This window comes from Heterodontus francisci, chromosome 14, assembly GCF_036365525.1.
Source record: "Heterodontus francisci isolate sHetFra1 chromosome 14, sHetFra1.hap1, whole genome shotgun sequence".
In the NCBI taxonomy this organism is placed as follows: Eukaryota; Metazoa; Chordata; class Chondrichthyes; order Heterodontiformes; family Heterodontidae; genus Heterodontus; species Heterodontus francisci.
The window spans coordinates 103,347,024-103,419,112 of NC_090384.1; the positions used below are offsets into that span (position 1 = coordinate 103,347,024).

The 72,089-nt window shown below is 44.0% G+C and overlaps 1 protein-coding gene and 1 pseudogene across 1 annotated transcript; both read left to right on the top strand.

Moving 5' to 3' along the window:
- Nucleotides 1-4,235: 4,235 nt before the first annotated feature.
- Nucleotides 4,236-4,332, top strand: LOC137377372 (U6 spliceosomal RNA; annotated as a pseudogene).
- Nucleotides 4,333-19,813: 15,481 nt separating this feature from the next.
- Nucleotides 19,814-60,517, top strand: olfml1 (olfactomedin-like 1). The gene is made up of 3 exons (XM_068046638.1): nucleotides 19,814-20,171; nucleotides 25,186-25,471; nucleotides 54,700-60,517. The coding sequence occupies exons 1-3, from the start codon at nucleotides 20,040-20,042 to the stop codon at nucleotides 55,500-55,502; spliced, it is 1,221 nt and encodes a 406-aa protein (XP_067902739.1). The 5' UTR covers nucleotides 19,814-20,039; the 3' UTR covers nucleotides 55,503-60,517.
- Nucleotides 60,518-72,089: the final 11,572 nt, after the last annotated feature.

A 72,089-nucleotide genomic window follows, 5' to 3' on the forward strand; every position in this document is an offset into this window, starting at 1 on the left:
GCGGAGCTGCCGGACCTGTGATTGGCCGGCAGCTCTTGGAGGCAGGATCCAAGTCTCGATAAAGTGTTTAAAGGGACGGGGGATCCCGCCTCCTTAAACCTTGACCCCAAAAGACCGGAGGATCGCTCCAGGGGTCTGAAAAAAAAGGCACAGCGGGGTTCCCTCCGACTTTTAGGCCTGGTGCCGGGAGCCCCACTTCCTGCACAAAATCCAGCCCACTATGGGTGGAAAAAGTTAAGAATAAAACAAGATTCTTGCGGCCAAAAGTAATGTTTCCAATGATGTCGCTGTGACATATTTCCACTCTTATGTAAAAATAGGCCAGCTATTATTAACAAGTTGCATTTAGGTAACTGTCATTGTTGAGCAGGTCGCACTCTGTCCTCTATGTCAGGAGGTTTTGGTTTCAAACCCCTCTGCAAAGACTTAAGCATATAACCCAGTGCAGTGCTGAGGGAGTACTACACTGTTGGATGTGCTGTCTTTCTCGAGCTCTGCAGGGCTCCTCCAATTCTGCTTTTCATGGCTCTATCATTGGTGGGTGTACTTCCAGCTGCTGAGGCCCTCAGCTCTGGAACTTTTTTCATTCGTTTTTGGGGATGTGGGCGTCACTGGCCAAGTCAGCATTTATTACCCATCCCTAATTACCCGTGAGAAGGTGGTGGTGAGTTGCCTTCTTGAACCGCTGCAGTCCATGTGAAGTAGGTACACCCACAGTGCTGTTCGAGAGGGATTTCCAGGAATTTGACCCAGCGGCAGTGAAGGAACGGCAATATAGTTCCAAGTCAGGGGAACTTGCAAGTGATGGTGTTCCCATACATCTGCTGCCCTTGTCCTTCAAAGTGGTAGAGGTCGCAGGCTTGGAAGCTGCTGTCTAAGGAGCCTTGGTGTAGTGCATCTTGTAGATTCCCTCTCTGTCTTCCTTTAAGAAATTCTACCTCTTTGACCAAGCTTTTGGTCACCTGTCATAATATCACGTTATGTGCCTCAGTGTCAAATTTTATCTGATAATGCTCCTGTGAAGCACCTCAGGACATTTTACTACATTAAAGACGCTATATAAATGCAAGTTTTGTTGTCTTTTGGATGATAAGTTAAACCAAGACCCCATCTGATCTCTCAGGTGGATGTAAAAGACCCCATGGTGTTATTTGAAGAAAAGCAGGGGAGTTCTCCCCGGTCTCCTGGCCAATATTTATAACCTCAACAAAGATAGCTAAAAAGCAGCTTATGTGGGAGCTTGTGGGAGCTTGCTGTGCACAAGTTGGCCACTCCGTTTCTACATTACAACAGTGACTACACTTCAAAAGTCCTTCATCGGCTGTAAAGTGTTTTGGTACGTCCTGAGCTTGTGAAAGGCACTATAGAAATATAAGTTCTTTCTTTCTATATGGTACCTCACCTAAACAGCCATTCTTCACCTGTAACCTGAGCACAGTGGGTTACACAGTCAACCCCATTCATATTCTCATTCAAAATTCTTCTGTAGATGTGTTGAAGTAGAAATTACTGGTAAAGCAATCAGGAGCAGCAAGCCTGCATGATTACCGACTCTTACTTTTTCCATTCTGCCCCCTTCCCATCCTGGCCTCCTTCTGTGCTATTATTCTCTGACACCACACAGCTGAGCTTTCAGTGAAAATATTTCATTGAACCGCCAGAGAGCTGTCAAAGCTTTCGAAGCTTTCCAAAAAAAAAAGTTAATGTCCAATTACTTGGTACAGAAGAAGAAAAACAACATTTCTGAGCGGAGCTGATACTTTAAAAAGAGCATGGTTGTTTTGTCAAAGAGTAGGAGAAAGGAACATTTACCCGACATTGCCAGATAGCATCTAATAACGAACAAATCACAGCTGGCTAAATGGCACCACAATGTCCCAGACACTAACTGCAACATGCGGACATGATAAGTATTAATGAACCAAACAGCCATCTGCTTACGTGGCACATTTGATGTGTTATGTATTAACGGTCTTTAGAGATAGGGATTATTTGACAAGAATACCTTACTAAAGTAAACAGCTATAAATAGATGCTTGGCCACAGCTACAGAGACTTAATGAGGGTGTGTGAAAGGCATAATAGAGTAACAACTTCCATTTTTCTGGTTTTAGAAAGATCAGCTTGCTTTATTAGTGGTGATCTCTTTCTGTACATTTTCAAGATCCACATCTATTACATGCTATTGTTACCAAATAAAATTGTTCTGTGTTGGGCAGCTTTCTTTTCCGAATTCATCTTGTCACTTTAAAAATCAGAGTACTCACACATCAAATTGCAACAATGGAGAATCCGGTCTTTAATGAGACATCATACTACACTGTCTAGTGTGTGTGCTCAGGTCTCACACTTCACAATTCCAGTATGAGAACAATAAATGAAAGCACAATTCATAAGTTCTTTTTAATGTTAATGTTATCAGTTCTGCTAGGCACAACACATTTCACCTTTTCTTCTACTGTCACCATTTTCAATACAACATTAGCATTAAAAAAGCGTTATGTGTTATGCTATTTATGGCCTGCTTCTATCTTGTAGACATCCAAAGTTATTAAAGTTTAAAGTTACTAACCCACGATTTCTGCCAACTAGAAGGACAAAGGCAGCAGATGCATGAGAACACTACAACCAGTTCCCCTTCAAGCCACACACCATCCTGACTTGGAATTATATCGCCGTTCCTTCACTGTCGCGGGGTCAAAATCCTGGAACTCCCTTCCTAACAGCACTGTGGGTGTACCTACCCCACATGGACTGCAGCAGTTCAAGAAAGTGGCTCATCACCACCTTCTCATGGGCAATTAGAGATGGGCAATAAATGCTGTCCTAGCCAGCGATGCCCACATCCTATGAACGAATATTAAAAAAAAATGTACAGTTGTAGCAAGACTTCCCTACCTTTTTACTCCATCCCACTTGCAATAAATGCCAACATTCCATTTGCCTTCCTGTCTTGAAAACCCCACCTGCCAAGAATGAGGCATATTAATTTCATCATATGAAATATTAATTCTAAACTGTTGCTGGACTGAAAAGATGACTTGTTTAAAGAGATCACAGCAGTGGCTGGAAACATTTGCATTCTAAGAGACTGGAGGAGACAATGGAACTGCTTCCAGATCCAATTAACCCAAATGGATTTTGATCACCAGACATTGAATGTGTAACAAGCCAGCATTCCATCCCCACAACCTCCAACGCCGCCCCTCCCCACCCACCACCACCCCGAGGGTGTCTGCTAAGATGGAGAATCCACAAAAAATACAGGAGAGTTTGTTGGAAAAGCCTAGTCACATGACCAACCTGCTGGCCCAGGGTTTTTGAATTGTGTTCACAGATCAGTTTGAAGACAAGATTGCAATTTGAAGACTAAAGAAAAGGAAGGTCTCTCTCCCTGACTCTCTCTCTCTCTCTCTCATGAATTTCCAGATCCACTGAAGCCACTTAAACCTCAAGAGAGAAGACTCCTACATTGAAACAAGTTTGAAAGCGTGCAGTGGGCCCCAACAAAACAGCAATATTGAACTGTAATCAAAGACTCTACATTGAACTCAAAAGACAATAAATGAACTCCAGCTATTGCTTCAAACTTTTCCCCTTTATTCTTTCTCCTCTTCCATCTCTAATTGAGTGTGTGTTTATCACGTATGCATGCTACTGAGGTCGCATCGGGCATTCGTAGTAGTTTTAACCAAATTAGAGTTTTAAGGTTAATAAACTTACACCTTTCTTTTTTAAATCTAAGAAAACCTGTCTGGTTGATTTCTTTGTCACTACAGTTGGAGAGCAGTGAACAAGGATTCACTGAGGGGACACTAAAACACGGTGTTTTAAAAATTAAACCCTGCTACGGTCAAACCATGAAAAAGCTGAGAGGGAACCCCTAGACCCCATTCTCACCTGGTCGTAACACTTCCTAATTACTTGTTGTGCCTACATGCTAACTTTTTGTGATTCATGTACTCTGTACTTCAGCATTCTGCAGTCTCTCTCCATTGTCCACTTAAGCTCCATGTTCTACTGCCCTCATAAACTCTTCGGATCATTTTATTCCTAGAAACACAAGTGAGCTGATTGACATCTTCCAGACCATCAAAGACATTGATGAGTAAATTTCACACATTCCGTCAGTACCTTTATCTGAGAGGATAGCCTTGCCTTAGACTTACTTCCACAATGCATTCCAGGCTCAGCAGAAAGCTGTTTTAACTCAGCATATGCTGATCCCACAAACAGCCCAACGCAAGTCCCAAAATTGGACTGATATAGAGAAGATTAGCATGGCCCCTGCCCAAGAATGAGACACAAATGTGTGAAGCATTCCATATTTTTATATTCAAGACAGAGGTTGATACATTTTTGGATACAAAGGGAATTAATGGATATAGGCATGGTGCGAATGAAAATGGAATTGAGGTAGAAGATCAGCCATGATCTTATTGAATGGTGCAGCAGGCTCGAAAGGCCAAATGGCCTACTCCAACTCCTATTTCTATGACATCGAGGTACGCAGGTAGCGTGAACTCTCGTTCACCACAAGATCATTTATTGATAAGCTCTGGAACTCCTTCTCTAAACCTCTCAGCTTCTCTCTCCTCCTTTAAGACATTCCTTGAAACCTACCTTTGAACAAGCTAATATCGCTTTGTGTTGCTCGGTGTCAGCTTTTGTCTGATAATCACTTCTGTGAAGCACCTTGGAGCATTTTGCTGCATAAGAGGTGCTATATAAATGCAAATTGTTGTTGTAAATCACTTATTTTAAAAGTGGATGATTAGCAAAGCATTGCAACCACTTCCGATTTCCGGGTCCACAACCGATGTCACTTCTGGGTCACCCTCTGATGATGTTACTTGCTCCCAAAAATTTCAAACGTGTATGAGCTCATTGCTAAGCTGCTGTTAAGAATTTGAATGTTGTCTTCACAGCGTATGTCTTGGCCAACATCTATCCCTCGTCCAACATCACTAAAACTGATTAGCAGGTCATTATTACATTGCTGTTTGTGGGATCTTGCTTTATATTTTACATTCATGGGATGTGAGAATCTCTCATAAGGACAGAATTTATTGAACATCCCTTGCCCTTGGACAGGTAGTGGTGAGCCATCTTCTTAATTGAGTGTCTTGCGAAGGCAATTAAGAATCAACCACATTACTATGGGGCTGGAGTCATATATAGACCGTGAGAGAACATTAATGAACCAGATGGGTGTTTACAACAATCCACTAGTTTCATGCTTACTGATACTAGCCTTTTATTCCAGATTCATTTGTTTGAATTTAAACTCTCCAGCTGCTGCAGTGCGAAATGAACTCATAGCTCCAGATTACCGACATAAAAACATGACAATTATCCTACCATATCCATGCTGTGCATAAATTGGCTGAACCTATCTACATTACAACAATGACTACACTTCAAAAAGTAATTCATTTGCTGTAAACTGCTTTGAGACATCCTGAGGTCGTGAAAGTTCCTATGTAGATGCAAGTTTTTCTTTTTTTCAAATAAAATCAGCTCTGCACCCCATGTTGATAAATGTATTAATAAGTTACCTATTTAAAGAAAAGCAATCAAACATCACACTTAGCCCAAAATCGCTAGACATCCCCTGGCCAAGAGAGTGGGCAGTAAATCTGCAACTTTGTAAGTAACCCACTAAGAGGCGGCTAGCATGGATTAGGATGGTGCACACACACTAAATTGGTTCTTGTCCTTTGAGTGAGTGTCTAACCTCTGCTGGTCACTTAGCTTTGACATTCTAACAACTCAAGAATGAAATATATGGTGAACTGTACATAGAACCTTTTTCCTACACTCCATGTTGTAGGGGGCAAGAGTGGTTATGATACGGGATTAGTACTCCAGAGGCCTGGATTAATATTACTCAACCAACATCACTAAAACAGATTATTTGTACACACTTTATACTACCATATTTTCTGGGCCATAAGACACACTTTTACTCTGGAAAAAAAATTGCTTAAAATTGCCATGTGTCTTATGGCCCAAATTTTACCCCAGTCGCAGTATTTCAGAGTTGCCCACAGTGATTAGTTTGTTGTGTTTTTTTTGTAAGATCTGGTGCGAACCCTAATGGGCACAAAACAAAAATGGTTTTCTTATACTGCAAGATTCAAAGTGGAAGTGGTAAGGTTTTTCCAAAGAGTATGGAAATAAAGCAGCTGAAAGATAGCTGGTCTTCCACCAATTGAGAAAATGGAAGGAACAAGACTTCATGCTGCATTCTTGTTTTTGTTCTGTAATGGTAAATGTAAATATTCAAAGCCTATATACACTGAAATATTTTTTCCTAAATATTTTCCTTTAAAATCCTGTGCCTCTTATGGTATGGCAAATATGGTAATTTGGGTCATTTAAACTATTCAAAGTATATAGAGTATAAAAACAAGAAATGCTGGAACCACTCAGCAGGTCTGGCAGCATCTGTGAAAAGAGAAGCAGAGTTAACGTTTCGGGTCAGTAGCCCTTCTTCAGAACTGACAAATATTAGAAAAGTCACAGGTCATAAGCAAGTGAGGTGGGGGTGGGGCAAGAGATAACAAAGGAGGTGTAGATTGGACCAGGCCACATAGCTGACCAAAAGGTCATGGAGCAAAGGCAAACAATATGTTAATGGTGTGTTGAAAGACAAAGCATTAGTACAGATTAGGTATTAATGCACTGAATATTGAACAGCAGCAAGTGCAAACCTGAAAATAAAAAACTGTGGGTAAGCAAACTGTACAAACTAAGATGAAATGAAATAAATGCAAAAAAAAGATTGTAAAAAATGTAAAAAAAGAATGTAAAAAAAAAAGAAAAAATAACTAAAAATTAAAGTAAAATGGGGGGCTGTCATGCTCTGAAATTATTGAACTCAATGTTCAGTCCGGCAGGCTGTAGTGTGCCTAATCGGTAGATGAGATGCTGTTCCTCGAGCTTGCGTTGATGTTCACTGGAACACTGCAGCAATCCCAGGAGTATACAGAGGCCTGGATTAATAATACCAAAAACTTGCATTTATATAGCACCTTTAATGTAATAAAATTAGTCCCAAAGTGCTTCACAGGAGCAATTATCAACAACAACATGAAGCTGTTGAACTGTTATAAAAGCCCAACTGATTCACTAATGGTGTTTAGGGAAGGAAACTGCCATCCTTACCCAGTCTGGCTTGTAAGTGACTCTAGTCCTACATCAAAGTACTTGACTCTTGCTAACAGCCTAGCAAGCATCTCAATCGTATCAAACTGTTACCGAGGAGGTTCACCAGGATGTTGCCTGGTATGGAGGGCGCTAGCTATGAAGAGAGGTTGAGTAGATTAGGATTATTTTCATTAGAAAGACGGAGGTTGAGGGGGGACCTGATAGAAGTGTACAAAATCATGAGAGGTATAGACAGGGTGGATAGCAAGAAGCTTTTTCCCAGAGTGGGGGATTCAATTACTAGGGGACACGAGTTCAAATTGATAGGGGAAAAGTTTAGGGGGGATATGCGTGGAAAGTTCTTTACGCAGACGGTGGTGGGCGCCTGGAATGCATTGCCAGCGGAGGTGGTAGACGCGGGCACGATAGCATCTTTTAAGATGTATCTAGACAGATACGTGAATGGGCAGGAAGTAAAGAGATACAGACCCTAAGAAAATAGGCGACAGGTTTAGATAGAGGATTTGGATCGGCGTAGGCTTGGAGGGCCGAAGGGCCTGTTCCTGTGCTGTAATTTTCTTTGTTCTTTGTTCAAGGAGTTGGCCCACCATCACATTCTTGGGGCAACTTGGGATGGGTAACAAATGCCAGCCTGTCCCACGTCACGAGAATGTATTTTTAAAAATAGCATTGTTGGAGAGCTTTGAGTTAATTAAGGAGATTGCGCTTGACTAATCAAATTTTTTGATGAAGTAACAGAGACAGTTGATCGGGGAATGCAATGGATGTTGTCTATATGGATCGAAGAAAGCCTTTGACAAAGCACCACATAAAAGGCTGATTAACAGAATTGAGGCTCCTGGAATCGGAGGCCCAGTATTAACTTGGATTTTAAAAAGCCTTAAGAACAGAAAACAGCAAGTCATGGTAAATGGTTGTTTTTCAGATTGGAGGATGGTGGACAGTGGTGCTGCCCAAGGGTCAATGCTAAGATCACTGCTTTTTTTTTGATATATTGGATATTGGATATTGGAATACAGAGTAAAGTTTCAAAATTTGCTGATGATTCCAAACTTGGAGGTATGCCAGACAGTGACGATGACATTAATCAACTGCTCAGGACATAGATAGGCTAGCAACATGGGCAGACAAGTGGCAGATGGAATTTAATACAGAGAAGTGTGCGGTGAAGTATTTTGGCAGAAGGGATAAGGAGAGGCAATGTAGACTTAATGGCACAGTTCTAGTGTGCAGGGACAGAGGGACCTTCAGGTTCTTGTACATAGACCTTTGAAGATGGCAGGACATATTGAGAGAGTAATTGGCAAAGCACATAGGATCTTGAGCTTCATAATTAGAGGTATTGAGTACAAAAATAGGAAGTTATACTGAACCTTTGTAAAGCTCTGGTTAGGCCATTACTAGAATGTTGCATCCAGTTCTAGTCGCCAGGCTTTAGGAAGGATGTGAACGTCCTTGAGAGGGTGCAGAGGAGATTTACTAGAATGATTCCTGGATTGAGGGAATTTAGCTACAAGGTTAGATTGGAAAAGCCGGGGTTGTTCTCCTTGCAGCAAAGGAGATTGAGGGGAGATTTAATAGAGGTGTACAAGATTATGACAGGTTTGGATAAGGTAGACAAAAAAAGCTGTTCCCATTAGCTGATCATACAAGGACTAGGTGACACAGATTTAAGGACCCAATGGGCCAAATACCTCCTTCTATGCCGTCATGACTCTATGACTCTATGACCTGTTGAACAGCTCTGTCCACTGACTGCATAATTATTCGCAGAGCCACTTTAATAGGCCACTTTACAAGACCCCCACTGTTTATCTGGCAAGAGCCCAGCACAACAGCTCAGAATATGCTTTAGGTCTTTGTGTTGCTGACACAATATGAGGAATCTTGTGGACCCTGTTAGAGGCAGCACCTCCAGCTACCTCTGAAATCTGTGATGGAGGGGGCAGGACAATGGGCAGATCCTCCTTGCACTGGGAGTGGCCACCTCCCCAGCACCCAAAGATGGCCTGTCCAGTCCAAGAAGTATGTGTTACAATCAGGTGAGGAAGGGTTGTAGGGCTCCCCTCTTTTCCCTCTCCTTGTTTGACCACACCAGGTTTATTTCTTTTTAAGTGGATATACTTGCCCATTCAGTGAGTGTTTAACTGTTTACGTGCCATGATCATAAAAAGAGCCAATCGGATAGGTTTTCTCAAAGTTAACAAAGAAAGAGGTTAATTTTATTGTACTTAAACCGATCTAAGTAAAACTAATAAAATACACTCCAACTTTCACATAAACACACACACATGCACATACAAATAGGGTACACAGTGGGGAAGGATAAATTGGTTGAATTAAAGTCCAGAGAAATAAAAGGGGTTATACTGTCTGTGGAGGTTGGAGACTCGGCTGGCTTCAGGCTGAATTCAGTGGTCCTGAGGCTTCCAGTTTGATGAGGTAGGCACGGATTCAGTGGTTCTTCAGGAGGTAGCAGTGTGACTGAATTCCTTCGAGAGAGAGATCTCTGTCTGTTCTTTCCAGCAAGTTCTCGACTGTGTAGCTGACAGAGGTTTCTGTCTGTTCTTTCTGAAAAGTTCTCTATCCACAATAGCTTAAGTCTTTAAGCACAGTGAACATCGATCAGTGAACAGACTAATACAATCAAACATAGATCAATTAAACCACTGGTCACCAGAGTCTGCAGCAGGGAATATGCCTCAATGTTCACAGTCAGCAGACAGAGTTTGAATCTTGCAAGGTTTGAGTGGGTCACCTCCACCAGTTTAATATTCAGGTTTCCAGCCGGTGGATTAAAAAATAATCCTTCAACTTAGCATGTTTTCATGACAGAGGGTGGAAGCTGGCCCAACTGAGGAGGGGAGATGGTGGGTGCGTCTAGGTGGGGTCAGCGCAGGAGGTCACAGATTAACCCAACTGCCATTCTCACAGGCTGTGGGTTTTCAGGCCCGAGTATGCTTTGGCGGAACGTTGCTGGAGGTTGAGGCATTTGCAGCCAATATGGGGGCTAAAATTCCTCGTGGCTTCTTGCAATCCTCTGCCGTAACTTTTCGGTAAATGTTACCCATGTGGATCTGCTCCTATGGCAGCTCACCGGCTCGTGAGCTGAGACTTTCTTTTTAAAAGGCTTCTACACCCACTGTCTCACACAATCTGTACACGTCATCATAACTTGGGTAACTTAAACCATTTGGAGTACACTTGATCCTATGTTGCTAAGGCAATTAATGGCTGTATGATTCAACTTGGCAAAGGGACCAGGGGTCCATTGGACTGTGCAATATTTACAGAAAGTACCCCGCACAGCAGGCTTTGAAAACCACTGGCCACAGAAATCATCTGTTTCAGATGCAGATCCTGATTACTACAACCCATGAGCAGTGGTTATGTTATTTGAGATGTAATGCAGGCCAGAAAAAGGTTCCCCTTCCATTTAATAAATAAAACTTTTAACCTCAAAATCTTTACAGTTGAGGCGATTGATTGAACGGTCTAATCTGTATATACAACAACAGCTAAGACTTGCATTTATATAGCGCCTTTCAATTAGTAAAAGCATCAAGGCACTTAACAGGATTGGTTGTGAAACAAAATTTGACAACAGGCCGTGCGAGGAGATATTAGGACAAGTGACCAAAAGCTTGGCCAAAGAGGTTTAAAGAGCATCTTGAAGGAGGTGAGAGAGGTTTAGGGAGGGAATTCCAGAGCTTAGGGCCCAGGTAGATGAAGGCACGGCCGCCAGTGGTGGAGCAATTAAAATCGGGATAGGGCAAGAGGCCAGAACTGGAGGAGCACAGAGCTCTGGTAGGGTTGTCAGTCTGAAGGCAGTTACAGTGATAGAGATTGACAAGATCAATTACAAACCTGCGCAGTCAGCAGCGATGGGTAATCTTAATTACGATTTGAATTCAATGTGCTGGGTGCAATTATAGTAAATGACGCTTAATACATGTAGCTGTTTGATCTGATAGATCAGTTTTCATGAGAGACAAGAGAACAAAAGAATATGATGAGATGAGGTAGATGGAAAGGGAGGAGACTCACGTGGAGTATAAATACCAGAACAGATTAGCGGGGCCAAGTGGCTTGTTTTGTGCTGTGTATTCTATGTAACTCTATCCTATCTAATTCATGTGGTCCAATTTCAGGAGGGAGTGCTGTGAGACTGCAGGTCCAATTTCTGAAACCATCTTTCCTATCCTGCTGAGCTCATTTTCTTGAATTTGGCAGACTTGCTGTTCGGAAACTGTAAAGATTTTTTACAGATTGCCACGTTCCCCTGCAGAGAGAGTGAACCACCAGAGCCCAGCAGACTTCTTTTTAACTCATTCTCAGGCTGTAGGCATCGTTAGCTGTTTATTGTCTGTCCCTGGTTGCCCTGAGAAGGCAGTGGAGGACCTTCTTCTTAAACCACTCTAGTTGTGGTGGTTTCATCCAACTGAGACGTTTGCTGGACCACTTTTGAGGGCAGTCACTGTGATTGGAGTCACATAGAGACCAGACTAAGGACAGCAGGTTTCCTTTACTAATAGAAATGAGTTTTTATGACAATTTGACAGCTCCGTTTTTTTTTAATTCATTCATGGGATGTGGGCGTCACTGGCTATGCCAGCATTTATTGCCCATCACTAATTGCCCTTGAGAAGGTGGTGGTGAGCTGCCTTCTTGAGCCGCTGCAGTCCATGTGAGGTCGGTACACCCACAGTGCTGTTAGGAAGGGAGTTCCAGGATTTTGACCCAGCGACAGTGAAGGAACGGCGATATAGTTCCAAGTCAGGATGGTGTGTGACTTGGAGGGGAACTTGCAGGTGGTGGTGTTCCCATGCATCTGCTGCTCTTGTCCTTCGAGGCAGTAGAGGTCGTGGATTTGGAAGGTGCTGTCTAAGGAGCCTTGGTGCGTTGCTGCAGTGCATCTTGTAGATGGTGCACACTGCTGCCACCGTGCGTCGGTGGGGGAGGGAGTGAATGTTTGTAGATGGTGTGCCAATCAAGTGGGCTGCTTTGTCCTGGATGGTGTCGAGCTTCTTGAGTGCTGTTGGAGCTGCACCTATCCAGGCAAGTGGAGAGTATTCCATCACACTCCTGACTTGTGCCTTTTAGATGGTGGACAGGCTTTGGGGAGACAGGAGATGAGTTACTCACCGCAGGATTCCTAGTCTCTGACCTGCTCTTGTAGCCACGGTATTTAAATGGCTACTCCAGTTCAGTTTCTGTTCAATGGTAGCCCGTAGGATGTTGATAGTGGGAGATTCAGCGATGGTAATGCCATTGAATGTCAAGGTTGTCACTTACGGTGTCAGATTTCTTTTTTAAAAATTCAGATTCATAAACTGCCATGGTGAGATTTGTGTTCATATTCTCTGGATTACTAGTTCAGTAATAGCCAACAAACTATCAAAACCAACATGAGCTTGTGGTTGCAACTTAAGCTAAGTATAATCTACTGAAATTTGAGGGCTAACCTTCTGCAATTAGTCTGCCTGAATTATAGGATCATTTATGTCCACCTGCAATGATCTGCAGTGCCTCGGTTTCATGCCCCAACCAAAAGAAAGCACAACTCACAGTGCAGCACACCCTCAGTATTGCACTCAGAGTTTCAGACTGGATTTTGTGCTCAAAAGTTTAGGACTGGGACCCACAAGCTTCTCGTTGAGAGACTAGAGAGCACCCCACTAACCACAGGGCAGTCGCTTCGATGAGATACTAAAGATACCTGGAGTGGGGTTTGAACTTACAACCTTCTAACCCCATAGATAAGCATGCTACTCACAGAGCTAAAGCTAACACTAAAGAAGCCAACACTCCATTGCCTCACTGCTCTGCTAATATAGGGAGTATGTTGGTTTCACATTGAGTACATACAGATGTCAGCAGGCAGTCCTGCAACGAGCCAACTCTGTGTCTGGCTTGGTTTCCTGATTTTAAAAGAATGTTGGGGGCCAATGGCCATTGATGTGTTTGGTTCTCAGATACAAGAACTGTAGCTCACTCCATTATAACCCCCTGCTAGTATATTCTTCCGTTCGCCCACTTTGCATCTACACACAGATGCTATTTTGATATCCATAAAAACCTTTGGGAGAAGTTAAGCACAGGAGACCGGACGGCTGAGATTTTGCCCTCAAGTTCCTAGTTGTAATGAATAATTGTACATCGTGTGCACTGGCAGATTCAAAACTTGATGGCTCATTAGCTTGATGTGAACTCTTACACAATTCAAATTAAACAACATCGACTTCTGTTTCGCATTACAGTCACTTAGAATTTTTAAAGCACGGTGAAATAAAAACGCACGTGTTATTAATTGAGCACTTATCAACAGCAGCTTGTTTTGTCTCAGCTCTTACCCTAATTAATGTTTTGGGGTCACGTTGAAATGGCAGTAGCTGTAAAGAGGGCACGATTCAACAGAGCATGATGGCACAGAGAGAGTGCCTGCAGCTGATTGGCCAACACCCACATTGTGATACTGCCCAAAACAAATGCCATGTCCAATAAGTTAATGATCTGTATTTCCATTAGGTGTAACGATTCATTCATCTTAGTTGAAAATGGAACTTGCTACCACAAGGAGTAGTTGAGGTGAATAGACTAAACGCATTTATGGGGAAACTAAATAAACACATGAGGGAGAAAGGAATTAAAGGATATGCTAATAGGTTGAGATGAAGAAGGGTGGGAGGAGGCTCGAGTGGAGCACAAACACCAGAATGGACCAGTTGGGCCGAATGGCCAGTTTCTGTGCTGTAGATCTATCTAATCCTACATAACTAAAAATTATTTAAGTTCGTTCACAGTTCATCAGGAGAAAACTAAGGGCTAGATTTTGTTCTCCCCCAGGCATCAGGTTCTGAGGTGGGGAGGGGGGCCTGAAGATGGCTCCGGATGAGGCCTGATCCTCCCGGTAGTGGCAGGGCTCCATGGCGGCACCCCACCCCACCCCCCCACACCTGCCGCTGGGCGACGGGAACACAATTTAAATATTCAAATGAATAAAATTAATACATTTAAATAGACTTACCTGTGATCTTGAGGGCCCGCGTGATCTTTGGTGCAGCGGCCGGCATTCCCGCACCTTCAGATCCCCATCCGGGGAAACACGGCACCACACCGTTGGGGAGGGGGAAGGAGGTAAGTTTATCAGTGCGGTGGGTGGGGGACAGGGTCAAATATATGTAATGGCTGTAGGGGACGGTGGGAAGGGTTGAACCTTAAACTGCGTGCAGTTTGCGGGGGGAGGGGGGGAGATCAGATGTAAAAGGTGTTTTGGGGGAAGGGAAAATAGTTATTCTAATTGTCATCGGGAGGCTGGAAAAGGGGCATTAGAAATTCATTTATTTAATTTTGGGGGTAGGACTTTAAAAATTTAAATTGGGCGGCAGGCATGGCTGCCCTTTAAAAATGGCGCCAGCGCCTGCTCACAGGCAGCTGACGCCATTGGTGGGGACGGACAGCCCGCCCGCTCCATGAGATTGGGATGGGCGGGCCACCCTGACTATTTAAATGAGCCGCCACGCTTAAGATCGCAACAGCTCTTTAGCGTGTGGGCCGCCATTTTTTGAGCTCGCCACCGAGATCGGCGGCAGGGTCTTTAAATCCAGCCCTATGTCTCTACATTAAGTTTCTCCTGGGCTGGGTGCCAGACTGGAAAAGTGTACATCTGTGGGGGAGGTTATAGAGTCGTAGCATAACAACAACACAGAAGAAGGTCATTCAGCCCATCGAGTCCATGCTGGCTCTTTGTAGAGCAATCCAATCAGTTCCATTTTCCCGTTCTATTCTCATAGCCCTGTATGTTTATTTCCCTCAAGCGCCCATCCAATTTCCTGCTGAAATCATTGATTGTCTCCGCTTCCACCACCCTCGTAGGCAGCGAGTTCCAGGGCATTACCACTCGCTGTGTCAGAAATGTTCTTCCTCACATCCCCCCTGCATCTCATGCCCAAAGTATTAAATCTGTGTGCCCAAGTCTTTGTACCATAAGCTAATGGGAACAGCTTTTCTTTGGCTACACTATCCAGACCTGGCATAATCTTGTACACATTTATTAAATCACCCCTCAATCTCCTTTGTTCAAAGGAGAACAACCCCAGCTTTTCCAACCTAACCTTGTCGCTAAAATACCTCATCCCTGGAACCATTCTGGTAAATCTCCAATGCACCGTCCCAAGGACCCTTACATCCTTCCTAAAGTGTGGTGACCAGAACTGGACGCATTACTCTAGTGGGACCTAACCAGAGCTTTATATAGGTTCAACATAACTTTCCTGCTTTTGTACTCTGCCTCTATTTATGAAGCCCAAGATCCCATATGATTTGCTAACTACTGTCTTAATATGTCCCGCCATCTTCAAAGAGTTATGCACAAGGTCCCTCTGTCCCTGTACACTCTTTAGAACTGTACCATTTAGTCTATATTTTCTCTCCCTATCCCATTTGCCAAATTGCATCAGCTCACACTTCTCTGTATTAAATTCCATCTGGCACTTGTCTGCCCATTCTGCTCGCTTTTCTATGTCCTATTGCAGTTGATTGGTATCATCCTCACAGTCTGCCACTTCTCCAAGTTTGGTACCACCAGCAAATTTTGAAATTTTACTCTGTATAGAGTCACAGTGACAAATGGGGAGAAGCGGAACCCACAAGGGAGCGCAGGGCAGCATGGGAAAGACCGGGGAGACCAGGGGAGCACGGGGAAAGCAGGAGAGACCTGGGGATAAATGGGGGGGGGGGGGGGGGGAAGCAGCACAGAAGAACATAGGCCTGACTGAGGGAGCACGAATGAATACAGGAAGTGCAGAGGGAGTGCGAGGGATGGAGGGGGAGGGTAAGGAGGTCAGGGGGAAGAGTGGAGGGGGTTGCAGGGAAGCAGTGGAAGGTCGGAGGAGTGCAAGGGAATGGTCGGGGAAAGTGGGGTAGCACGAGGGAAGGCAGGGGCTTGTGGAGAAGGCCAGAGGAACACAGGTGAGAACTCAAAATCATTAATCAAGGTGATGAATAACAAGAGTCCTAACACAGGTCCCTGTGAGACTCCAATAGCAACTGGCTCATTGCAGAGCCACTACCACTAATAACTACCCTTAGCCCACACAGATCAATTATTTCACTGAGCAAGTCAGCAGCATCTGTAGAGAGAGAAACAGAGTTAAGGTATCAGGTCTGTGACCTTTCATCAAAACTCAAGCCTGCTCTGCCATTCAATAAGATCATGGCTGATCTGTTTGTGGCCCAACTACACTTTGCTGCCTGCCCCCATAATCCTTGACTCCTTTGTAGATCAAAAATCTGTCTAACTCAGCCTTGAATATATCCAGTGGCCCAACATCCACTGCTCATGGGGGAAGAGAATTCCAAAGATTAACAATGCTCTGAGAGAAGAAATTCCTCTTCATCTCCGTCTTAAATGGGAAACCCCTTGTTCTGAAACTGTGCCCCCAGTTCTATATTCCAGCACAAAGGGAACCATCCTCTCAGCATTTACCCTGTCAAGCCCCCTCAAAATCTGATATGTTTCAATAAGATCACCTCTCATTCTTCTAAATTCCAGTGAGTATAGGCCCAACCTGAACAACCTTTGCTCATAAGACAACCCCTTCATCCCAGGAATCAACCTAGTGAATCTTCTCTGAACTGTCTCCAATGCAAGTATATCCCTCCTTAAATAAGCAGACTAAAACCGTATGCAGTACTCGAGGTGCAGTCTCACCAATGCCCTGTTCGGTTGGAGCAAGATTTCCCTACCTTCATATTCCACCCCCCTTGCAATAAAGGCCAACATTCCATTTGTCTTCCTAATTACTTGTTGTACCTGCATGCTAACTTTTTGTGATTCATGTATGAGGACACCCAAATCCCTCTGTACTGCAGCATTCTGCAGTCTCTCTCCATTTTAATAATATTCTGCTTTTCTATTTTTCCCACCAAAGTGGACAACCTCACATTTTCCTACATTATAATCTATCTGCCAAATTTTTGCCCACTCACGTAACCTATCGGCATGCCTTTTCAGACTCTTTGGGATGAATGTTGTGCCCACAGTGGAACTCCCAGTGCCAGGCCGAAAAGGCGGGGAATCCCACCTTGGCCAGCTGGAGCCCCCACCCCAGAGCGATTCTACGGCACCAGGCCAATTAACAGCCTGGCGCCAGGATCCCAGTCCCTTTAAAGAGGGGGATCCCACCTCCAAGAGCTGCTGGCGGCAATCAGACTAAAGGTATCAGCAACACCACTGAGAGCGTTGGTCACTGCCGGTACTTTAAGAGGCTTTAGACCCAGGCCCAGCTCTGCAGCCTGGATCCAATGTGAGTGAGACGGGATGATGGGGCTAGACCAGCAGGCCCCAGCGAGGTGGGGCGAGGGTGAGTAGAGGGGGATGGTGGTTCAGAGAGGTGCAGGTTTTCTTGGCAGGGGCCCTCAGTGGGCCACAGATTGCCTGCGGAGCAGGGGCCCCCTGCCGCCGCTGGTTAAACTCCAACAGCAGCAGAAAGAGGCCTTTAAGTGACAGCTAATGGCCCACTTAAGAGCCTCTGAAATAAAAACAGAAAGTGCTGGAAATGCTCAGCGGGTCTGGCAGCATCTGTGGAGAGAGACAGAGTTAACGTTTCAGGTCTGTGACCTTTCATCAGAACTGGCAAAGGTTAGAATTATTGTAATAAGTTTTAAGCAAGTAAAGTGGGAGTGGGGGAGGGGGAGGGAATGAACAAAAGGGAAAATGGATGATTGGGCAGAGGGCAGAAGAGATTAACTGACAAGGAAGTCATGGGGCAAAGGCAAAGAGAGCGTGCTAATGATATGGTGAAAGACAAAGCATTATTGCAGAGAAAGTGTTAATGACAGAATAATGAGCAGCTCTGTCCAAAAGCACAAACATGAAAAACCAAGTTTAAGGCAGGCACGTGGTAAAAAAAAAATGATAAAACAAAATAAAATAAAATAAAATAATAATAAACAAGGGGCCAGTCATGCTCTGAAATCATTGAACTCAATGTTCAGTCTGGAAGGCTACAGAGTGCCTCATCGAAAATGAGGTGCTGTTCCTCAAGCTTGCAGTGATATTCACTGGAACACTGCAACTGGCCAAGGACAGAAATATGGGCACGAGTGCAGGGCGGAGTGTTGAAATGGCAAGCAAACGGAAGCTCGGGATCATGCTTTCAGACTGAGCTGAGGTGTCCTGCAAAGCAGTCACCCAATCTGTGTTTGTTCTCCCTAATGTAGAGGTCAGGAGGTGATTGTTATGTATTCACTGGTTTGCTGGATGTTTTATATATCTGATTTATCTCAGAACAATGCAGAGATAACATTAGTTCTAAGTCAACAACTAGTTTATTTACAGTACTTAAAAATATCTCAGCACCTACAAAATGTCAGTACAATGTCTTTCAGAGCACAGTCTCTGTTTTTACTAGGCCTTCCAGACTGTTTCTTTAGTTTCAGTTTCGTAATACAATCAAACCCAGATCAGTTAACCCATTGAACATTGCAATGATCTAATAGAGGTTTTCAAGATGATGAGAGATTTTGATCAATTAGATAGAGAAAAACTATTCCCTTTGTGAATGGGTCAATATCCAGTGGTGATAGATTTAAAATCATTGCCAAAAAGTCTAGAGAGATGAGGAGAATTGTACACACTCAGTGAGTTGTCAGAATCTGGAACACGCTACTTGAAAAAACACTGACAGAAATAACAGGAAACAAAATTCCAGGGAGTGCATGGTAAAGAATTGAGACAGCAGGATATGTTCAGCGATGTGACATTCTTGGTTTGGAATGTTGCCTGATGGGGACTGAGCAGTCATAGACAAGCCTCTTGATGCTATACCACCAATTCTGCAGCCTGCAATTCCACCAGGCAAAGATAGGAAGACGGGAACTGAGGACGCCATTCATCCTCTCAAGTATTTCCTGCGATTCAATTGGATCAGAGTTGATCAGTATCTTATCTCCATCTACCCACCTGGGTTCCTTAATCCTTAATACCCTTGCCTAACAAAAATTTATCAATCTCAGTTTTGAAATTTTCAATTGACCCCCAACTTCAAGAGCTTTCTGGGGGAAGAGAGTTTCAGATTTCCACTACCTTTTGTGTGAAGAGGTGCTTCCTGACATCACCCCTGTACAACCTAGCTCTAATTTTAAGGTAAAGCCTCCTTGATCTGGACTCTCTCCAACAGAGGGAATAGTTTCTCTTTATCAACCCTATCAAGTCTTTGAATCATCTTCAACGCCTCAATTAGATTACCCCTTAACCTTCTCTACTCGGGGGAATACAAGCATTGATTACACAGTATCACTAAATGGACCCCATTTCGCCCTCCCAGAAAACTTGACGCAGCTGAAAACAGGAAATATTTTCAAAGCAATTACCAGATGTTGGTCGCTTACTGTATTCTGAGATTTAATTTGCGTCATGTTTAATCATTTTGCTTGCGGTTTCCTCAATGTAAGTATGGTGTAGGATTTGTCTGTGCCTTGCAGTGTAATTGAAATACCATTATTTCTTTTTGTTGCCTTTTGCTGTTTTATTTGGCTGGTTCTGAGCCTGCATGAGTCATTTCTATGCACATGGAAACAATTAGGATCTGGGAAAAAATATCCTGACTCCACGCACAAATGCACCCTACAGACACAGTCCGAGACTTCTGTCTGTTTAAGCTATCAAATACTAACTTACCAGCTCTTGGCACTGAGCATTTTAAATGCATCTGCTTTCTTAACGTCTTCAAAGAAATTTCAAACAATTGTATCTTGTTGCCTGTTTTCAGGACGAGCGAAAACTGAAGGCCTTGATCAAAAGAAACAGTAGGGGTTGGTATTTCATTCTGTCCATTTGAGCTTCTGGGATAAGATTCCCAATCATGATAGATTGCATCCGGCCACCAAGGCTGTTGCTGTTTCTGCTTTTAACCCAAAGCTTTGGACAAGCCCAACGGATGACACAAGATGCTTTGCTCATGCAATACATTGAGAGACGCATCATGCTACTCGAGGTAAGTGATACAGTCACCACCATGTACGTCTCATGTGCATTTGGACTTAGACTGAAAGAAAGCCTATCGCCTTGAAACTTTTAATTGTTAGCATCAATGACTTGCATCTGTATTGCACTGTTAATGTGTGCCTGCGACATTCTTTTATTGGCTATTTAACTGTGTATGGACTGAGATGAGGTGAAATTTCTTCACCCAGAGAGTGGTGAGCCTGTGGAATTCGCTACCACAGAAAGCAGTTGAGGACAAAACATTTTATGTTTTCAAGAAGGAGTTAGATATAGCTCTTGGGTCTAAAGGGATCAAAGGGTAGGGGGCCAAAGCGGAAACAGGTTACTGAGTTGGATGATCAGCCATGATCATAAATGAATGGCGGAGCAGGCTCGAAGGGCCGAATGGTCTACTCCTGCTCCTATTTTCTATGTTTCTATGTCTATGAATTCAATACAGATAAAAGATTTCAGTGGAGCAGAAAATAGCCTTTTCTAAATTATGAGTGGATTTGATAGAGTATATAAGGAGAAACTGTTTCCACCGATGAGAGGGTCAGTAACCAGAGGACACAGAATTAAAGCAATTGGAAAAAGAACCAGAGGTGAGATGAAGAGAAATAATCTTACGCAGCGAGTTGTTGTGATCTGGAACGCGCTGCCTGAAAGGGCAGTGGAAGCAGATTCAATAGTAACTTTCAAAAGGAAATTGCATAAATACCAAAAAACCTTAAGGGCGCTAGGGAAAGAACAGGGGAGTGGGACTAATTGGATAGCTCTTTCAAAGAACTGGCAAAGGCACAATGGGTCGAATGGCCTTCTATGGTGAGTGTAGCACGTTTGAGAAGATTGGGTGACTGTGATTCCCAAAGCTCTCCGCCAATGGGGAAATTCAGTGTGGCTGACACTTAACCGTTCTCCAAAAACATTCAGTTGTATCAGCATAGAAGCAGAGAAAATTTATAGCAAAGGAAGCCATTTGGCCCATAGAGTCTGTGCTAGCCAATAAAGAACTAACCAGCCTAATCCCACTTTCCTGCTCTTGGTCCATAGCCCTGTAGATTATAGTTCTTCAATTGCATATCCAAGTATTTTATAAATACAATGAAAGTTTTTGCCTCTGCCACCCTTTCAGGCAGTGAGTTCCAGACCCCCACCATCCTCTAGGTTAAAAAAAAAATCTCCTTAACTTCCCTGTAATCCTTCTACCAATTGCCTTAAATCTGTGCCCCCTGATTATTGACCTTTCTGCTAACAGAAATATCTCCTTCCTATCTAATCTATCTAGGCTTCTAATATTTTTATACACCTCAATTAATCTCCCCTCAGCCTCCTCCGTTCCACAGAAAACAACCCCAGCCTATCCAATCTTATCTCACAGCTAAAATTCTACATTCCTATCTAGTGTGATCAGATCCTTCCTGACCAGAACTGTATGCAGTACTCCAGCTGTGGTCTAACTAGTGTTTTATACAGTTCTAGCATAACCTCCCTGCTCTTATATTCTATGCCTTGGCCAATAAAGGAAAGTATCCTGTATGCCTTCTTAACCACTTCAGCTACCTGTCCTGCAACCTTCTGGGATCTGTGGACATGCACTCCAAAGTCCATCTGTTCCTCTACGCTTCTCAGTATCCTACCATTTATTGTGTAGATCTCTGAAGGCAGAAGGGCAGGTTAATAGGGTGGTGAAAAAGGCAGATGGGACACTTGCCTTTATCAATCGAGGCATAGATTACAAAAGCAGGGAGGTCATGTTGGAGTTGTACAGAACTTTGTTAAGGCCACAGCTGGAGTACTGTGTGCAATTCTGGTCGCCACATTATTGGAAGGATGTGATTACATTGGAGGGGGTGCAGAGGCGATTCACCAGGATGGTGCCTGGGATGGAACATTTAAGCTATGAAGAGAGGTTGGATAGGCTTGGGTTATTTTCACTGGAGCAGAGAAGACTGAGGGGTGACCTGATCGAGGTGTACAAGATTATGAGGGACATGGACAGGGTGGATAGGGAGCAGCTGTTTCCCTTAGTTGAAGGGTCAGTTACGAGGGGTCACAAGTTTAAGGTGAGGGGCGGGAGGTTTAAGGGGGACTTGAGGAAGAACTTTTTTACCCAGAGGATGGTGACGGTCTGGAATGCCCTGTCTGGGAGGGTGGTAGATGCAGGTTGCCTCATATCCTTTAAAAAGTACCTGGATGAGCACTTGGCACGTCATAACATTCAAGGCTATGGGCCAAGTGCTGGCAAATGGGATTAGGTAGACAGGTCAGGTGTTTTAATGCATCGGTGCAGACTCGATGGGCCGAAGGGCCTCTTCTGCACTGTATTATTCTGTGATTCTGTGATTCTGTGTATTCCCTTGCCGTGTTTGTCTTCCCCAAATGCATTACCACACACTTCTTGGGACTGAATTCCATTTGCCACTTTTCTGCCCACCCGACAAGTCCATTGATATCATCCTGCAGTCTACAGCTTTCTTCCTCACTATCAACTGCACAGCCAATTTTTGTATAATCTACAAACTTCTTATCATACCCCCTTACATTTTTAAGTCTAAATCATTGATATATCTCGAAAAGCCAGTGATCCAATACTGAGCTCTGTGGAACTCCACTGGAAACAGCCTTCTAGTCACACAAACTCCCATCAACCCTAACCCTTTGCATCCTGCCCCTGCTAGAACTACTTGAAAGAATACAGACTGCAGGAGTTAGAAATATGGAAAGATTTACAGCACAGAAGGAGGTCATTTGGCCCATCGTGTCCATGCTGGCCAATAAAGAGTCATCCAGCTGAATCGCACTTTCCAGCTCTTGGTCCATAGTCCTCTAGTCATGTGTATATTCATTTTTTTTTAATGTGGTGAGGGTTTCTGCTCTACTAGCCTTTCAGGCAGTGAGTTCCAGACCCCACCACCGTCTCGGTGAAAAAAAGGTTCAAAGAAGATGGTTAAACACCTGCTTCTCAGGGCAACAAGAGTTGGACTATAAATGCTGGCCTCGTCAGAGAAACAAACATTCTGAGAATGAATAATGATTGGGGAAAAAAACATAGCACAGAAACAGGCCATTCAGCCCAACAGATCCATGTTGGTGTTTCTACTCCACATGAGCCTCCTCTCACCCCTTGTATACTAGATGGAAGAAACTATGTGTATATTGCTGCCTCATGTGGGACATGCATGGGATGGGCAACAAATGCTGGCCTAGCCAGCAACGCCCACATCCCATGAATGAATAAAAAAGCATGTATGCAGGGCCCTAGACAATAGCCTGGGCAGAAGTGTGCTTCTGATGTTATTTCTCTATAGATAAGGGAGAGGACTTCCAACGAGTGGGGGGCCTGATGTCCTACCCAGAGCCTTTGGTCATTTCTGCTCTAATAGTCAGCTCTTGGCTGGACTGGTGCTGCAAAAATCATCAGAGAAGCATTTCCATCTTAATGGCCAGAACAACAACAACAACAACAAAACACAGCCAGACCAGTTTCAGTCCACAAAATAACATACTTTCCACCAGCTAATCCATGTCTACAGTTCAATGGTAGTCATGAAGACACTCACACTGAAACCTTTCTGCTAAAGAAGTAAGCGCAGATGGAAAAAAAAAGCCAAAAGGGTAGGGAAACCATTAACAAGTCGTCATGACGATTATGAAGTTTGTATTCCATGTGAATGCTGCGAGCTAAATGTTTCCCGTTGTTTACTCTAGCGATTTTGAAGTATCAGAATGCTCTCACCAGAAGGCTGCTTTTTTAATAACTTTTTTATCACCATGTCAAGTTCAGAGCAACAGAGCAGTTATAAAATAACTCACCAAATTATTTGTTGGTTAGTATTGAGCAGGGTTTTAAAGCTGGGTCTCACTAACATTGCTGCATGATTTACTTCGTAATATCCAGCAGTTAGCTTGTCTAAATTTCTTGCTGAGAAAGGGTTAAATTACAAGGACAGGTTGCATAGACTCGGCTTGTATTCCCCTGTGTTTGAAGATTAAGGAGTGATCTAACTGAAGTCTTTACAATGACTAAAGGATTTGACAGGGAAGATAGAAACAAACTATTTCCTCTGGTTGGGGGGAGTCCAGAAAAAGGGGGCGCAACATTAAAATTCGAGCTCGGCCGTTCAGGGGTGATGTCAGGAAGCACTTTCACACAAAGGGGAGTGGAAATCTGGAACTTTCTCCCCCAAAAAGCTGTTGAGGCTGGAGGTCAATTGAAAATTTCAAAATTGAGATTGATGACATTTTGTTAGCTAAGGGTATTAAGGGTTACAGAACCAAAGTGGGTCGATGGAGTTAAGATACAGATCAGCCCTGATCTAATGGAATGGCAGAACAGACTCAAGGGGCTGAATGACCTCCTCTTGTTCCCATGTTCCGATGAAAGCTCCAGATGTGGAGACATCTGCTAAAAATAGCACCGACAGAAAGCAAATAGCAAATGTCAGCTCCACAACTCCCAGTATTATAATTGTAAGCAAAGTATCAGAGACCAACATACATCAAAAGTACCCCTTCATAATATATAGAATTATAGAATCTTACAGCACAGAAGGAGGCCATTCTGCCATCGTGCCTGTGCCAGCTTTTTGAAAGAGCTATCCAATTAGTCTCACTCCCCCGCACTTTCCACATAGCCCTGTAATTTTCTCCCATTTAAGTAATTAACCAATTACTTCAATGAGTTGCTGTTGACGTTGTTATTGAATCTGCTTCCACCAAGCTTTCAATCAGCACATTCCAGATCATAAAAACCTGCTGAATAAAATATATTCTCCTCATCCAGTTCTTTTGCCACTTCTCTTACAACTGTGTTCTCTGTTTACTGACACTCCTGCCAGTGGAAGTGTTTTCTAATCACTTCTTACTGCTTTTTTTTTGGTGGTGGGGTAATGTTTAATTAGTGGCATGTTTCCTTTAATACTGCACTCAATTGTGTGTTAGCTATATCATCTAATCCTTTTCATAGGAAGTCAAATGTTTAATACTCAGGTTAGCTCTTCACTAATTCACCTTAACAACAGGACAGGCTGGAGAAGTGTAACCAAGACATGAACAAATATGTCAGGGAGTTCAGAGACTTCCGGAAAGCAATCACAGTTCGCTTGGATGGGTTGAGCATTCACAAAGCTGAGTTCAAGAATGAAGTGGACATTCTGGGATCCAGAATCGAGAGGATTGAAAAAGACATTGATTACCTGGAGGCACAGCAGCCAACTCAGCCATGTGTGGAGGTTGATGAGAAGTTGATTGAAGAACAGATCCAGCAAGCGGAGGAGAAAAGAAAAGCCAAGCTCCGATTGGCTTCAGGTGAGAACTGTTTATTTACCTCTCTTTGGTAACTATTTTCCCCACCCCCACTTTTTCCCCTGAAGAAATTGCCTTTTTTCCTTTTAACTTGTCAGGATGTGGGTGATTCTGGCATGTCACCCACATGTCACCCATCCCTCCTTGTCCTAAGAAGGTATTGATGGGCCCTCTTCTTGCACCACTGCAGTCTCATTATTGTGCTTTGCTCTAATTATTTTGTACAATGGAATAAACGACCACTTCAGAGGGGTGTTAAGGGTTAATCAAGTACTCTCAAGTCACGAGATGGTCAGGAAGGGTTGGGGTATGACTTTCTTGATGGGCACGTATTGAGTTTTGCAGTTTTCATGGTGAGGATTGGGAGGGGGTCTTCCAGAGGGGCGGCAATAGAGGGGCCCTCCACGGACCCTGGATTGCTGCCAAAGGAGAGACACCCCCCACCCATAACCCTGCTAGGAGGCCACCAGGTCTTACCTGGCGGTGTCTCCCGACAGTGGCAGGCCCCTCCACCTTCTACAAAATTGAGGTGGAGGTGGGAAGGGGCCCTTAAGTGGCCATTAATTTGCCACCTAAGGGTCCCAATTGGCTTGGAGCGGGAAGGCTATTCTTATCCTTCTCCGCCCTGGACAAAATGGTAGGTGACCCAGGCAACGTCGGGAACAGCACCCCTTGCCATTTTGTTTGCTCTCCTGCCTCTGTGCCCATCTCCAAGGGCAGCCCTGGTTTTTAATGGTATTGCAGCAACAACAACAAATTAACCACTTGCTTTTATAATGTGCATTTAACAGAGGCAAACCCAGTCCCATCCAACCTGCACAAGGGAAAATTCTCATGCAATTGACCTCCCTCAGAAAGGCCTTGATAGAACACCCACCACATCCTGATTCACACTTCAGCTTCTCCAACAAAAACAGCAACAACTTGCATTCATATAGCACCTTTAATGCAATAAAACTCCCAAGATGCTCCGCAGGAGCATTATCAAACAAATTCTAACACCGAGTCACATAAGGCAATTTTAGGGCAGATGGCCAACAGCTTGGTCAAAGAGGTTGTTTTAGAGAGCGTCTTAAAGGAGGAGAGAAAGTTAGAGAGACTGGGGGGTTTAGGGAGAAAATTCCAGAGCTTAGGAGCCGGGCAGCTGAAGGCACAGCCACCAATGATGGAGCGATGAGCACAGATATCCAGGAGGGTTGTGAAACTGGAGGAGATTTAGGGAGAGTTAGGGAGACGCGAGGACATGGAGGGATTTGAACACAAGAATAAGAATTTTTAAATCGTGGCATTGCTAGACTGGGAGCCAATGTAGGTCAGACAGCACAGGGATAATAGGGAAATGGGACATGATGCAGGTAAAGACACAAACAGCAGTTTTGGATGAGCTCAAATTTACAGAGGGTAGAATGTGGCGGGCCAGCCAGGAAAAGCTGAGTCTACAGGTAACAAAGGCATGGATGAGGGTTTCAGCAGCAGATGAACTGAGGCAGGAGTGAAGTCGGGCGATGATACACACTTCAAAATAGGCAGTCTTAGCAATGGCATGGATATGTGGTTGGAAGCTCATCTCGGGGTCAAATATGACACTAAGGTTGTGAAGTCTGGTTCAGCCTCAAACAGTTGCCAGGGAGAAGGATGGAGTCAGTGGCTAGGGAGCAGTTTGTAGCTTCGATCTTTTCAAAATGTAATTGGAGGAAATTTCTGCTCATCAAATACTGAATGTCAGACAAGCAGTTTGTAATTTAGCAACAGTGGAGGAGTTGAGAGAGCTGGTGGTGAGGTAAAGCTGGGTGTCGCCAGCATAAAGGCAAAAACTAATGCTGTATTTTCAGATAATATCGCTGAGGGGCAGCATGTCGATGAGAAATAGGATCCAGTCCAACAACTGATCGTTAACTCTCCATTTGAAGTGCTTCTTGGAAGCAAAGCTTTTCTGTGCAAGTATTGTCCAGGATGGAGTTGTATAGGCACTAGTAAAGCTCAAGGACTGAAGTTGTGGCATACCTGTCGGAGTGCGTGTTGAGGTGCAGTTGCAGATGGCATTAACTTTCCAGCAGCAAAAATTGAACAATTTGCCAATGAACCCTTGGCTGCTAAACATGTAATTTTATGAAGCAAAAATGAACGCAGTCATATTAAAATTCATCCCTCTGCTATTTTATCAGAGGTTTTAACCTGTTTACTTTGAAATGGTTAACATCGCCATTGAAATAGCACTGAGTTCCTCTCATGGTCTGACCGTAATTTATACCTTTGTTTCACTAATTATTGTTTGCCTCTAATGAATAATTTATTCCATTAGTTTATCTTCTCCTGCCACCTCGTATCCCCAACTCTCCCAACCTCTATAATCTCCCCGCACCACACGTTCTCCAAAGGTTAGACCACAGGTTGAGTGAAAGAACTGGAGGGGAAATTAGGAGAATTTGTTTCACATAGAAAGTTGCTAAGAGATAAAATGCACTACCTGAAAGGATGGCGGAAACAGATTCCAAAACTTTCAAAAGGGAATTGCACATGTACTTGAAGAGAATTCATTTGCAGAGTTATGGGGGAAAAAGCTGGAGTGTGGGACTAAATTGGACAGTTCTCTCAAAGAGCTGGCAGATGCAACAGGCCAAATATCCTTCTGCATTGTAAGATTCTATATCTATGGTTCTAGGTTGGAGCTTCAGCTCGACACTAAGAGGCGCAGTAGTGCAGCTGAAGGATTGGGGGCATGAGAGGAGGTGATTTTTTCCTTCTGGTTTTTCCCTTCCATCTGTTGGGAAGCATCTGGACTCTATGCAGCATCTCCCAACATTTCCTAAAGGCAGAGTTAAGATCCTTGACACTCAGATACAATAATGGCTATAGTGCTAGATTGGTAACTTTGAAATCTATGGCTTGACTTCTCCCATGCCAAGTTGTGAAACCGAATTCAATAAAGTTGGTAATTTGTGCGTTAAGATCAGCGGGAAAGATAACCATGAAAGCTACTATACAAATCCAGCTGGTTTGCCAATGCTCTTCAGGCAAGGGAACACGCCTTCCCTACTCTGTCTGGCTGACATGTGAATCCACTATGTGGTTCAAGAAGAAAGAACTTGAATTTATATAGTACCTTTCATAACCTCAGGACATCCCAAAGTGCTTTACAGCCAATGAAGTACTTTTGAAGTGTAGTCACTGTTGTAATGTAGGAAATACAGCAGCCAATTTGTACACAGCAAGCTCCCACAAACAGCAATGTAATAGTGATCAGATAATCTGCTTTCTCAGTAATGTTGGTTAAAGGATAAATATTGACCAGGACTCTACTTCAAACAACCCCATGGGATCTTTTGCATTCACCTGAGAGGGCAGATAGGGCCTTACCTTAATGCCTCATCTGAAAGAAGCACCTCCAACAGTGCAGTGCTCCCACAATACTGTGCTGGGAGTGTCAGCCTAGATTTTGTACTCTGGAGAGGACTTAAACCCCCAACCTTGTAATTCAGAGGAGAGAGTGCAACCCACTGAGCTATAGCTGACACCCAAATCTTAATGGCCCATGAAGTAGCCCAGCTAGCCATTTAGTTGTCAAGACTACCAGTGTGTTGGCTGCACAACATATCACATGAATATACACACATCCTGCCATGTCATGGTACACTATCTTGGTGCATTATCATTGTTAGACGTAGCTCAGTGGGTCGCACACTCGCCTCTCAGTCAGGTGGTCATAGTTTTGAAGGGACTTGAGCACAATAATGTTGCCTGGCACATCCAGTGCAGTACTGAGGGAGTGCTGCACTGTTGGAGGTGCCATCTTTTGGATGAGATTTTAAACCGAGGCCCCTTTTACCCCCTCGGGAGAAGACAAAAGATCCCATGGCACTACTTCAAAGAAGAGCAAAGAGGTTTTCCTCCGAAATAAAAACAGAAAATGCTGGAAATACTCAGTACATCAAGCAGCAGCTGTGGCGAGAGAAACACAGTTAATGTTTCAGGTCGATGACCTTTCATCAGAACTGGAAAAAATTAGAGAAGTAACAGGTTTTAAGCAAATACAGAGGCAGGGAAAAGGGGGGAGGGAAGGAAAGAACAAAAGAGAAGGTCTCTGACAGGGCAGAAGGATGCAGAGAAGGCAAAAGTTCTCCCCAGAGTCCTGGGCAATATTTATCCCTCAACCAACGTCACTATTGTTATTGGTCATTATTACATTGCTCTTTGTGGGAGCTTGCTGTGCATAAATTGTTTGCTGTGTATCCTACATTATAACAGTATTTACACTTCAAAAGTGCTTCATTGGCTGTAAAGTGCTTTGGGATGTCCTGAGGATGTGAGAAGCGCTATATAAATGCAAGTGTTTCTTTCTTGATGATCCACTTTTATTTTCTTCTGTTTTTGCACCAAACTTTCAACATTTGTCAAAACATCTTTAACTTGTGACATTGCAATGTAATTGAATCACCAGGACCACATTCTGGACACCTCTATGATCCCAGTAACATGTTTTGTCAGGCACATTATCAACCCACAGTCTCCTTTTTTAAGTCTTTAGTCAGCAGGCAATGCACCCACGCAGAGAGAACTAGGCCAGATTGTCTAGCTGCAGCAGAATTAATGAGACATGCCGACATGTACTTCACTGATACTAGCTTTAAAACTAGACCCCCTGTCTAGTTCCCATGTTTAACTCCAGCAACACTTTACAGGCACACATCACAATCTTCTGACGTAGCAAGTCTTCAACAAAGTCAAACTGGCGAGGAGGGGAGCGCTGACCACAATCAAAGGCACACTTTCCTCATTTAGATGTGTGACCTCCTGTTAAACAATTAATCAACAACTCTCGTCAGAAAAGCTGACTCGCGCTTTTGACTTTCTCATTCTGTTTAAGTAAAATAACACCTGTGTTTTGGTGTCAGCTGTGGCTCTGTGGGTAGCACTCTTTCCTCTGAGTCAGAAGGTCATGGGTTCAATATCGACTCCAGAGATTTGAGTGCATAATCCAGGCTGATACTCGCAGTGTAGTACAGAGGGAGTGCTGTACTGTTGGAAGTGCTCCTTTTGGATGAAACGTTAAACCAATGCCCTGCCTGCTCGCTCATGTAAAAGATCCCATGACACTTTTGAAGAAGAGCAGGGTTTTCTCCCCTGGGCCAATATTTATCTATCAACCAATCTGATCATTATCTCATTGTTGCTTGTGGAATCTTCCTGTGCAAAACATTTGGCTGCTGTGTTTTGCACATTACAATAGCAACTACACTTCAGAAGTACTTCATTGGTTGCAAAGCGCTTTGGGACATCCTGCGGTCACAAAAGACACTATAGAAATGTAAATTCCCGAGATGAGCTTCCAACCTCATAATTTTCGCTATCACTAAGACTGTCTGCTTCCACCTCTTGTAACAACACCGACTTCGCCCTGTCTCAGCTCTTCCGCTGCTGAAACCCTCATTCATGCCTTTGTTACCTCTAGACTCGACTATTTCAATGCACTCCTCACTGGTCTGCCTCAGTCTACCCTCCGTAAACTTGAGGTCATCTAAAACTCTGCTGCCCATGTCTTAGCTAGTTCCATGTCCTGTTCACCCATCACCCCTGTGCTCGCTGACCCACACTGGCTCCCAGTCAAGCAATATCTTGATTTTAAAATTCTCCTCTTTATTTTCAAATCCCTCCATGTCCTCGCCTCTCCCTATCTCTGTAATTTCCTCCAGCCCCACAACCCTCCAAGATATCTGCACTCCTCCAATTCTGGTCTCTTGAACACCCCCGATTTTAATCACTTCACTACTGGTGCCATGCCTTCAGTTGCTGAGACCCTAAGCTCTGGAATATCCTCCCTACATCTCTCCACCTTTCTACTTCACTTTCCTCCTTTAAGAAACTCCTTAAAACCTACTTCTTTGGCCAAGCGTTTGGCTATCTGACCGAATATCTCCTTATGTGGCTCTCTGTCTAATTTTGCTTTATAATGTCCCTGTGAAGTGCCTTGGGGCACTTTATTATATTAAAGGCGCTATATAAAAAAGTTGCTGTTGTTGTTGTAGCACCTTCTTATGATGAGGCTTTGCAAAGTGCTTCATATACAATGAATTGGCTTGAATTACACACTGACTGTTCTTATCCAGGATAACAACAACAAACGTAACAGCTTGCATTTATAGAAGCCTGTCACATTCCGTGATTTTTCTTAACCAATTTCCACAAAGAGGATTTAGAAGTAAGAATTGCTTTTAAGGATTGCCTTGTGAAGAAAAATATTTTCATTTAAAATTGAAAGGAAAAACAATATTACAAAATGTGATTAAAATGCGAATGAGCTTGAAAATGCTTCCCTGTAGCTAATTAACATTTCCTTAGTCTGTGTCTACAGTTGGTAACTCTGTCACACCCATTGTGTTGGCAGGTTCTTGGTTTCTGGGCCTTGTTTCCAGTCACTTAGCAGTCGTGCTCTCCCCTTCAGTTGTCAGCATAGCAAGACTTTAAATAAAAGAGAGACAGAAGCACATTAACTTGCTCAGTTTTTTAAGCAAAAAGTTGCAAGGGCAGGCTTTCACTGGGCTCAGAAGGAAAAAGCAGTATGGTGGTTCGGAGCTTTTCCTTGATTATTTTTGTATTACTACACTAAAACAATTTGTACTGCTGAATAAAGTGGCCCTGACCGTAATTGCTGCTCTGTTGATCACTTGCTGTGAAATAAAGTTGTTCGCTTTTCATATCTGGCCCTGTCTTACCAGCTAGTTTATCAATCTGCCTTCAAGAAAGTGGAAGAGACACATGTGAAAGACATAAATATCCAATTCAGATCACACTCCTAGACTTTGTTAATGATTAAGAAAATCTCTGGAATTCCCTCCCTGAACCTCTCCTCAACTTTACCTCTCTCTGTTCTTTAAGACAATCCTTAAAACTTAACTCTATGGCCCAGCTTTTGGTCACCTGCCCGAATATATCCTTATATGGCTCAGTGGCTAATAATGTGCTTGTGGGATATTTTACAGCATTAAAGGCACTATTATCATCTGAGATCCAGGACATCACTGCAGGAGTTCCTCAGCGTAGTGTCCTAGGCCCAACCATCTTCAGCTGCTTCATCAATGACCTTCCTTCAATCATAAGGTCAGAAGTGGGGATGTTCGCTGATGATTGCACAATGTTCAGCACCATTCGCAACTCCTCAGATACTGAAGCAGTCCGGGTAGAAATGCAGCAAGATCTGGACAATATCCAGGCTTGGGCTGACAAGTGGCAAGTAACATTCACGCCACACAAGTGCCAGGCAATGACCATCTCCAATAAGAGAGAATCTAACTATCTCCCCTTGATGTTCAATGGCATTACCATCACTGAATCCCCCTCTATCAACATCCTAGGGGCGACCATTGACCAGAAACAGAACTGGAGTAACGATATAAATACCATGGCTACAAGAGCAGGTCAGAGGCTAGGAATCCTGCGGCGAGTAACTCACCTCCTGACTCCCCAAAGCCTGTCCACCATCTACAAGGCACAAGTCAGCAGTGTGATGGAATACTCTCCACTTGCCTGGATGGGTGTAGCTCCAACAACACTCAAGAAGCTCGACACCATCCAGGACAAAGCAGCCCGTTTGATTGGCACCCCTTCCACAAATATTCACTCCTTCCACCACCAACGCACAGTGGCAGCAGTGTGTACCATCTACAAGATGCACTGCAGCAATGCACCAAGGCTCCTGAGGCAGCACCTTCCAAACCCGTGACCTCTACTAACTAGAAGGACAAGGGCAGCAAATACATGGGAACACCACCACCTGCAAGTTCCCCTCCAAGTTACACACCATCCTGACTTGGAACTATATCGCCGTTCCTTCACTGTCACTGGGTCAAAAACCTGGAACTCCCTTCCTAACAGCACTGTGGGTGTACCTACTCCAAATGGACTGCAGTGGTTCAAGAAGGCAGCTCACCACCACCTTCTCAAGGGCAATTAGGCCTGGCCTGCAACGCCCACATCCCATGAATGAATAAAAAATATATATAAAAGCAAGATGTTGTTTTCTTGATGCTTACATGGATATTGGGCCAGGTGGGTCAACTCCATGATGCAAGGGCTGTAGGATCCACTTAAGAATGTGACTGATGCCACTGAAACTCCAAAGGTATCTATGGCAGGCCCAAATTTGTAACAAAACCCTTGGGTTTGATTTCCTGATTCCCTGCTCCCCATAAACAGCCACTGTCAAAGTGAGCATAGATAAGAGAATTCGTGTTACAGTGTTGCAGCTCTGCCCCTGATCTGCTGCACTCCCTTTGAGCGAGAAAGGCATTGTGACCAATGGTTTGGTCAATAAGATATGTTATTAGGAGTCATCTGAAGAGGAGGAATGAGGTAGCAAGGCACAGTAACTAAATACGCAAGGCTAAAGTCTCTGTCACTAAAAAGCAGAGAGAGTGGTGATGTTAGGAATACCACTATTGGAGAGCATGGGGCATGTGCTGGCATACACTGCAGAAGAAGTGAGCAGCTTGAAGATGAGGACTAGAACAAAGAACAAACAAAGAACAAAGAACAGTACAGCACAGGAACAGACCATTCGGCCCTCCAAGCCTGCGCCGATCTTGATGCCTGCCTAAACTAAAACCTTCTGCACTTCCGGGGCCCATATCCCTCTATTCCCTTCCTATTCATATATTTGTCAAGATGTCTCTTAAACATCGCTATCGTATCTGCTTCCACCACCTCCCCTGGCAGCAAGTTCCAGGCACTCACCACCTTCTGTGTAAAGAACTTGCCTCGCACATCCCCTCTAAACTTTGCCCCTCGCACCTTAAACCTATGTCCCCTAGTAACTGACTCTTCCACCCTGGGAAAAAGCTTCTGACTATCCACTCTGTCCATGCCGCTCATAACTTTGTAAACCTCTATCATGTCACCCCTCCACCTCCGTCGGTCCAGTGAAAACAATCCGAGTTTTTCCAACCTCTCCTCATAGCTAATGCCCTCGAGACCAGGCAACATCCTGGTAAACCTCTTCTGTACCCTCTCCAAAGCCTCCATGTCCTTCTGGTAGTGTGGCGACCAGAATTGCACGCAATATTCTAAGTGTGGCCTAACTAAAGTTCTGTACAGCTGCAACATGACTTGCCAATTTTTATACTCTATGCCCCGACCGATGAAGGCAAGCATGCCGTATGCCTTCTTGACTACCTTATCCACCTGCGTTGCCACTTTCAGTGACCTGTGGACCTGTACGCCCAGATCTCTCTGCCTGTCAATACTCCTAAGGGTTCTGCCATTTACTGTATACCTCCCACCTGTATTAGACTTTCCAAAATGCATTACCTCACATTTGTCCGGATTAAACTCCATCTGCCATTTCTCCGCACAAGTCTCCAACCGATCTATATCCTGCTGTATCCTTTGACAATCCTCATCATTATCCGCAATTCCACCAACCTTTGTGTCATCCGCAAACTTACTAATCAGACCAGCTACATTTTCCTCCAAATCATTTATATATACTACAAACAGCAAAGGTCCCAGCACTGATCCCTGCGGAACACCACTAGTCACATCCCTCCATTCAGAAAAGCACCCTTCCACTGTTACCCTCTGTCTTCTATGACCGAGCCAGTTCTGTATACATCTTGCCAGCTCACCTCTGATCCCGTGTGACTTCACCTTTTGTACGACTCTGCCATGAGGGACCTTGTCAAAGGCTTTACAGAAGTCCATATAGATAACATCCACTGCCCTTCCTTCATCAATCATCTTCGTCACTTCCTCAAAAAACTCAATCAAATTTGTAAGACACGACCTCCCCTTCACAAAACCATGCTGTCTCTCGCTAATAAGTTTGTTTGTTTCCAAATGGGAGTAAATCCTGTCCCGAAGAATCCTCTCTTATAGTTTCCCTACCACTGACCTAAGGCTCACCGGCCTATAATTTCCTGCATTATCCTTGCTACCTTCCTTAAACAAAGGAACAACATTGGCTATTCTCCAGTCCTCTGGGACCTCACCTGTAGCCAATGCGGATGCAAAGATTTCTGTCAAGGCCCCAGCAATTTCTTCCCTTGCCTCCCTCAGTATTCTAGGGTCGATCCCATCAGGCCCTGGGGACTTATCTACCTTAATGCTTTGCAAGACACCCAACACCTCCTCCTTTTTGATAATGAGATGACTGAGACTATCTGCACTCCCTTCCCTAGGCTCATCATCCACCAAGTCCTTCTCTTTGGTGAATACTGATGCAAAGTACTCATTTAGTACCTCGCCCATTTCCTCTCGCTCCACACATAGATTCCCATCTCTGTCCTTGAGTGGGCCAACCCTTTCCCTGGTTACCCTCTTGCCCTTTTATATACGTATAAAAAGCCTTGGGATTTTCCTTAATCCTGTTTGCCAATGACTTTTCATGACCCCTTTTAGCCCTCCTGACTCCTTGCTTAAGTTCCTTCCCACTGTCTTTATATTCCTCAAGTGCTTCGTCTGTCCCTAGCCTTCCAGCCCTTACAAATGCTTCCTTTATCTTTTTGACTAGGCTCACAATATCCCGCGTTATCCAAGCTTCCCGAAACTTGCCAAACTTGTCCTTCTTCCTCACAGGAACATGCTGGTCCTGGATTCTAATCAACTGACGTTTGAAAGACTCCCACATGTCAGATGTTGATTTATCCTCAAACAGCCGCCCCCAATCTAAATTCTTCAGTTCCTGCCTAATATTGTTATAATTAGCCTTCCCCCAATTTAGCACCTTCACCCGAGGACTACTCTTATCCTTATCCACAAGTACCTTAAAACTTATGGAATTATGGTCACTGTTCCCGAAATGTTCCCCCACTGAAACTTCGACCACCTGGCCGGGCTCATTCCCCAATACCAGGTCCAGAATGGCCCCATCCCTAGTTGGACTATTTACATACTGTTTCAAGAAGCCCTCCTGGATGCTCCTCACAAATTCTGCCCCATCTAAGCCCCTAGCACTAAGCGAGTCCCAGTTAATATCGGGGAAGTTAAAATCACCCACCACTACAACCCTGTTACCTTTACATCTTTCCAAAATCTGTCTACATATCTGCTCCTCTACCTCCCGCTGGCTGTTGGGAGGCCTGTAGTAAACCCACAACATCGTGACTGCACCCTTCCTATTCCTGAACTCTGAACTCAATCCACTGGGGGATGGGAACCCAATAAAATTTGCAGACATGACTTAAATTCATGTTGAAATGCCAATGGTTTCATGTGGTGGTCAAAATTCTAACCTGCAGAGGATATGGAAGTTCCCAGATTAGATTTGTCACATGTTTGATGGGCCTGATGAAAGATGTGTGCACAAATAGCTCTCTTATAGCACCACCAATGGTGGGAGGCTACACTTGCAGGTTGGCAAAGATAGTTCCTATTATAAATATGGATATCGGAATTTATAATAGAAATATGAAAAAAGGACAAATTAGACAAGGTATATAATTTAAATTGGAGTCTGAATTATGTCTGAGTGTCCTCCTCCTAATCCCCTTCACTTGATTTTCACTACTTGGGAGTACGTTTGTCTTTGGACATAGTGTAAAATGGAGAGCCTCGGATCAGCTGCCTGCTTTACACCTCTACTGACTTTTATTAAGGAAACTGAGGAGGACCTCAATTCCGCCTCACCATGAAGAAGGAGTTAACCATGACTCTCCATGTGTAATCAATTGGAAATTGACTGGTACATGTATGTCTTTATCACAGGGGAGGCTGAAATACAAAGGGTGGAAGTTACGCTACAGTTATATAAAACTTTGGCTAGAGCCCATCTGATGTAAATTGTTCAGTTGTGGGCACCAAACCTCAAAAAGAATATTTTGGCCTTGAAGAGGCTTTAACACAGAATGATACTGGGGCTAAAAGGATTAAATTTGAGGATAGGTTGCATGGACCAGGCTTGTACTCCCTTGAGAATAGAAGATTAAGAGGTGATCTAATTGACATGTTTAAGATGAGTAAAGGAGTTGATAGAGCGTAGAGAGAGAAACTATTTCCTCTGGTGTGGCAGTACAGAACAAGGGGACAAAACGTTAAAATTAGAGTCATTCAGGGATGATATTAGGAAGCATTTCTTCACACAAAAGTGAATGGAAATCTGGAACTCTCTCCTCCAAAAAGCTGCTGAGGCTGGGGATCAATTGAAAATTTCAAAATGAAGATTGTTGTTAGGTAACTGTATTAGGGGTTACGGAACCAAGGTGGTGGATGGAGTTAAGGTACAGGTTAGCTTGATCTAATTGGATGGTAGAATAGGCTCAAGGGGCTGAATGGCCTACTCCTTCTCCTCTGTAGGAAAACAATACCAATGCTCATCATTAGACAAGTACAGAGCTGGGAACAGATTCAACTCGCATGGTTCAAGGTTGCTGGCCCAACTGCAATCCTAGTTGCAGTCTGTTTCCAATTCCCAGTCCCAGTCAAACATTCAGGACATGTTTCCAGCTATTACTAACAGCTGGAGCCGATGGCAGTTCCTGGAAATGAAGCACAAGTTCATCCAACATATTGTAAGACAAAACAAATCAGCTTTGCAAAACATTGCCGTCAATCACTAGGATAACAATCCATGTGTTGTAGTGGTTTTAAAACATTGATGTTATATGTTGGGTTTTAATTAAATGGATTTTGATTCAGTGGGGCATCCCACACCATGCCCCATTAGTTAAGCTTGCCCTATATCCTTCAGCTCAATAAACTTATGCCCACAAAATTGCTGGGAGTGTGAGCTGATACTGGTGCAGAGAGAGCAAAGGGGCATCTGGATTCTCAGTGAAAAAAATGGGACCAACAGACCATCTCCTTAAGCAATGAAATTTAAGGATTGAGAAAGAAACAGAGGATTAATGGAGAAGGAAGTTGGGTGAATTAGAGTCAAATCAGGTACAGAAAGAGAAATAGAGAGAGGGAAAGAAAGATTGGATTGAGAGGAAAAAAAGAAACAGAATGAAAAAGTGAGATTTATTTTCTTTTCAGATTTAATTTTAACATGTTCAAAATCTCCAACATAATTCACCACAAGAAGAAATGAGATCTCACAATTTTAATTGTATACTTCCAGTATTCATTTATAATAATTACATCATTAACAGATTACTTATGCTATTAATTACTAGACTTATTTTTTTCCTGTGGCAAGTTTAATGAGCAAATACTGTGCAACTCCAGCAATTTCATGGAACTCTTGGGAGGCAAAGATGTGATTTTTGTGAAGGTAACAGCGGAGTGATGCAAATCTTCTGGTAATTCGCAATTCACAGGATATCTCTTCCTTGCCACAAGTTACTGGACAATTTACACATTGATAACATATTTAGATGAGCACTTGAAATGCCATAGCATACAAGGCTACGGGCCAAGGGCTGGAAAATGGGATTAGAATAGAAAGGTGCTTGATGGCAGGCATGGACATGATGGGCCGAAGGGCCTGTTTCTGTGCTGTATAACTCTATGACTCTAGGTGTTGTTATTTTCTGAGCAAATCCCAGCCTCATGTATTATTAATGGCTGACAGCCTTGGCTCAGTGGCTAGTACTCATGTCTCTAGATCAGAAAGCTGTGGTTTTAATCTCTTTTCCAAGGACCTCAGCACATAATCCAGGCTGACATATCAGTGCAGTAATAAAGGAGTGCAGCACTGTTGGAGGTGCCGCCTTTCAGACGAGACGATAAACCAATCTTCCCTCTCAGGTGAACATAAAAATTCCTTGTTGTTGAACTTGGATGCCAGGGAGGAGCCAAATCCGACTACTAGATACAAATATCTTCCATTTATTTTTGTCAGATCCTTTTTGAATTTTAGAAAGAAGAAATAAAAGTTTTACAGTTATGCAGCACCCTTCATGACCTCAGGCTGTCTTCAAGCAGTTTACAACCAATGAAGTACTTTTCAAGCGCAGTCACTGTTGTAATATAGGAAACGCAGCAGTGAATTTGTGCACAGCAAGCTCCCACAAACAGCAATGTGATAATTACCAGATGACCTGTTTTCATGTCTGCACCATTGGTGGTCGGGCCTAAGCTGTGGAATTCCCTCCATAAGCCTTTGCGCCTCTCTACCCGGCTTTCTTCCTTTAAGACGCTGTTTAAAATCTTTGACCAAGTTTTTGACCATCTGTCCTAATATCACCTTGCATGACTCAATGTCAAATATTTTGCTCTTTGAATCACCTCGCAACATTTGATTACATTAAAGGTACTATATATAAATACAAGTTGTTGTTGTTATTGACATTGACACAGGACACACCGGGCAGAACGCCCCTGCTCTTCAGCATAATAGTAGGCGTGGAATCCTTTACACCCACCTGAGAGGTAAACAGGGCCTCATCTCACCCAAAAGATGGCGTCTCCAACAGTGTGGCATTCCATCACTGGCCGTGTCAGCCTAGATTACATGCTCAAATCTCTGGGGTAGGACTTGAAGCCACAAACTCTAACTTTAAATTCACCGGAGCCCTATGATATATTGAACATTTTTATCAGCCTGTCTTTTACAATTCAGTGATCTGTCTTGAACCTTCAAAGAGAGGTAGTCAAAGCAGATGGCTTCTGTAGAGGGTGAGAAAATGGAAAGAACGATTATGTAAGGAAATTATTTATAGTTTAGCACTGCACTTGAGAGCCATTATTTATTTTTACTACATGAGGAAGTTAGCGAGGTTTAATGATGACTGTAAAAATACATGTGGTACTTATACCATTCACCTGTGCTCTATTGCAGTTTAATAAATGTGTTTGGCAATTAAAGCATGAGACAATGACTCGTGTCAAGTTATTCTGCTGCTTTACAAAGACAAGGAGACTCATAAGACAGCACAGGATGTAATTAGTAGATGATACACGTAGCCCGCACTGTTACCCATCCTGTTGGATGTAAATAGGGCAGGAGAATAAGCACACATTCACGTGGCATTGTTTAAAGCCCAGGGCATCCAGCAGGAAATTCCTAACTTTATTTCCAAAGGAGGAAAATAATCAATGAAGAGATTATGGGGGAGGTGTCCAGTAGTCAGCAACGGAGAAGGATTGGGGGAGGGGCCGCACCTTAGTTGGCCAATTGACGCCCTTGGTCTGTCTGACCTACATTGGCTCCCAGTTGAACAACGCCTCGAATTTAAATTTCCCGTTCTTGTTTTCAAATCCCTCCATGGCCTCTCTGTATCCCTATCTCTGTAATCTCCTCCAGATATTATACCCTTTGAGATATTTTCATTCCTCCCAATCTGGCCTCTTGCACATCCCCGATTTCCATTGCCCCATCCTTGGTGGCCATGCTTTCAGCTGCCTGGGTCCTAAACTCTGGAACTCCCTCACTAAGCCTCCCCACCTTTCTTGCTGCTCTCTTCTGCTTTAAGACACTGCTGAAAGCCTCTCCCCGACCAAGTTTTTAGTCACCTGTCCTTATAACTCCTTATGTGGCTAGATGTCAAATTTTGTTTGATAATTCTCCTGTGAAGCGCCTCAAGATGTTTCATTACATTAAAGGCACTATATAAATACAAGATGTTGTTGATACCATACTCGTGCAGGCCTATGAATGGGCAAGCGGTCTCTCTGCCTGTAACAGGTGTGAGGCAGCTTTACTGTATAGAGATGTTGTGTGACACTGATGTAGGACTGGTTAATGCATTTGGCTGAAATCTCTCTCTGCCTTATTTCAGCAGACATGTTAACCTATTTAAAATAAACTCACGGCCTATGTATTTCAGAAGTTTTGATAGGGAGGGATCCTTTTATGTCTAGCTGACATGTTAGCTGTGGATCAATGGGAAACTCTCTTGCCTCTGAATCAATAGATCCTGGGTTCAGGATGCATTCCAGAGAGCTGAGCCCAGAATACAGGCTGACACCCCTGCTGCAGTATAATGGTGCCATCTTTCGGGTGTGATGTTAAAATAAGAACGCTCAGGTGGACAGAAAAGATTCCACGACTGCTACTTCAAAGAAGATCAGGAGAGTTCCTACTGGTGTACTGGAACAATATCTATCCCTCAACAAACATCACTAAAAAGATTATCTGGTTATTATTACATTAAAGTTTGTGGGAGCTTGCTATGCACAAAATTGCTGCTGTGTTTTACAGTGACTACATCTCAATGACACTTCATTGTCTATAAAGTGCTTTAGGATGAGGTGGGGTAATGTGCTATGTAAATAGTATTTCCAGCACAAAAGCAGACCATTTGGCCCAGCAGGTCTATGCTGGTTTTTAGCCTCCACATGAGCCTTCTCCTGCCCTCCACATCTCAATTTATCAGCAGATCCTTCTTTTCATTTCTTGTGTTTTTTTAAATATTCGTTCATGAGATGAGGGCATCGTTGGCTAGGACAGCATTTATTGTGTAACCCTAATTGCCCGTGAGAAGGTGGTGGTGAGCTGCCTTCTTGAATCGCTGTGGTCCTTGGGGTGTAGGTACACCTACAGTGCTGTTAGGGAGGGAGTTCCAGGATTTTGACCCAGCGAAAGTGAAGGAACAACGATATACTTACAAGTCAGGATGGTGTGTGATTTGGAGGGGAACTTGCAGTTGGTGATGTTCCCATGATTCTTCTACTCTCGTCCTTCTAGATGGTAGAGTTCACGGGTTTGGAAGGTGCTGTCGAAGGAGCTGGGTGAGTTGCTGCAGTGCATCTTGTAGATGGTACACACGGCTGCCACTGTGCGTCGGTTGTGAAGGGAATGAATGTTGAAGGTGATGGATGGGGTGGAAATCAAGCAGGCTGCTTTGTCCTGGATGGTATCGAGCTTATTGAGTGTTGTTGAAGCTGCAGCCATCCAGGCAAGTGGAGAGTATTCCATTACACTCCTGACTTGTGCCTTGTACATGGTGGACAGGCTTTAGGGAGTTTGGAGGTGAGTGACTCTCCACAGAATTCCCAGCCTCTAACCTGCTCTTGTAGCCACAGTATTTATATGGCTGGTTCTCTTCAGTTTCTGGTCAATGGTAACCCCCAGGATGTTGATTATGGGGGATTCAGTGATAGTATGCCATTGAACATCAAGGGGAGATGGTTAGATTCTCTCTTGTTTGAAATGATCATTGCCTGGCACATGTAAGCTACAGATTTTACTTGTGACTTTTTAGCCCTAGCCTGGATTTTGTCCAGTTCTTGCTGCATCTGAACACAGGCTGCTTCATTATCTGAGGAGTTGCGAATGGTACCGAACATTGTGCAATCATCAGCGAATATCCCCACTTCTGACCCTATGGTGGAGGGAAGGTCATTGATGAAGCAGCTGAAGGTGGTTGGGCCTAGAACACTACCCTGAGGAACTCCTGTAGTAATGTCCTGAGACTGAAATGGTTGACCTCCAACAACCACAATCATCTTCCTTTGTGCTAGGTGTTACTCCAACCAGCGGAGAGTTTTCCCCCTGATTCCCATTGAGTCCAGTTTTGCTAGGGCTCCTTGATGCCATACTCGGTCAAATGCTGCCTTGATGTCAAGGGCAGTCACTCTCACCTCACCTCTGGAGTTCAGATGTTTTGTCCATATTTGGACCAAGGCTGTAATGAGGTCAGGAGCTGAGTGGCCCTGGCAGAACCCAAACTGAGCGTCAGTAAGCTGTTTATTGCTAAGCAAGTGTCGCTTGATAGCACTGTAGACAATCCCTTCCATCACTTGCTGATGATCAGGAATAGACTGATAGTGTTATATTTTGGATTTGTCCTGCTTTTTGTGTACAGGACATACTTGGGCAATCTTTCACATTGTTGGGTAGATGCCAGTGTTGTAGCTATATTGGCTAGGGGTGCGGCTAGTTCTAGAGCACAAGTCTTCAGGGCTATTGCCGGAATGTTGTCAGGGCCCATAGTCTTTCCTCCTCCTTAGTTGTTTAATTGTCCACCACCATTTACGACTGGATGTGACAGGACTGCAGAGCTTAGTTCTGATCTGTTGGTTGTGGGATCGCTTAGCTCTGTCTATTGCATGTTGCTTCCGCTGTTTGGCATGCAAGTAGTCCTGGGTTGTAGCTTCACCAGCCTGACACCTCATTTTGAGGTATGCCTGGTGCTGCTCCTGGCATGCCCTCCTGCACTCTTTATTGAACAAGGGTTGGTCGCCCGGCCTGATGGTAATGGTAGAGTGGGGGATATGCCAAGCCATGAGGTTACAGATTGTGGTTGAATACAATTCTCCTGCTGCTTATGGCCCACAGTGCCTCATGGATGCCCAGTTTTAAGTTGCGAGATCTGTTTGAAATCTATCCCATTTAGCACGAGGGGGTATCCTCAATGTGAAGTCGGGACTTCGTCTCCACCAGGACTGTGTGGTGGTCATTCCTGCCAATACTGTCAAGGACAGATGCATCAGCGACAGGTAGATTGGTGGGGATGAGGTCAAGCAGGATTTTCCCTCTTGTTGCTTCCCTCACCATCTGCTGCAGACCCAGTCTAGTAGATATGTCTTTTAGGACTCAGCCAGCTCAGTCAGTAGTGGTGCTACCAAGCCACTCTTGGTAATGGACAATTGAAGTCCCCAAGCCAGAGTACATTCTCTGCCCTTGCTACCCTTAGTGCTTCTTATCGAGCATCTAGTGTTTATCTAACATGTATCTATACCATTCATCTCAACAACTCCCTGTGGTAGCAAGTTCCATATTCTTGCCACTCTCTGGGTAAAACTTTTTATCCTGAATTCTCTATTGGATTTATTAGTGACTATCATCTATTTATGGTCCCTAGTTTTGGTAGTCAGAAAATTAAGCCACTCTATATAAGCAAGTGAGAACATCTTCTCTACGTCAACCATGTCAAAACCATTTTATAATCCGAAAAACTGCCATCCATCAGGTCGTCCCTCAACCTTCTGTGACGGAAACCACAAAGGCCAAAATTAATTTTGTCATATGGAACACTATTTAAACTTTTACTGGACATTGAACTTAACTTGTTTAAAAAGACCACAGAACTGAACGGTTGAAAACATGGCTGCACATTTGCATTCTGAAAGACAGTTGCATAGAGGAACAATGGGACTGCTCCTTGATTCAATTTGCAAAGTGGATTTTATCAATAGTGATGTACTCCTCTATGTTGAACACCACTTGGAGGAAGCACTGAGAGTGGCAAGGGTGCAGAATGTACTCTGGGTGGGGGACTTCAATGTCCATCACTAAGAGTTGCTCAGAAGCACCACTACTGACCAAGCTGGCCGAGTCCTAAAGAACATAGCTGCTAGACTGGGTTTGGAGCAGATGGTGAGGGCACCAACAAGCAGGAAAAACATACTTGACCTCGTCTTCACCAATCTGCCTGCCGCAGATGCATCTGTCCATGACAGTATTGGTAGGAGTGACCACTGCACAGTCCTTGTGGAGATGAAGTCCCGCCTTCACGTTGAGGATACCGCCCATCGTGTTGTGTGGCACTACCACCGTGCTAAATGGGATAGATTTTGAACAGATCTAGCTACTTAAAACCTGGCATCCATGAGGCACTCTGAGCCATCAGCAGCAGCAGAATTGTACTCAACCACAATCTGTAACCTCATGGCTCGGCATATCCCCCATTCTACCATTGCCATCAAGCCAGGAGACCAACCCTGGTTCAATGAAGAGTGCAGGAGGGCATGCCAGGAGCAGTACCAGGCTTACCTGAAAATGAGGTGTCAGGCTGGTGAAGCTACAACAGAGGGCATGGGTCACGACCAAACCAGCTCCCCCAGAGGAGACTGAATTAACACTGCAGACAGATGACCATGAGGTCGGTCTGTCTGAAACTTTCTTTGGAAAATTAGAGGACCAAGGGAATGGATTAAATGGATCTTCCCCAGCTGAGGCTCACTGAGCTGACCCAGTACTGAGAGAGTTAACACAGGCTGCCCAGACTGAAATTGAAGCAGAGGGAGTCCCTGATTGCTACTATTTAAAGAATGAGGTACTGATGAGGAAGTGAAGCTCTCCTCAAAGACCTGAGGACAAAGTGTGGACAGTGGTTCACCAGTTAGTGGTGTCACAGAGGTATCGGAGAGAAATATTAGAATGACCCATGAGATTACAATGGCTGTACATGTTGGTATATGAAAAACCAAAGCCCACATAAGGCAATGGTTTGACTGGCCAAAACTCCACAAAGACGTGGTGGAGTACTGCAGGAGTTGCCACATGTGCCAGGTTGAGGGGAAACCTCAACCTACGGTGAAATCTGCACCCCTAAGTCCTGTACCGACGTTTGGAAGACCCTCCAGCAGTGGGCTGGTGAAGTGTAAGGGACGCCTGCCGAGAACATAAGTGGACAGACAGGCACTGGACTGGCAAAAGGTTAGAGAGGAAAGGGGAAAAGGGGACAAAGAGGACAGCTTAAAGGAGGTCAGGGAGGATTCCCAAATGAAAACCCCTACTGTCTGGTCAGCCAACCCTGAAATGCAGGAAGAATTAAACCCCATATCCTCTTATGTAAATACAGACACCAGAAGCACCCCACCAGGGTTGCTAACATCATTTGCAGAAACCTGCAGGGACAGGTCAAGAGGGCAGAGATACTGTAAGGGTGATGCCTCACCTAGTCGAAGTGTCGCAGGGGAGTGCAGTAGAATCTGGACAAATACCTGCAAGCAGAAATGTCCCAGAGGACAAAGGGAAGATTAGCAAAGAATCCACAGTCAGGAGAAAAGGGAAACAACAATGCCCTGAAGTAAGCAGCATTTGCATGACTCACCAGAGCACTGAATGTGAGGTCAGAGTGGATCCACCCACTGAAGCCTCACATGATCAGAGCTCCAAACCAGGGCTAGTTAAATCTAGCCATCCCCCTGCAGACCCCAACAGGAACAAAGGCACCCCAGACAATCATGGAAATGTGCAAACCTCAAACCTCCCCAAAAATCACATGTTTGTTGGGATGCCCATTCCCAACGTATTGCAGGCTGATAGTGCAGAAACCTTCAACCCCTTGGGCAACATGTAACTATCTCAGATCACGGAAAGGGGGGCAGTCGAAAGCAGCACTGCTACAAAGGCTGTAACAATTTTAAGATTTCTGAATGAATGAGAGAACTGCATGTGTGTTTTCCTGTACTTTCTCTTTCTTCTAAATTATAATGAAATGCTCCGCCTAATCCCACATTTCATTGGGCCAGAGGTGGAGGTGTGATGGAAACCACACCTGCCAAATGGAAACATATTATTTTTGTCATATGGAACACTTTTTATTTGAACTTTTACTGGACATTGAACATAACTTGTTTAAAAAGACCACAGAGCTGAGCAGCTGAAAATATGGCTGCACATTTATTTATTTATTTAGATTTATTTGCATTCTGAGAGACAGTTGGATAGAGAGACAATGGGAGTGCTCCCCGATTCAATTTGCCAGATGGGTTTTGTCAATAGTGATGATCAAAAGACATTGCGAGCCATTGTCTGTGTAAGAGCCAGCGCTCCACCCCTCACTGAGTGTGACTGGAGAACTTTTGAAATCAACAAACCTCGCAAGCGATGCTGTTTCAAACAAAGCTGGTCACATGACTAACCTGCTGGCCAACCTGGGCCCTGTTGGAATTGTGCCTCACAGAAAGGATTTGGGCAGACTGCAATTGAACTTCAAGAACAAAGCACCACTCTCTCCCTGTCTCTCTCTCCAGCAAAGTTCCAGGGACCCACAGAAGCAGCTTAAGCCTCAAGACAGAGGACTTCTTCAGCCTTCTGGTATCAGCGAAACAAGTCTGAAAGTGTGCACTGGGCCCCAATGAGAACAGAAAGACTTAACTTCAATCAAAGACTTTACAGCAAAACTGAAAACAGTAACGGAATTCCTTCTACTACTCCAAACCCTCCTCCCTTTAATTCTTTCTCCTCTGTATTTATTTGTGTGCGTGTTTATCTCGTATGCATGCTAGCATGGTTGCATTGCGTCTTTTTAATAATTTTAACTGAGTTAGAGCGATAAGGTGAATAAACCTACACCTTTCTTATTTAAACCTAAGAAAGCCTGTCTGATCGGTTCATTTACAATTACAATTAGAGAGCAGTGAGTGAGATTCACTGAGGTGAAGGTAAAAACACTGTGTTTTAAAAGTTAAACCCTGTTACAGCCAAACCATAGAGGGAGTGCAACAAAGGTTCACCAGACTTGTTCCTGGGACTGTCCCTCGAAGAGAGACGGGGAAAACTGGTCCTGTATTCTCTAGAGTTTTGAAGAATGAGAGAAACCTACAAAATACTCAAAGGCATAGAAAGGGTAGATGCAGATAAGATGTTTACCTATGGTTGGGGAGTCTAGAACTGGGGACACAATTTCAAAATAAGGGAGAAGCCATGTGGGACAGAGATGAGGAGAAATTTCTTTACTCAGAGGGTTTTGAATCTTTGGAATTCTCTTGCCCAGAGGGCTCTGGAAGCTCAGTCATGGAGTATGTTTAAAGCAGAGAGTGACAGATTTCTAAATACCAATAACATTAGGGGATATGAGGATAGTGTGGGAAAAAGGCATTGAAGTGGAAGATCAGCCATGATTATATTGAATGGCGGGGCAGGCTCGATGGGCTGAATGGCCTACTCCTGCATCTATGTTCCTATGTAAACAAGGAAAGGGGTCAAAGGGGAGCCTGAGACCCCTTCCTCACCCAGTCATAACACATCCCTTTTCCTCCTTTCTATATAAATACAAGCCTTCCTTTTTTTCCACTTAAACTACAAAATTGGCGAAAGGACAAATATTTCACTTGCATCAGTTTTGCAGTAAACTTAAAAATAAAAGTTTTTTTTTAAACTTTCACTGCAATAAAAACTTCTGCTGTCCCCAAAAGATAACTTGCTAAATGCTATTACTCTCACTGGGAGGCGGATGTATTCACAATTGTTCAGTCATTACTAACCACCCTAAACTGTGTATCGTTTTACCTCAGTACCAAAGGAAGGATATACTTGCCTAAGGGGGGTGCAATAAAGGTTTACTAGATTGAATCCTGGGATGAAAGGATTGCCCTATGAGCAGTCTAAACCTATATTCCCTGGAGTTTAGAAGAATGAGAGGTGATTTCATTGAAATGTATAAATTTCTTATAGGGCTGGACAGAGTAGATGCTGAGGGGCTGTTTTCCCCGGCTGGAGAGTCTAGAATTAGGGAGGGCAGTCTCAGAATAAAGGTAGGCCATCTAGGAACGTCACTGATAGGGTTGTGAATCGTTGGAATTCTCTTCCCCAGTTGCTGCAGATGCTCAGTCACTGAGTATATTCAAGACTGAGATCGCTAGATTTTTGGGCACTCAGAAAATTAAGGGATATGGGGATAGTGCCGGAAAGTGGAGTTGAGGTAGAAGATCAGCCATATACCTATGGAATGGCAAAGCAGACTCGAGGCAATGTATGGCCTACTTGTGCTTCTATTTCTGATTTTCTTAAACTGGATGAGAACTAATGCAAAGAAAACATACTGCTGTCAAACATGCCATGTCAAAGTGTTCAAGATATTGAGGGGAACTGAACGGGTAGATAGAGAGAAACTATTTCGGCTTGTTGGAAAATTGGAGGCATAGTCTAAAAATTAGAGCCAGACCTTTCAGGAGTGAAATTAAGAAACACTTCTACACACAAAAAAACGGTGGTAGAAGTTTGGAACTCTCTTCTGCAAATGGCAGCTGGTGCTAAATCAAATGTCATGGAGGCATAGAGTCAATCCAGCACAGAAGGCCATTCAGCGCGTCAAGTCAATTCTGGCTCTCTGTAGTGCAATCCAGTCAGTCCCGTTCCTCCACTCTATCCCTGTAGCCCTGCAAGTCTATTTCCATCAAGTGCCCATCCAGTTTCCTTTCAAAATCATTCATTATTAGGCGGCACAGTGGCGCAGTGGTTAGCACCGCAGCCTCACAGCTCCAGGGACCCGGGTTCGATTCTGGGTACTGCCTGTGTGGAGTTTGCAAGTTCTCCCTGTGTCTGCGTGGGTTTCCTCCGGGTGCTCCGGTTTCCTCCCACATGCCAAAGACTTGCAGGTTGATAGGTTAATTGGCCATTATAAAAAAATTGCCCCTAGTATAGGTAGGTGGTAGGGAAATTGAGAGACAGGTGGGGATGTAGTAGGAATCTGGGATTAGTGTAGGATTAGTATAAATGGGTGGTTGATGGTCGGCACAGACTCGGTGGGCCGAAGGGCCTGTTTCAGTGCTGTATCTCTAAACTAAACTAAACATTACTACTTCTACCACGCTGGTAGGCAATGAGTTCCAGGTCATTATCACTCGCTGTGTAATCACATCTCCTCACATTCCCCTGCATCTCTTGCCCAAAACCTTAAATCTGTGTCCCCTAGTCCTTGTACCATCCATTAATGGGAACAGCTTTTCTTTGGTCTACCTTGTCCAAACCTTTAAGAATCTTGTACACCTCTATCAAATCTCCCTTCTTTCTCCTTTGCTCCAAGGAGAACAACCTCATCTTAGAGTTATAGAGTCGCACAGCATAGAAACAAACCTTTTGGCCCATCGCGTCCATGCCGACCATAATGCCTATCTACACTAATCCCACCTGTCTGCATTAATTCCATATCTCTCTATGCCTTGCTCATTCAGGTACATGTCCAGATGCCTCTTAAATGTCGCTACTGTTCCTGCCTCCACCACCTCCTCAGGCAGCTCATTCCAGATACCCATTATTTTTTGTGTGAAAAATTTACCCCTTTGATCCTCTTTAAACCTCCTCCCTCTCACCTTAAATCTATGCCCTCTAGTTTTAGTCACCCCTACCATGGGAAACAGACTCTGGCTATCTACCCTATCTATGCCTCTCATAATTTTATATACCTTTATCATGTCCCCTCTCAGCCTCCTTCGCTCCAGGGAAAATAGACCCAGCCTATCCAATCTCTCTTTATAACTCAAGCCCTCTAAACCAGGCAACATCCTTGTGAATCTTTTCTGCACCCTCTCTAGCTTAATCACATCTTTCCTGTAGCGCGGCAACCAGAACTGCACACAGTACTCCAAATGCGGCCTAACCAACGTTATGTGCAACTATAACATGACATCCCAACTATTGGACTCAATGCCTCGGCCGATGAAGGCAAGCATGCCATATGCCTTCTTCACCACCCTGTCTACCTGTGTTGCCACTTTCAGGGAACTATGTACTTGCACCCCAAGGTCTCTCTGCTCAAGAACACTCCCCAGGCCCTGCCATTCACTGTATATGTCCTGCCCTGGTTTAACTTCCCAAAATGCGTCACTTCACACTTGTCTGCGTTAAATTCCATTTGCCACTCCCTTGCCCACTTTCCCAGTTGATCTATATCCTGTTGTAACTTTAGACAACCTTCTTCACTGTCCACTATACCACCAATTTTGGTGTCATCTGCAAACTTACTAATCATGCCCCTTACATTCACATCCAAGTCATTAATATATATGGCAAACAACAGAGGGCCCAGCACCGATCCCTGCGGCACACCACTGGTCACCAGCCTCCAATCTGAAAAACAACCCTCCACTACCACCCTCCGACTCATATCACCAAGCCAATTTTGTATCCAATTTGCTAGCTCACCCTGGATTTCATGTGTTCAAACCTTCTGGACCAGCCTACTACGTGGGACTTTGTCAAAGGCCTTGCTAAAGTCCATGTAGACAACGTCCATCACCCTGCCCTCGTCAATCCTCTTGGTCACCTCCTCAAAAAACTCAATCAAATTCGTGAGACATGATTTCCCACGCACAAAGCCATGCTGACTATCCCTAATCAGACCATGCCTTTCCAGATGCATATAGATCCTGTCTCTCAGAATCCCTTCCAATAATTTTCCCACCACTGATGTAAGGCTCACCGGCCTGTAGTTCCTGCTTCCCTTCTTAAACAAAGGCACAACATTAGTTATCTTCCAGTCTTCCGGTCCCTCACCCGTGGCTAATGATGATACAAAAATCTCTGCCAGGGCCCCAGCTATCTCCTCCCTTGCTTCCCATAGCATCCTAGGATACACCTGGTCAGGCCCTGGGGATTTATCCACCTTAATGTGCTTCAAAACCTCCAACACCTCCTCCTTTGTAATGTTGATATGCTCCAGGATATCGGTGTTCCCTCCCTTGAACTCACTAGCTTCCATGACCTTCTCCAAGGTAAATAAGGACGAGAAATATTCATTTAAGACCTCTCCCATTTCCCGTGGCTCCACGCATAGATTGCCACACTGATCCTTAAGGGGACCTACTCTCTCCCTAGCTACCCTTTTACTCTTAATATACTTATAGAATCTTTTAGGATTCTCCTTTATGTTATCTGCCAAGGAAATCTCATGGCCCCTTTTTGCCCTCCTAATTTCCTTCTTAAGTGTAGTCCTACATCCCCTATACTCTTGAGGGACTCGCTTGATCCCAACTGCCTATACTTGACATATGCCTCCTTCTTTGTCCTGACCAGACCCTCAATATCCCTCGTCAACCAAGGTTCCCTAAACTTGCCAGCCTTGCCCTTCCATCTAACAGGAACATGCCGGCCCTGAACTCTTCCTATCTCACTTTTAAAAGCCAGACGTCCCTTTACCTGTAAACAGCCTCTCCCATTCAACTTTGAGAGTTCCTGTCTGATGCCATTGAAATTAGCCTTCCCCCAATTTAGGACTTCAACCTGAGGACCAGTCTTATCCTTTTCCATAACTATCTTGAAGGTAATAGAGTTATGGTCACTGGTCCCAAAGTGCTCCCCCACTGACACATCAACCACCTGCCCATCCTCATTTCCTAAGAGGAGGTCGACTGTAGTCCCTTCTCTAGTAGGGCCATCCACATACTGCTTCAGAAAACTATCCTGGACACACTTAACAAATTCTTCCCCATCTGATCCCTTAGCATTAAGACAGTCCCAGTCAATATTAGGGAAGTTAAAATCACCTACTATTACAACCCTATAATTCCTACATTATCTTTGATTTCCCTACATATATGTTCCTCCACTTCCCTCTGACTATTGGGGGGCCTATAGTATAATCCCATCAAAGTGATCACCCCTTTCTTATTTCTAAGTTCTACCTATATGGCCTCGCTGGACATTCCCCCCGGGATATCCTCTCTAAGTACTGCCGTGATGTCCTCCCTAATCAATAGTGCAACTCCCCCTCCTCTCTTACCTCCACCTCTGTCACGCCGGAAGGATTGGTACCCTGTAACATTGAGCTGCCAGTCCTGCCCATCCCTCAACCACGTTTCCATAATAGCTATATCACAATCCCATGTACCGATCTGAAGATTACTACTTTGGATCCCACCCCCCTGCAAGACTAGTTTAAACCCTCCCGAGTAGTACTAGCAAACCTCCCCGCAAGGATATTGGTCCCCTTCCAGTTCAGATGCAACCCATCCTTCTTGTACAGGTCACCTCTGCACCAGAAGAGATCCCAATGATCCAAGTAGCTGAAGCCCTCCCGCCTACACCAGCTCTTCAGCCACGCATTCATTTGCCTAATCCTCCTATTCCTACCCTCATTCGCACATAACCTTGTAACTAAAATCCCCCAACCCTGGACTGTTCTAGTAAATCTCCTCTGCACTCTTTCAAGGACCTTCACATCCTTCCTTTAGTGTGGCGACCAGAACTGGATGCATTACTCTAGTTATGGCCTAACCAGAGCTTTATGAAGGGTCAGTAAAACTTCCCTGCTTATGTACTCAATAACTCTAATTATGAAGCCTAAGATCCCACATGCTTTGTTCATAGCTCTCCTGCCACCTTCAAAGATTGATGCAAATGAACCCCCAGGTCCTTCTGTCCCTGCACACTCTTTATAACTGTGCCATTAAGTATATACTGCCTCTCCCTATCCCCTCTGCCTAAGAGCATCACCTCACAATTCTCTATATTCAATTCCATCTGCCACATTCTGCTCGCCTAACTATGTCCGATTGCAGTCAGTTGGAATCATCCTCATGCCTCCAAGCTTGGTATCATCGGCAAATTTTGAAATTTTACTCTGTATTCCAATATCCAAGTCATTTATATACATCAAAAAAGCACTGATCCTTGCACTGATACTCGGGGAACACCAACCTCCGGTCTGAAAATCAACCATTTACCATAACTCGCTGTTTTCTGTCTTTAAGCCAATTTTTTATCCAAGCTGACACTGACCCTCCTATTCCATGAGACATAATTTTCTTAACCAGCCTCTTATGTGGCCCTTTGTCAAACTTCTTATTTTAATTCACATAGACAACATCGTTACATTCCCTTTTTCAACCTTCCCTGTCACTTCATCAAAAAATTCAATTAGATTAGTCAAACACAATCTGGATTTACAAATCCGTGCTGGCTATCCATAATTAACTCAAACCTCTCCAAGTGCCTGTTGACTTCTTCCCTGATTATTGTTTCTAAAATCCTACCCACCACACATGGGTACCACAACTGACCAGCCTGTAGTTACTTGAACTGTCCTTACACCCTTTCTTGAATAAGCGTGTCACATTTTTCACTCTCCAGTCCTCTGGTACCTCCCCCATATCTAGGGAAAATTGGAAGATTGCGGCAAACCCTTCCACTATCTCCACCCCCACTTCAGGATGTAAGCCATTGGGTAACTTATCCACTGTAAGCATAGCCAGCCTTTCCAGTACATCCTTCCTATCAATTTTCACCCCATCCATTACCTCTACCACCTTAAATCCTAGATTGATAGACTTTTATTAACCAAATTTATTAAGTTTTTAGTTTTTAGTTTTAGAGATACAGCACTGAAACGGGCCCTTCGGCCCACCGAGTCTGTGCCGGCCATCAACCACCCATTTATACTAATCCTACACTAATTCCATGTTCCTACCACATCCCCACCTGTCCCTATATTTCCCTACCACATACCTATACTAGGGGCAATTTATAATGGCCAATTTACCTATCAACCTGCAAGTCTTTGGCATGTGGGAGGAAACCGGAGCACCCGGAGGAAACCCACGCAGACACAGGGAGAACTTGCAAACTCCACACAGGCAGTACCCGGAATTGAACCCGGGTCGCTGGAGCTGTGAGGCTGCGGTGCTAACCACTGCGCCGCCCTAGATATGGGATTAAGGGGTATGGGAAAAAGGAAGATGTACGGAGATTGGTCACATATTAACCATGATCTCATTGAGTGGTGGAAGAGGCTCGAGGGGCTAAATGAACTCCTCCTCTTCCTCTGATCCTCTATGGTCTCATTAAAAACACAGTTTGCATCAGTGATCTCCGCAAATTAATTACAGCTCTTCAGACTTTTAATCTTGTTGTTGTTAAAGAGATATTTCTATTTTCTTTTTTGTCTCCTGCCCCCACTCCACTCCTGCAGATTGCGACCTCTTGCTCACTGGCATTAAGTCTCTGAAGATTGTTAAGAAAGCGGGTGAGACCCAGGGTTCTTGGATAAAGGACCCGGCCCGAGATTTTCAGAAGATTTATTTCTTGAGTGGGACCAGCGGCAATGTTCTCACCGAGTTCGGGGGCATTAAGGCCTTCATGGAGACCGTGGGCAGACAGGTGGCCAAGAGAGTGGTCCTTCCTTTCGCCTGGCAGGGAACGGGTCACGTGGCGTACAATGGCTTCCTGTACTTCCACCGCAACGGCACCCTCAACCAGATCATCAAGTACGACATCCGAAACGGGACGGTCAAAGACCGCATGCTCCTGCAGGGGGCAGGCCTAGTGCCAGCGTACCAACTCTCACCCTACACCTTCATTGACCTGGCCGTGGACGAGCAGGGCCTTTGGGCCATCCACGCTGAGCCGGACAATGGTGCTGGCACCATCATGGTCACCAAGATTGATCACCGCAACCTGGCAGTGGAGCACTCCTGGGACACCTCCTGTTCCAGCAAGGGGGCCGAGGCAGCATTCATGATATGTGGCACCCTTTATGTCATCTACAACACTCATCATGGCGGTCGGTCCCATGTCCAGTGCCTCTACGATGTCACCGATGTGGTTACCAGCGCTGATTTGCCAGTCCTGTACTTCCCCAAGCGCTACGGCAAGCATTCTATGATCCACTACAATCCCAGGGATCATCAACTCTATGCCTGGGATGACGGCTATCAGACAATCTACAAACTCATCACAAAAAAGAAACTTGAAAATCGACCTGCTTTCCAATAACTTCCATCTTTTTATTTTCACACGCGCTATTATAAAGTGATCTAAATTGCTGAACAATGGTTATCGTGCTTGTGACTCATCCAATATAATCCACCCACCCATACAATCAACAACTATTTTTTATTTTAATTTACCCAAAGCCAGTCCACCATCTACAAGGCACAAGTCAGGAGTGTGATGGAATACTCTCCACTTGCCTGGATGGGTGCAGCTCCAACAACACTCAATAAGCTCGACACCATCCAGGACAAAGCAGCCCGCTTGATTGACACCCCATCCACCGCCTTCAATATTCACTCCCTCCACCACAGACACATAGTGGCAGCAGTGTGTACCATCTACAAGATGCACTGCAGCAACGCACCAAGGCTCCTTAGACAGCACCTTCCAAACCTGCGACCTCTACCACCTCGAAGGAAAAGTGCAGCAGATGCATGGGAACATCACCACCTGCAAGTTCCCCTCCAAGTCACACACCATCCTGACTTGGAACTATATTGCTGTTCCTTCACTGTTGCTGGGTCAAAATCCTGGAACTCCCTTCCTAGCAGTACTGTGGGTATACCTCCACCACCTTTTCTTTTATTTGTTCATGGGATGTGGGCGTCACTGGCGAGGCCACCATTTATTGCCCATTCCTAATTGCCCTTAAAATGGGCTGCAGCAGTTCAAGAAGGTGGCTCACCCCCACCTTCTCAAAGGCAATTAGAGATGGGCAATGAATGCTGGTCTAGCCAGTGACACCCACATCCCGAGTATGTTCCTAATTAGTTGTGTTGAAACAAAAAGGACACATAAAAATCTGCAAATGCTAATAATACACAGCAGGTCCAATCACACCTTTAAATAAAAAGGGATGGTGAAGACAGGTGGGATCAGGACACTGTTCAGCTAAAGAGAAGATCGCCCTTAATGTTTCCAGATGTTGACAGATCTGCTGTGTATTTCCAATCACCTACATTTCTAGATATCCTTCAGTAACTTCTAACCACACTTCCCTCCAGACCACAGGGAGGGTTTCCCATCAGAATTCACAGGGAGGATCATCCAGGGCCACCACTGTTTAAATTTCAGTTGTATTTTTGGCTGTTGTGTACTATCTGCTCAGTAATCTAGAGCAGGACAGTTGATTCCTGTTGCAGAGAGGCAGCTATTGGGTTAAATGGCCAGTGAGCAGGTTTTGATTTTTGCTCTGAAAGGCTGGAAAGAGATGATGAGGACTGGGTGACATACAGTCATGCCAGGAGGTAGTGAGTGGGCACTAAAAGCACAGACTCTTGACTTGTGTCTGTTTGCTCTGCCCACTCCATCACCTCCTCCCAAACTTTATTCAGTCCTATTAAGGGACTTGCTCACCTCCCAGTTCCCAGTTCTGACAAAGGTGCGACAAGCCCCAAAAGGGTAACCCCTCTTTTCCTTTACTAGGTGCTTTTCATTTCCATTTTCTGGGGTTGATTTATTTTGAGGATTTTTCTGTCCTGCATTTTCATTTAAAAAGATGGCGAAGTCTCCACCACATTTATAACAAGTAACCATCTATACTAGGCAATTAACTGTAATCATCTTCCATCGCCGTTGCAGTAAAGGACAAAGGCGTTGCTTTCAATGTATTGAGCGTGCCGGCTTTATCAGGCAATTCAATAAGCTTTTTGTACCTCATTAAAGTGCAATTAATTTCATTGCTTAATCATCTCCATTCACCATTTTAAAAGCTCGACTGATTTCAGGCAAATTGAAGTGTCAGGGTTCTCAACCTTTTTACTTCTGAGGTCTCGCCCTTGTTTGAAAAATTCTAGGGGCCCCCTGCAGCAAAGTACAAATATGTTTTCTTTATTAACTGTGTATATTTATTATTCATTTTGTTTTACTTTCATCTTGGCTGCTATCCTCCAGTCTTTCCCATTCTTGAGTTGAGATTCTCTCTTTTCTCCACATTCCAAATGGCCAGAGACTGCTCACATAACTATCCTTCCTATTTGCAAGCTCTTTGTGCCTAAAGCAAGTAAATACATACTCGGTATACACACTGGGCAGAATTTTAATTCCCAATGGCACCGCAGACAGTAACTCAATTGCAACTTTCACACTCTGATAAATTCACTCATGGAATTACAAAATCAAAATGTACATTGACAATATTTGCATGAATGATTTTGTTTGATACAATTTAGTTGCACAGCAATTGTAACAAGCCGGGTCTTGACCAGTGTTTTACCATTCACACTGACTCCAAAGACATATAAATGCTTCCAAAAGTTAGGCTCTCATATGTTGTCATTGGTGTAGCTGTGACTCAGTGGGTATCACTTGTGCCACTAAGTCAGAATGTTATAAGTTCAAGGCCCATTTCAGGACTTGAGCACAAAAATCAAGGCTGGTATTCCAGTGCAGTGGTGAGGGAGAGCTATGCTGTCTCTTAGATGAGATCTTAAACTGAAGCTCTGTCTGCTGATAAAAGATCCCATGGCACTATTTTGAAGAAGAGCAGGGGCGTTCTCCCTTGTGTCCTGGCCAATATTTATCCCTCAATCAGCATTACAAAAACAGATTATCTGGTCATTATCACATTGCTGTTTGTGGGAGCTTGCTGTGTGCAAATTGGCTGTCATGTTTCCTGCATTCCAACAGTGAGTACACTTCATTGCTTGTAAAGCAGTTTGAGATATCCAGTGGTCATGAAAGGTGACAAATAAATGCAAGTCCTTTGTCTTCTTCTTGGCTGTAACCATCCACTGCAGGCCCAGCTCTCACCAGCTGCAACTTTACAAATAGCATACAAAAATAAAACATTTTACAAACAAGGACAAGATTTGTTAAGTACCCTACCCCACTCCTTCCCTCCAGTGTCTCCCTGCATGCATTGCCTCCAAACACTAACTGCCACTGCTGCCTTGCTCAAGGACCAGTTTAATTTTTTTTTCTCACTCTCTCTTCACACTTCAATCAAAGCCTGTGCAAACACAGAGAGACACCAGCTCTGATTCACTCTCATTGTCTGGTATCCCTTGATTGACAAGACATCTCAGTCGCTGCTTGTCCTGACTCCAGTTCTGATTGGTTTATTATCACATCAGTCTTTATTGTTTTTGGCGGACTCCTTGACACATTCTCACAGACTCCTATGCGGCAGTGCCCCCCTCTCCCCACTCCCCCAGTTGAGAAGCCTTGTATTAAACGCTTTTAAGTTTGTACTGCCGAGCATTCACCTGAGGAGCTCAGTGCCTCAGGACTGCAGTGTTGCTGATTGTATCAGGGAGTGTAGTGAGAAAAAGACTGAATGTCGGGATTACATCACTCAAGCTGTAAGATACATTGGCTTCATCTCCATCTTTCTGGCAAAGAGCTGCATCCCTTCCTCTTCGGAATATTAATTACTCCTACATGAGCTAGATAGAGCTAGAAGCTAAAGTGGCTCCTGACACTTGAGCGGAGGGAATGTGCAGGTGGGGGTGGGAGGGGAGCACGTTGAAATTGGACATGGGCAAGGGATGCCAAGCAGGAAGTGGAGCATTTGTCACACCTTACACGCCCTGCCCCATATTTCGGTATATTGGTGTAACAGTTCACCATTATGAAGCTGTTTGGTTCGCGCCCCCTGCCCAATTCCAATCAAACCCCCACTGTCTTTATTTAACGCTTTGTGATTTTACTGTCCACTGCTTATAGCAGGAAAATCGAGTTAGGACTAACACTCTTGCTTTATGCAATGGGGTCTGTACCACACACAGGGGCCACAAAGTGTACGGCCCACGCACAATGATCAGAATTTTATTCGATAAGAACCTTTTCTGCCTGAAAGTGAGTTAAGCACAGTCTACGCTCTTCAATCTTCTGATTTCAGCCGCCTGTGTATACCCCCACTCCCACGTCCTTGGTTCCACCCACAATAGCAGATCTCTTGGCCCCACTCTTCCAAGACCCTTGCCACATTTCCCACCTGCCTTTAAAACCTCCTTTTCTTTGACCTTGTCCCAATCACTGCTCCAAACTCTCAGAGCACTGCCCGATATCCATTTCCCCTCTGTAAAATTCCTCGTAACCTTTAACTATGTGAAAGATGTTATAATTTTTCCTCTAATTCTCCATCCCTCCCTCACTTCACCATGTTCCTTACATTGTACAGTTTTACACTCAACTCTACTTTGCCACTAGAATTAATGAACAATGACAAATAAACCCACAAGGGTCAAACGTCAATACTGTGGTGCATTTTATTAATTTGCTCTTGGGATGTGGGCAACACTGGAAAACCAATATTTATTGCCCTTCCCTAGTTGCCCTGAGTGCATTAGGAGTCAACTATGTGTTGTGGGATTGGAGTGATGTGTAGGAGTGGCCTGAAGGACATCTGGGAAACAGTTGGGTTTTTACAATAATCCAGGAATATTTATGCTCATTTTTTTCCTGGTGACAGACCACAAATCACAAATTTATTAAATTCTATTTTACAATGCTCCACTTTGACAGTTCAAATCTGGTGTCAGACTCCTGAAAACTGAATATGGGAAGCAGAATGAATTCTGAGCTGAATATTCCCAGGTTTAACCAGGTCCCTGGTTAACTCAATATATGATAAATTCTTCATTCTTGTGAAAAGAGTCTTATTTTGTTTTGTTCTAACAGCCAAAATCAGAAGCTTACTCTTATGGAAAATTGGGCATTTGCAAGAACAGGGCCAATGGATGCTGAAACAAACTAATATTGCAAAAAATTCCTATATTTCTGCACAATTCCATTATACGTCCGCGTCTTCAATGGAAGTGCCTATGTAAACTTGTCACACTGTAATTATACCCTCCTACCAATGGTGGCACTGTAGCACATCAAGTGTGCGTCTTACAGCTCACTAGCCTGCGTGTAGGCAATATCTTATTCAGTGACCAATTTCTATTTTTAAGATTCCTTTCAGTTATGCTACGAAAGAATAAATAAATAATGAACACCAAAGTATATATTTTTTTTCTATTTGTTCTTGGGCATTTATTGTCCTTCGCTGTTGCCCTAGCAATTGTTCATGCAAATGTATCGCTTTCTAAGCCAGTTCAGAGGTCATTCACCCAGAGTCAAGCATGTAGTGTGGGACTGGTTTAATGTAGGTTAGAACTGTGCAACTCTTTCCCACAAAAAGCTGTAGATGTCATCTCAATTAATAATTCTAAATCTGTGACTGATAAATTCTTCCTAGCTAAGGGATGTGGAGCCAAATTGGGGGTTGGGGATGAGGGGTTGGGGGGAGGGCGTGGGGTGGGGGTGGGGGGTGCGTGGATGGAAATAGGATATCGATCAGCATATGATCTCATTGAATGGAGAAACAGATTTGAGGGGCTGAATGGCCTAGTCTAGTCCCATTTACCTAAAAGACTTTAGGGTCACATGGACATGTTAGTAAAACTGCAAGTCAGTCGTCGACAGATAGAATGAACGTGTTGAATGACTGTTTCCTCGCCTTGATTTAAGGTGGTTGACCAAAAAAAAGCTGAGGTATCATGAGGAAAAGCTTTTTTACGCAGTGAGTGGTTAGGATCTGGAATTCACAGCCTGAGAGTGTGGTGGAGGCAGATTCAATCGTGGTTTTCAAAAGAGAAATGGACAATTATCTGAAGAGAAAAAATTTGCAGGGCTACAGGGAAAGCGCGGGGCAGTGGGACTAGCTGTGTAGCTCTTACAAAGAGCTGGCATGGACATGATGGGCTGAATGGCCTCCTTCTGTGCTGTGAAAATTCTACGATTCTGTGATTCTATTTAAAATTGTGCTAAGAGTAAGGAGAGAGATTAGTAGAAATATCTTTGCACAGTGGGCTGTTGCAGCATGGAATGTTTTGGGAAATGGTTGAGGCAAAGACAACTGCATTCTTTAAAGGAAAGTTGGATAAATATTAGAAGCAGAGGACTGTGGGGGGATGGCAGTACAATGGACTTAGTTTTGGATTTCTCCGGCAATGAAGCAAGTACGGACTAGATGGGCTGAAAAGCCTCTTCTGTTCTATAAACATCTGTGGTTCTATGAAGAGATTCAAATCAAATTCCACCGTAGGTCTCATCCCAATCACCTACCATTCTTGACAGTCCTCTTACCTTTGAATTAGAATATTCTAGGTTCACACTCCACTTCACAAATTCAATTCTGACATTCCAGATGACTGATCTTCTACCTTAAACCTACTTTCCCACCCTATCCGATTAGAGGAGTTGGTGGCATAGTGGTAATGTCATTGAGCTAATAATTTACAGGCCCAGGCTAATGCCCTGGGGATTTAGGTTCAAATCCTGCCATGGCAGCTGGTGGAATTTAAATTCAATTAATAAAAATCAGGAATTGAAAACTAGTCTCAGTAATGGTGCCATGAAACTACCTTTGATTGTTATAACAAGCCATCTGGTTCACTAATCCTCTCTTAAAGAAGGAAAGCGTCTGGCCTACATGTAACTCCAGACCCACAGCAATGTGGTTGACTCTTAACTGCTCTCTGAAATGGCTGAGTAAGCCATTCAGTTGTCAAGGACAATTAGGGATGGGCAACAAATGCTGGTATTGTCAGCAAAACCCACATCCCATGAAAGAATTTTTTTTAAAACCCATATCCCTTAGTAAGGTCTGTTTATCTTTGACTTGAATATACTCAATGAATGAGCTTCCACAGCTCTCTGGGGTGGAGAATTACAAAGATTCACAACCCTTTGACTGAAGAAATTTCTCCTCATCTCAGTCCTAAAAGGCTGACCCCTTATTCTGAGACTGTGGCCCTGTATTCTTGATTCCCCAGCAAGGGGAAACATTTTCTCAGCATCTACCCTGTCAAGCCCCGTAAGAATTTTATATGTTTCAATGAGATCACCTCTCATTCTTCTTACCTCATCCCCTCAGCTCAAGAATCTGTCTAGTGGACCTGTGTTGCACTCCTTTTAGGGTGAGTATGTCTTTCCCTAGGTAAGCAGACAATACTCCAGGTGCGGTCTCCCCAAGACCTTATACAATTGGAATAAGACTTCCTTACTCTTATACTCCAATCCCTTTGTAATAAAGGCTAACACATCATTTGTTTTGCAAATTGCTTTCTGTAGCTGCATGCTAACTTTCTGTGATTCGTGTACAAGGACACCCCTGCCTCTCTGAAAACCAAGTCTCTCACTATTTAAGACATATTCTGCTTTTCTATTTTTCCTTCCGAAGTGGATAACATCACACTTCACATTATATTCCACTGCTACATCCTTGCCCACACACTTAACCTGTGAATATCCCTTTGTAGTCTCTTTCTGTCCTCCTCACAGCTTAAGAACTTTAATGCAGTACCGAGGGAGTGCTGCATTGTTGGAGGTGCTGTCTTTTGGATAAGATGTTAACCCGAGGTCCTGGATGCTCTCTCAGGTGGATGTAAAATATCCAACATCAGTATTTCAAAGAACAGCAGGGGAGTTCTCCCTGGCGTGCTGGGGCCAATGATTATTCTGCTAAAAATCAGATTATCTGGTCATTTCTGTTGTTGCTGTGGGAGCTTGCTGTGCATGAATTAGCTGCTGTATTTCCTACATTACAACAGTGACTGTAACATGCTTTGCGATCACAAAGGAGCAATAGAAATGCAAGACTTTCTTTCTTTCTTATTAATATTCAGATATTTTAAAACAAACTTACTGAAATGAGTGAATAAAAATTGTTCTCTCACAAATATTATTCCAGAAATGCACATTGATAAAGCTGCCACGACTATTGAAAAAAAATGTCAATTAAAAACTAACACATTACTAAAAAGCTCACTAAACATTGCAACAAAGAACATCAAAGCTTGGGTCCCTTTAAGTGTCTCTCTGCAGGTGGAGTTTCCCTTGGCAGAAGCCCAGGAGACACATGGTAGATTTCTAACTTCACCTTCCCGGGTGGCTAGGCAACATCTGGATGGAACACGACAGGAAGATCTTGCGAGAAGGCAACACGTGGGCGGTAATCCACCTGTTCTCCCTTCCCATGAAATGAATGGAAGGAAAATCCCACACGTTCTTTAAGGAATCTGGAACCACGTCTTTAAGTAAAGGGCTTTGCATAGAATTACATTGAATTAACAGTGCAGAAACAGGCCATTTGGCCCAACTGGTCTATGCTGGCATTTATGCTTTATGCAAGCCTTCTTCATCTCACCCCATCCACATAACCTTCTATTCATCTCTCCCTCAAGTACTTATCTATCTTCCCCTTAAATGCATCTATGCTATTCACCTCAACCACTCTATGTGCAAGTGTATTCCACATTCTAGCCACTCTCTGGGAAAAGATGTTTTCCTGAATTCCGATTGGAATTATTAGCCACTATCTTATATTTATGGCCCCTAGTTATGATCTCCCCACAACTTTGCTGCATCTACCCTATCAAACTACTAGAAATCAGGAACTTTTCCCCCTAAAGGTAATGGATATGTGTAGGGCCCTACCAAATTCACGGCCATGAAAAATGCTTCATAGACTGAAATCTTGGGTCCTTTGTGAAATCAGCCATTTTGTGAACTTTGCGTGTTTTAGTGATTGACACAAGGGTCACCTTGCTGATTGGTAAATGACGGAGGGCTTCGGTGCAGTTTTGAGAGAAGCAGTCTCAAGTATTGGCAGACAAGTGAGAATGCCAGAATGAGCAAATCAAAGACAGCCACAACCGCTACTGCAGCACAGCGACTAAAAGAATTTGGGCATCACTGGCTAGACCAGCATTTATCATCCATCCCTAATTACCCTTGAGAAGGTGGCAGTGAGCTGCCTTCTTGAACTGCTGCACTCCATGTGCAGTAGGTGCACCCACAGTGCAATTAGGAAGGAGGTTCCAGGATTTTGACCCAGTGACATTGAAGGACAGCAATTGTCATTTCTGGTGCCTAGGTCAATGCCAGGTGGCCCATCCAGTTTCATTCCTTATTGATTTTGTAGCAGTTTGATGCAAGAGGCCATTTCAAAGGGCATTTAAGAGTCAACCACATTGCTGTGGATCTGGAGTCACATGTAGGCCAGACCAGGTAAGGACAGCAGATTTCCTTCCCTAAAGGACATTAGTGAACCAGCTGGGTTTTGACAACAATCGACAATAGTTTCATGGCCATCACTACACTGGCTTTTAATTCCAGATTTTATTAACTGACTTCAAATTCCACCATTAGCCATGGTGAGATTTGAACCCATGTCCCCAGAGCAATACCCTAGGTCTCTGGGTCAGCAGTCCAGTGACAATACCACTACACCACAACCTCCTCACCTCATGCCCTCTCTGTGACAGTTGCACTGAGCGGGAGCATTCAGCACAGCAGCTTTGTGGTTGGTCAGTTTGTTTAAAAACATCGCCCTGTCAGTTTCACAGCTGACAGCTGCTGAAGCAGGAGTGCCCTTCCCAACATTGGACAGATTCGGGGTTTTCGGGCGGGCTTTTAAAAAAAGTCGGAAAACCCCGAATCTGTCAAAGTTGGGAAGCGTGTTCCTGCTTTTGCAGCTGTCAGCTGTGAAACTGACAGGGCGATGTTTTTAAAAAAGGCCGGTCTGCAAGAAGAAGACAAAGGGAAATTTCCCATCTCCAGTCACGGAGCCCTAGCGAGGATGTGGAACGGCCCCTGGTACAATTTACATCCACGGGCCAGATGGAAACCTTTGGCAGGCCCGATGCTGGCCCACAAGTTGTATGCTGGACAAACCTGTTCTACAGCATTCCTGAAAATGGTGCATATGTCCTGTAGATGGTGGATTTAAACTCGTTTAATGTGATCCCTGGCTTTGACAAGAACTGCAAGTTGAAGTTTCCTGTTTGGAAAAGCATCGCAAAAGAAGCAGATTGTACTTTACCTGTGCTGCAGTTTTGAAACTCTGTGGAATGCAGAATCCCCCCCCCTCTTGCAAGGCCAGCACGACACTGTCTGACAATCCCAACAAACACCGTGGACATGGAGAGAGCTGTGTCCAAACACGGACAGGTGTTCATAGCGCAGAGACAGGGAATGAAGAGAGACAGTTGCAGGTTGCTCCATGCACACATTCAACTACTGATTTCAGTGAGTAAAGAATGTGACCTGATTAGAGTCAGCTTTTTACAATAGTTTTTGAGTAGACAATAAATATCATCTGAAACCAGAAACCTCCTTTGTCTTTCTTTTGTTTTAAATAGATCGTTTTCATGGCTTGTTGCGATACCGTGAAATTTATAATTTAAATACGTGAAATCGTGAAATTTATGATTCTTAAAATGCTGTGACAGTGAAATTTGTTACATTTGATGGTGAATTCGGTAGGGTCCTAGATATGTGGGATCAGTTGGAGTTTTCAAGAATGAATTTTTACTCATTCATTAATAGGCAAAGGTAGCGAGGTATATGGAGCAAAAGCAGACAAATGGAGCTCAGGTAGGGAGGGAGGCAGTGGGAATGTCACTGGACTCGTAATCCAGAGCCCTGGCTAATGCTCTGGGGATATGGGTTCGAATTCCTACACAGCAGATGGTGAAATTTGAATTCAATTGATAAATCTGGAACTTAAAAAAAAGCTAGTCTAATGGTGACTATGAAAAAACTATTGCAACAAATGCTGGCCTAGCCAGCGACACCCACATCCCATGAAAACAAGCTGTGGCAGGACTGCAGAGCTGAGATCAGATCTATTGGCTGCTCAATAAATAGTTAATCTTCTATTTTAAACCTACAAGAAAACCTGTCACTGTCTGTTTATTTGACAAATAAAACACAGAGGAGGAAAAACCCTAGTAACATAAACACTTGCTGCGGTCAGTTGGGTGTTGAACAGTGGGGTCCTTTCAGACCCTTCACCACGTGGCCATAACAAGCATGAATCCGATACCTAGTCAGATAGAATGCAAGAATCCCTTCCTACAGATTCAGGAACATAGCAATGTAGGACAGGAATAGGCCAATTCAGCCCCTCAAGCTCGTTCCACCAATCAATTACATCATGGTTGATCTGTATCTTAACTCGACCTACCCGCCTTGGTCTGTAACCCTTAATACCCATGCCCAACAAAAATCTATCAATCTCAGTTTTGAAATTTTCAGTTGATTTCCAGCCTCAAGAGCATTTTGGGAGGAGAAAGCTCCAGATTTCCATTACCCTTTGTGTGAAGAAGGGCTTCCTGTCATCACTCTGAATGGCCTGGTTCTAATTTTAATGTTATGTCCTTTTGTTCTGGTCTCCCCCCACCAGAGGAAATAATTTCTCTCTATCTACCCTGCCCAATCGTTGAATCATCGAAAACACCTCAATTAGATCACCCCTTAATCTTCTTTACTGAAGGGAAAACAAAAGTGATTTATGACTTTAAGCCCTTATAGGGACTAAACCAAATCAGGAGTACATCCCTATGAATCTCCTTCAGTTAAGTTCAAACCAGACAAATTCTTATAGACACTTATTTGGGTCCAAAGAAGGAAAACTAACAAAGAATATTACCATCTTTCAGATAGCCTATTTTAATAATTATGGCAAAGTCATAAATATCCCAGACATTATAAGGGTCTGGGAATCTCTCTTCAATACATATCTCTCCATCTAAACAGACACCAAGAGGGGGTTCTTGTAGTTGTATACAGAATGCTACATGAGATGATTTATCAACTTTTATATATTTATTAAAGAATTTAACATGCAATACACTTTTAAGTGGATAAGTATATCACAATATCAAATATTACTGAGAAATGTAATACATAATCTTATTTCTAACACAGAATCCAAAAGTTTAAACTTGCTAATGTTACAGCAAAATATCTTAGAATATCCATCAAAATTTAAAGTAAACTTTTACCTTAAATTCCCCGAGTAAGCCATGGGGTGAGAAGTATTGTTTGAGGAATTCAATACTCCTAATTTTTGCTTCAAATACCCTCATGTTTATGCTGTTCCTAAGGTGTCATATGACCTTTCAGAATATAGGTGTTACCCTTCTGTGTGTGTTTTTCTTGCTTTTGAGATCCATATTTGGTTGTATCATTAACTAACATCTCCACTGAATGTTTTACTGGAAATTCACTGCTCTTGAAGTTGTGAGCATTTATCTGGTCAAAATATTTATAATTGTATTTACTTGACCTCTTGTTCCTGTAAGTACTACTCCATTTTATTGTTTTATTATCTATAATTGTGTTTCATGGTAGGTTGAACCCTCTTTGTGGGTCAATCTGCCTACATTTACTAACACCATCAATTAATTAAATTTATGGCTACCTTTTACTGATGTCACACAGGATATTTCTATGTGTGTGTTTATCCTCCAAGTCCCTGGCAACAGAGACGCTGAAATGGATTTCCTAATTTAAAAGTTGTTTCTGGTTCATATTCTATTGCAACAGGGACCTTGAACTAGGGGGAACTAGTAAATAAGGCCAGTAAGACTAAGAGGAAGAGCAGGCAGGGAGATGTTGCGGAGCACAGCGGGACTGGTGGTCTGAAGTGCATTTGTTTCAATGTGAGAAGTATAACAGGTAAGGCAGATGAACTTAGAGCTTGGATTAGTACTTGGAACTATGATGTTGTTGCCATTACAGAGACTTGGTTGAGGGAAGGACAAGATTGGCAGCTAAATGTTCCATGATTTAGAAGCTTCAGGCGGGATAGAGGGGGATGTAAAAGGGGTGGGGAAGTTGCATTACTTGTTAAGGAGAATAGCACAGCTGTACTGTGGGAGGACACCTCGGAGGGGTCATGCAGCGAGACAATATGGGTGGAGCTCAGGAATAGGAAGGGTGCAGTCACGATGTTGGGGGTTTTCTACAGGCCTCCCAACAGCCAGCGGGAGGTAGAGGAGCAGATATGTAGACAGATTTTGGAAAGATGTAAAGGTAACAGGGTTGTAGTGGTGGGTGATTTTAACTTCCCCGATATTGACTGGGACTCACTTAGTGCTAGGGGCTTAGATGGGGCAGAATTTGTAAGGAGCATCCAGGAGGGCTTCTTGAAACAATATGTAGATAGTCCAACTAGGGATGGGGCCGTACTGGACCTTGTATTGCGGAATGAGCCCGGCCAGGTGGTCGAAGTTTCAGTGGGGGAACATTTCGGGAACAGTGACCATAATTCCATAAGTTTTAAGGTACTTGTGGATAAGGATAAGAGTAGTCCTCGGGTGAAGGTGCTAAATTGGGGGAAGGCTAATTATAACAATATTAGGCAGGAACTGAAGAATTTAGATTGGGGCGGCTGTTTGAGGGTAAATCAACATCTGACATGTGGGAGTCTTTCAAATGTCAGTTGATTAGAATCCAGGACCAGCATGTTCCGGTGAGGAAGAAGGATAGGTTTGGCAAGTTTCGGGAACCTTAGATAACGCGGGATATTGTGAGCCTAGTCAAAAAGGAAAAGGAAGCATTCATAAGGGCTGGAAGGCTAGGAACAGACGAATTCCTTGAGGAATATAACGACAGTAGAAAGGAACTTAAGCAAGGAGTCAGGAGGGCTAAAAGGGGTCATGAAAAGTCATTGGCAAACAGGATTAAGGAAAATCCCAAGGCTTTTTATACGTATATAAAGAGCAAGAGGGTAACTAGGGAAAGGGTTGGCCCACTCAAGGACAGAGAAGGGAATCTATGTGTGGAGCCAGAGGAAATGGGCGAGGTACTAAATGAGTACTTTGCATCAGTATTCACCAAAGAGAAGGATTTGGTGGATGCTGAGCCTAGGGAAGGGAGTGTAGATAATCTCAGTCATCTCATTATCGAAAAGGAGGTGGTGTTGGGTGTCTTGCAAAGGCAACATGGTTTTGTGAAGGGGAGGTCATGTCTCACTAATTTGATTGAGCTTTTTGAGGAAGTGACAAAGATGATTGATGAAGGAAGGGCAGTGGATGTTGTCTATATGGACTTCAGTAAAGCCTTTGACAAGGTCCCTCATGGCAGACTGGTGCAAAAGATGAACTCACATGGGATCAGAGGTGAGCTGGCAAGATGGATACAGAACTGGCTCGGTTATAGAAGACAGAGGGTAGCAGTGGAAGGGTGCTTTTCTGAATGGAAGGATGTGACTAGTGGTGTTCCGCAGGGATCAGTGCTGGGACCTTTGCTGTTTGTAGTATATATAAATGATTTGGAGGAAAATGTAGCTGGTCTGATTAGTAACTTTGCGGATGACAGAAAGGTTGGTGGAGTTGCGGATAGTGATGAGGATTGTCAGAGGATACAGCAGGATATAGATCGGTTGGAGACTTGGGCGGAGAAATGGCAGATGGAGTTTAATCTGGACAAATGTGAGGTAATGCATTTTGGAAGGTCTAATGCAGGTGGGAAGTATACAGTAAATGGCAGAACCCTTAGGAGTATTGACAGGCAGAGAGATCTGGGTGTACAGGTCCACAGGTCACTGAAAGTGGCAACGCAGGTGGATAAGGTAGTCAAGAAGGCATACGGCATGCTTGCCTTCATTGGTCGGGGCATAGAGTATAAAAATTGGCAATTCATGTTGCAGCTGTACAGAACTTTAGTTAGGCCACACTTAGAATATTGCATGCAATTCTGGTCGCCACACTACCAGAAGGACGTGGTGGCTTTGGAGAGGGTACAAAAGAGGTTTACCAGGATGTTGCCTGGTCTGGAGGGCATTAGCTATGAGGAGAGGTTGGATAAACTCGGATTGTTTTCACTGGACCGACGGAGGTGGAGGGGCGACATGATAGAGGTTTACAAAGTTATGAGCGGCATGGACAGAGTGGATAGTCAGAAGCTTTTTCCCAGGGTGGAAGAGTCAGTTACTAGGGGACATAGGTTTAAGGTGAGAGGGGCAAAGTTTAGAGGGGATGCGCGAGGCAAGTTCTTTTCACAGAGGGTGGTGAGTGCCTGGAACCTGCTGCCGGGGGAGGTGGTGGAAGCAGGTACGATAGCGACTTTTAAGAGGCATCTTGACAAATACATGAATAGGATGGGAATAGAGGGATACGGTCCCCGGAAGTGCAGAAGGTTTTAGTTTAGGCAGGCAGCAAGATCGGCGCAGGCTTGGAGGGACGAATGGTCTGTTCCTGTGCTGTACTGTTCTTTGTTCTTTGTTTGTTCTTTGAAAGATCTTGAAATTTCTAACTCTACCTTCTTAAAGGGGAATGTCAGTGAGTCTTGAACACTGACCATTTATTCAATATTTAATTCTAAAAGGTATAATATATTAACTGTATCGAAATTCTACCTGTCTTTTTGTGGGATATGTCGAGCATTCTTTGTTCCAGTCCTACTCAGGCCGCCTCCCCCAACTCTTTTGCCGGTATATTGATGACTGTATCGGTGCCTTTTCCTGCTCCCGCCCCGAACTGGAAAACTTTATCAACTTTGCTTCCAATTTCCACCCTTCTCTCACCTTTACATGGTCCATCTCTGACACTTCCCTTCCCTTCCTCGACTTCTCTGTCTCCATTTCTGGGGATAGGTTGTCTACTAATATCCATTATAAGCCCACCGACTCCCACAGCTACCTGGACTACACTTCTTCACACCCTACCTAAGGACTCCATTCCATTCTCCAAGTTTCTCCGTCTCCGATGCATCTGCTCGGATGATGCTACCTTCCACGACGGTGCTTCTGATATGACCTTTTTCCTCAACCGAGGATACCCCCCCACTGTTGTTGACAGGGCCCTCAACCGTGTCCGGCCCATTTCCCGCACCTCTACCCTCACCCTTTCCCCTCCCTCCCAGAAACGTGACAGGGTTCCCCTTGTCCTCACTTTCCACCCCATCAACCGCCATATCCAAAGGATCATCCTTCGCCATTTCCGCCACCTCCAGCGTGATGCCACTACCAAACGCATCTTCCCCTTCCCTGTCAGCATTCCGAAGGGATCATTCCCTCCGCAACACCCTGGACTACTCCTCCATTACCCCCACCACCTCACCCCCGTCCCATGGCACCTTCCCCTGCAATCGCAGGACGTGTAATACCTGCCCATTTACCTCCTCTCTCCTCACTATCCCAGGCCCCAAATACTCCTTTCAGGTGAAGCAGCGATTTACTTGTACTTATTTCAATGTAGTATACTGTATTCGCTGCTCACAGTGTGGTGTCCTCTACATTGGGGAGACCAAACGCAGACCGAGTGAGCGCTTTGCGGAACACCTCCCCTCAGTCCGCAAGCAGGACCCCGAGCTTCCGGTTGCTTGCCATTTCAACACTCCCCCCTACTCTCATGCTCACATCTCTGTCCTGGGATTGCTGCAGTGTTCCAGTGAATATCAACACAAGCTCGAGGAACAGCATCTCATTTACCGATTAGGCACACTACAGCCTGTCGGACTGAACATTGAGTTCAATAATTTCAGAGCATGACGGGCCCCCCATTTTACTTTTATTTTAATTATTTTTTCTTTTTTTCTTTTTTACATTTTTTACAATTTTTGTTTTGTTTATTTTATTTCATCTTAGTTTGTTCAGTTTGCTTACCCACTGGGTTTTTTTCATGTTTGTACTTGCTGCTGTTCAATCTTCAGTCCGTTAACACCCTATCTGTACTAATGCTTTGTCTTTCAACACACCATTAACATATTGTTTGCCTTTGCTCCATGACCTTTTGGTCAGCTCTGTGGCCTTATCCAATCTACACCTTCTCCTTTGTTATTTCTTGCCCCACCCCCGGCTCACTT

Excerpts from the sequence above, each read along its gene's own strand:
- olfml1 (XM_068046638.1), top strand. The coding sequence starts at position 20,040 with ATGATAGATTGCATCCGGCCACCAAGGCTGTTGCTGTTTCTGCTTTTA. Across the intron at positions 20,172-25,185 it reads GACGCATCATGCTACTCGAG|GACAGGCTGGAGAAGTGTAA; the intron begins GTAAGTGATACA and ends CCTTAACAACAG. Across the intron at positions 25,472-54,699 it reads CAAGCTCCGATTGGCTTCAG|ATTGCGACCTCTTGCTCACT; the intron begins GTGAGAACTGTT and ends CCACTCCTGCAG.